The following is a 70,488-nucleotide window of genomic DNA, read 5'->3' on the forward strand; positions in this document are numbered from 1 at the left end:
TAGCCTCTCCACTGCTAGCCTGTTCTCTCTCACGCTCCTAGCCTCTCCACTGCTAGCCTGTTCTCTCACTCTCCTTAGCCTCTCCACTGCTAGCCTGTTCTCTCTCACGCTCCTAGCCTCTCCACTGCTAGCCTGTTCTCTCTCACTCTCCTAGTTTCTCCACTGCTAGCCTGTTCTCTCTCACGCTCCTAGCCTCTCCACTGCTAGCCTGTTCTCTCACTCTCCTTAGCCTCTCCACTGCTATCCTGTTCTCTCTCTCTCCTAGCCTCTCCACTGCTAGACTGTTCTCTCTCACTCTCCTAGCCTCTCCACTGCTAGCCTGTTCTCTCTCACTCTCCTAGCCTCTCCACTGCTAGCCTGTTCTCTCTCACTCTCCTAGGCTCTCCACTGCCTGCCTGTTCTCTCACTCTCCTAGCCTCTCCACTGCTAGCCTGTTCTCTCACTCTCCTAGCCTCTCCACTGCTAGCCTGTTCTCTGTCTCCTAGCCTCTCCACTGCTAGCCTGTTCTCTCTCACACTCCTAGCCTCTCCACTGCTAGCCTGTTCTCTCTCACGCTCCTAGCCTCTCCACTGCTAGCCTGTTCTATCTCACTCTCCTAGCCTCTCCACTGCTAGCCTGTTCTATCTCACTCTCCTAGCCTCTCCACTGCTAGCCGGTTCTCTCTCTCCTAGCCTCTCCACTGCTAGCCTGTTCTCTCACGCTCCTAGCCTCTCCACTGCTAGCCTGTTCTCTCTCACACTCCTAGCCTCTCCACTGCTAGCCTGTTCTCTCACTTTCCTTAGCCTCTCCACTGCTTGCCTGTTCTCTCTCACTCTTCTAGCCTCTCCACTGCTAGCCTGTTCTCTCTCTCCTAGCCTCTCTACTGCTAGCCTGTTCTCTCTCACTCTCCTAGCCTCTCCACTGCTAGCCTTTCTCTCACTCTCCTAGCCTCTCCACTGCTAGCCTGTTCTCTCACCCTCCTAGCCTCTCCACTGCTAGCCTGTTCTCTCTCACGCTCCTAGCCTCTCCACTGCTAGCCTGTTCTCTCACTCTCCTTAGCCTCTCCACTGCTAGCCTGTTCTCTCTCACGCTCCTAGCCTCTCCACTGCTAGCCTGTTCTCTCTCACTCTCCTAGTTTCTCCACTGCTAGCCTGTTCTCTCTCACGCTCCTAGCCTCTCCACTGCTAGCCTTTTCTCTCACCCTCCTTGCCTCTCCACTGCTAGCCTGTTCTCTCTCTCTCTCCTAGCCTCTCCACTGCTAGACTGTTCTCTCTCACTCTCCTAGCCTCTCCACTGCTAGCCTGTTCTCTCTCACTCTCCTAGCCTCTCCACTGCTAGCCTGTTCTCTCTCACTCTCCTAGGCTCTCCACTGCCTGCCTGTTCTCTCACTCTCCTAGCCTCTCCACTGCTAGCCTGTCCTCTCACTCTCCTTAGCCTCTCCACTGCTAGCCTGTTCTCTCACTCTCCTAGCCTCTCCACTGCTAGCCTGTTCTCTGTCTCCTAGCCTCTCCACTGCTAGCCTGTTCTCTCTCACACTCCTAGCCTCTCCACTGCTAGCCTGTTCTCTCTCACGCTCCTAGCCTCTCCACTGCTAGCCTGTTCTATCTCACTCTCCTAGCCTCTCCACTGCTAGCCTGTTCTCTCTCTCCTAGCCTCTCCACTGCTAGCCTGTTCTCTCACGCTCCTAGCCTCTCCACTGCTAGCCTGTTCTCTCTCACACTCCTAGCCTCTCCACTGCTAGCCTGTTCTCTCTCACGCTCCTAGCCTCTCCACTGCTAGCCTGTTCTATCTCACTCTCCTAGCCTCTCCACTGCTAGCCTGTTCTCTCTCTCCTAGCCTCTCCACTGCTAGCCTGTTCTCTCGCTCTCCTAGCCTCTCCACTGCTAGCCTGTTCTCTCTCTTCTAGCCTCTCCACTGCTAGCCTGTTCTCTCTCACTCTCCTAGCCTCTCCACTGCTAGCCTGTTCTCTCTCACTCTCCTAGCCTCTCCACTGCTAGCCTGTTCTCTCTCACTCTCCTAGCCTCTCCACTGCTAGCCTGTTCTCTCACTCTCTTTTTCTTTTTTCAACGTAAAAGTTAATTTATTAAGCCACGCATCATGCGTCGACAACGGTAACAACACCACAACGAACCTGGGGCTTAATGTAAAACAACGCGAATGTTTACGTGCCGAGGAGCGCCTATTTCCCGCCCTCCCCCGCGCGAGGGTCACGTGATCGGCGAGGGTCACGTGATCGGCGAGGGTCACGTGATCGGCGAGGGTCACGTGATCGGCGAGGGTCACGTGATCGGCGAGGGTCACGTGATCGGCGAGGGTCACGTGATCGGCGAGGGTCACGTGATCGGCGAGGGTCACGTGATCGGCGAGGGTCACGTGATCAGCGAGGGTCACGTGATCGGCGAGGGTCACGTGATCGGCGAGGGTCACGTGATCGGCGAGGGTCACGTGATCGGCGAGGGTCACGTGATCGGCGAGGGTCACGTGATCGGCGAGGGTCACGTGATCGGCGAGGGTCACGTGATCGGCGAGGGTCACGTGATCGGCGAGGGTCACGTGATCCTGTGTCCTGTGCGTGTACAGCGTGTGTCTCTCTGTGTCTGTGTCCTGTGTGTGTACAGCGTGTCTGTCTGTGTCCTGTGTGTGTACAGCGTGTCTCTCTCTGTGTCTGTGTCCTGTGTGTGTACAGCGTGTGTCTCTCTGTGTCTGTGTCCTGTGCGTGTACAGCGTGTCTCTCTGTGTCTGTGTCCTGTGCGTGTACAGCGTGTGTCTCTCTGTGTCTGTGTCCTGTGCGTATACAGCGTGTGTCTCTCTGTGTCTGTGTCCTGTGTGTACAGCGTGTGTCTCTCTGTGTCTGTGTCCTGTGTGTGTACAGCGTGTGTCTCTCTGTGTCATGTGTGTGTACAGCGTGTGTCTCTCTGTGTCTGTGTCCTGTGTGTGTACAGCGTGTCTCTCTGTGTCTGTGTCCTGTGTGTGTACAGCGTGTCTCTCTGTGTCTGTGTCCTGTGTGTGTACAGCACGTGTCTCTCTGAGTCTGTGTCCTGTGCGTGTACAGCGTGTGTCTCTCTGTGTCTGTCCTGTGCGTGTACAGCGTGTGTCTTTCTGTGTCTGTGTCCTATGTGTGTACAGCGTGTGTCTCTCTGTGTGTCCTGTGTGTGTACAGCGTGTGTCTCTCTGTGTCTGTGTCCTGTGTGTGTACAGCGTGTGTCTCTCAGTCTGTGTCCTGTGTGTACAGCGTGTGTCTCTCTGTGTCTGTGTCCTGTGTGTGTACAGCACGTGTCTCTCTGTGTCTGTGTCCTGTGTGTGTACAGCACGTGTCTCTCTGTGTCTGTGTCCTGTGTGTGTACAGCGCGTGTCTCTCTGTGTCTGTGTCCTGTGTGTGTACAGCGCGTGTCTCTCTGTGTCTGTGTCCTGTGTGTGTACAGCGTGTGTCTCTCTGTGTCTGTGTCCTGTGTGTGTACAGCGTGTGTCTCTCTGTGTCTGTGTCCTGTGTGTGTACAGCACGTGTCTCTCTGTGTCTGTGTCCTGTGTGTGTACAGCGTGTGTCTCTGTGTCTGTGTCCTGTGTGTGTACTGCGTGTGTCTCTCTGTGTCTGTGTCCTGTGTGTGTACAGCGTATGTCTCTCTGTGTCTGTGTCCTGTGTGTGTACAGCGTGTGTCTCTCTGTGTCCTGTGTGTGTACAGCGTGTGTCTCTGTGTCCTGTGTGTGTACAGCGTGTGTCTCTCTGTGTCTGTGTCCTGTGTGTGTACAGCGTGTGTCTCTCTGTGTCTGTGTCCTGTGTGTGTACAGCGTGTGTCTCTCTGTGTCCTGTGCGTGTACAGCGTGTGTCTCTCTGTGTCCTGTGCGTGTACAGCGTGTGTCTCTCTGTGTCCTGTGTGTGTACAGCGTGTGTCTCTCTGTGTCTTTGTCCTGTGTGTGTACAGCGTGTGTCTCTCTGTGTCTGTGTCCTGTGTGTGTACAGCGTGTGTCCTCTGTGTCCTGTGTCTGTACAGCGTGTGTCTCTCAGTCTGTGTCCTGTGTGTGTACAGCGTGTGTCTCTCTGTGTCTGTGTCCTGTGTGTGTACAGCGTGTGTCTCTCTGTGTCTGTGTCCTGTGTGTGTACAGCGTGTGTCTCTCTGTGTCTGTGTCCTGTGTGTGTACAGCGTGTGTCTCTCTGTGTCTGTGTCCTGTGTGTGTACAGCGTGTGTCTCTCTGTGTCCTGTGTGTGTACAGCGTGTGTCTCTCTGTGTCCTGTGTGTGTACAGCGTGTGTCTCTCTGTGTCTGTGTCCTGTGTGTGTACAGCGTGTGTCTCTCTGTGTCCTGTGCGTGTACGGCGTGTGTCTCTCTGTGTCCTGTGTGTGTACAGCGTGTGTCTCTCTGTGTCCTGTGTGTGTACAGCGTGTGTCTCTCTGTGTCTGGGTCCTGTGTGTGTACAGCGTGTGTCTCTCTGTGTCCTGTGTGTGTACAGCGTGTGTCTCTCTGTGTCCTGTGTGTGTACAGCGTGTGTCTCTCTGTGTCTGTGTCCTGTGTGTGTACAGCGTGTGTCTCTCTGTGTCCTGTGCGTGTACAGCGTGTGTCTCTCTGTGTCTGTGTCCTGTGTGTGTACAGCATGTCTCTCTCTGTGTCTGTGTCCTGTGTGTGTACAGCGTGTGTCTCTCTGTGTCTGTGTCCTGTGCGTGTACAGCGTGTGTCTCTCTGTGTCTGTGTCCTGTGCGTGTACAGCGTGTGTCTCTCTGTGTCTGGTTCCTGGGCGTGTACAGCGTGTCTCTCTCTGTCTGTGTCCTGTGCGTGTACAGCGTGTGTCTCTCTGTGTCTGTGTCCTGTGTGTGTACAGCGTGTGTCTCTCTGTGTCCTGTGTGTGTACAGCGTGTGTCTCTCTGTGTCTGTGTCCTGTGTGTGTACAGCGTGTCTCTTTGTGTCTGTGTCCTGTGTGTGTACAGCACGTGTCTCTCTGTGTCTGTGTCCTGTGCGTGTACAGCGTGTGTGTCTCTGTGTCTGTCCTGTGCGTGTACAGCGTGTGTCTCTCTGTGTCTGTGTCCTGTGCATGTACTGCGTGTCTCTCTGTGTCTGTGTCCTGTGTGTGTACAGCGTGTGTCTCTCTGTGTCTGTGTGTGTACAGCGTGTGTCTCTCTGTGTCTGTGTCCTGTGTGTGTACAGCGTGTGTCTCTCTGTGTCTGAGTGTGTACAGCGGGTGTCTCCCTGTGTCTGTGTCCTGTGTGTGTACAGCGTGTCTGTGTCCTGTGTGTGTACAGCGTGTGTCTCCTTGTGTCTGTGTCCTGTGTGTGTACAGCGTGTGTCTCTCTGTGTCTGTGTCCTGTGTGTGTACAGCGTGTGTCTCTCTGTGTCTGTGTCCTGTGTGTGTACAGCGTGTGTCTCTCTGTGTCTGTGTCCTGTGTGTGTACAGCGTGTATCTCTCTGTGTCCTGTGTGTGTACAGCGTGTGTCTCTCTGTCTGTGTCCTGTGCGTGTACAGCGTGTGTCTCTCTGTCTGTGTCCTGTGTGTGTACAGCGTGTGTCTCTCTGTCTGTGTCCTGTGTGTGTGCAGCGTGTGTCTCTCTGTGTCTGTCCTGTGCGTGTACAGCTTGTGTCTCTCTGTGTTTGTGTCCTGTGTGTGTACAGCGTGTGTCTCTCTGTCTGTGTCCTGTGCGTGTACAGCGTGTGTCTCTCTGTCTGTGTCCTGTGTGTGTACAGCGTGTGTCTCTCTGTCTGTGTCCTGTGTGTGTACAGCGTGCATCTCTCTGTGTCCTGTGTGTGTACAGCGTGTGTCTCTCTGTCTGTGTCCTGTGCGTGTACAGCGTGTGTCTCTCTGTCTGTGTCCTGTGTGTGTACAGCGTGTGTCTCTCTGTCTGTGTCCTGTGCGTGTACAGCGTGTCTCTCTGTGTCTGTGTCCTGTGCGTGTACAGCGTGTGTCTCTCTGTGTCTGTGTCCTGTGTGTGTACAGCGTGTGTCTCTCTGTCTGTGTCCTGTGCGTGTACAGCGTGTGTCTCTCTGTGTCTGTGTCCTGTGCGTGTACAGCGTGTGTCTCTCTGTGTCTGTGTCCTGTGTGTGTACAGCGTGTGTCTCTCTGTGTCTGTGTCCTGTGTGTGTACAGCGTGTGTCTCTCAGTCTGTGTCCTGTGTGTGTACAGCGTGTGTCTCTCTGTGTCTGTGTCCTGTGTGTGTACAGCGTGTGTCTCTCTGTGTCTGTGTCCTGTGTGTGTACAGCGTGTGTCTCTCTGTGTCTGTGTCTTGTGTGTGTACAGCGTGTGTCTCTCTGTGTCTGTGTGTGTACAGCGTGTGTCTCTCTGTGTCTGTGTCCTGTGTGTGTACAGCGTGTGTCTCTCTGTGTCTGTCCTGTGCATGTACAGCGTGTGTCTCTCTGTGTCTGTGTCCTGTGCGTGTACAGCGTGTGTCTCTCTGTGTCTGTGTCCTGTGTGTGTACAGCGTGTCTCTCTGTGTCTGTGTCCTGTGTGTGTACAGCGTGTGTCTCTCAGTCTGTGTCCTGTGTGTGTACAGCGTGTGTCTCTCTGTGTCTGTATCCTGTGTGTGTACAGCGTGTGTCTCTCTGTGTCTGTGTCCTGTGTGTGTACAGCGTGTGTCTCTCTGTGTCTGTGTCTTGTGTGTGTACAGCGTGTGTCTCTCTGTGTCTGTGTGTGTACAGCGTGTGTCTCTCTGTGTCTGTGTCCTGTGTGTGTACAGCGTGTGTCTCTCTGTGTCTGTGTCCTGTGTGTGTACAGCGTGTGTCTCTCTGTGTCTGTGTCCTGTGTGTGTACAGCGTGTGTCTCTCTGTGTCCTGTGTGTACAGCGTGTGTCTCTCTGTGTCCTGTGTGTGTACAGCGTGTGTCTCTCTGTGTCTGTGTCCTGTGTGTGTACAGCGTGTGTCTCTCTGTGTCCTGTGCGTGTACGGCGTGTGTCTCTCTGTGTCCTGTGTGTGTACGGCGTGTGTCTCTCTGTGTCTGGGTCCTGTGTGTGTACAGCGTGTGTCTCTCTGTGTCCTGTGTGTGTACAGCGTGTGTCTCTCTGTGTCCTGTGTGTGTACAGCGTGTGTCTCTCTGTGTCTGTGTCCTGTGTGTGTACAGCGTGTGTCTCTCTGTGTCTTGTGCGTGTACAGCGTGTGTCTCTCTGTGTCTGTGTCCTGTGTGTGTACAGCATGTCTCTCTCTGTGTCTGTGTCCTGTGTGTGTACAGCGTGTGTCTCTCTGTGTCTGTGTCCTGTGCGTGTACAGCGTGTGTCTCTCTGTGTCTGTGTCCTGTGCGTGTACAGCGTGTGTCTCTCTGTGTCTGTGTCCTGGGCGTGTACAGCGTGTGTCTCTCTGTCTGTGTCCTGTGCGTGTACAGCGTGTGTCTCTCTGTGTCCTGTGTGTGTACAGCGTGTGTCTCTCTGTGTCCTGTGTGTGTACAGCGTGTGTCTCTCTGTGTCTGTGTCCTGTGTGTGTACAGCGTGTGTCTCTCTGTGTCCTGTGCGTGTACAGCGTGTGTCTCTCTGTGTCTGTGTCCTGTGTGTGTACAGCATGTCTCTCTCTGTGTCTGTGTCCTGTGTGTGTACAGCGTGTGTCTCTCTGTGTCTGTGTCCTGTGCGTGTACAGCGTGTGTCTCTCTGTGTCTGTGTCCTGTGCGTGTACAGCGTGTGTCTCTCTGTGTCTGGTTCCTGGGCGTGTACAGCGTGTCTCTCTCTGTCTGTGTCCTGTGCGTGTACAGCGTGTGTCTCTCTGTGTCTGTGTCCTGTGTGTGTACAGCGTGTGTCTCTCTGTGTCCTGTGTGTGTACAGCGTGTGTCTCTCTGTGTCTGTGTCCTGTGTGTGTACAGCGTGTCTCTTTGTGTCTGTGTCCTGTGTGTGTACAGCACGTGTCTCTCTGTGTCTGTGTCCTGTGCGTGTACAGCGTGTGTGTCTCTGTGTCTGTCCTGTGCGTGTACAGCGTGTGTCTCTCTGTGTCTGTGTCCTGTGCATGTACTGCGTGTCTCTCTGTGTCTGTGTCCTGTGTGTGTACAGCGTGTGTCTCTCTGTGTCTGTGTGTGTACAGCGTGTGTCTCTCTGTGTCTGTGTCCTGTGTGTGTACAGCGTGTGTCTCTCTGTGTCTGAGTGTGTACAGCGGGTGTCTCCCTGTGTCTGTGTCCTGTGTGTGTACAGCGTGTCTGTGTCCTGTGTGTGTACAGCGTGTGTCTCCTTGTGTCTGTGTCCTGTGTGTGTACAGCGTGTGTCTCTCTGTGTCTGTGTCCTGTGTGTGTACAGCGTGTGTCTCTCTGTGTCTGTGTCCTGTGTGTGTACAGCGTGTGTCTCTCTGTGTCTGTGTCCTGTGTGTGTACAGCGTGTATCTCTCTGTGTCCTGTGTGTGTACAGCGTGTGTCTCTCTGTCTGTGTCCTGTGCGTGTACAGCGTGTGTCTCTCTGTCTGTGTCCTGTGTGTGTACAGCGTGTGTCTCTCTGTCTGTGTCCTGTGTGTGTGCAGCGTGTGTCTCTCTGTGTCTGTCCTGTGCGTGTACAGCTTGTGTCTCTCTGTGTTTGTGTCCTGTGTGTGTACAGCGTGTGTCTCTCTGTCTGTGTCCTGTGCGTGTACAGCGTGTGTCTCTCTGTCTGTGTCCTGTGTGTGTACAGCGTGTGTCTCTCTGTCTGTGTCCTGTGTGTGTACAGCGTGCATCTCTCTGTGTCCTGTGTGTGTACAGCGTGTGTCTCTCTGTCTGTGTCCTGTGCGTGTACAGCGTGTGTCTCTCTGTCTGTGTCCTGTGTGTGTACAGCGTGTGTCTCTCTGTCTGTGTCCTGTGCGTGTACAGCGTGTCTCTCTGTGTCTGTGTCCTGTGCGTGTACAGCGTGTGTCTCTCTGTGTCTGTGTCCTGTGTGTGTACAGCGTGTGTCTCTCTGTCTGTGTCCTGTGCGTGTACAGCGTGTGTCTCTCTGTGTCTGTGTCCTGTGCGTGTACAGCGTGTGTCTCTCTGTGTCTGTGTCCTGTGTGTGTACAGCGTGTGTCTCTCTGTGTCTGTGTCCTGTGTGTGTACAGCGTGTGTCTCTCAGTCTGTGTCCTGTGTGTGTACAGCGTGTGTCTCTCTGTGTCTGTGTCCTGTGTGTGTACAGCGTGTGTCTCTCTGTGTCTGTGTCCTGTGTGTGTACAGCGTGTGTCTCTCTGTGTCTGTGTCTTGTGTGTGTACAGCGTGTGTCTCTCTGTGTCTGTGTGTGTACAGCGTGTGTCTCTCTGTGTCTGTGTCCTGTGTGTGTACAGCGTGTGTCTCTCTGTGTCTGTCCTGTGCATGTACAGCGTGTGTCTCTCTGTGTCTGTGTCCTGTGCGTGTACAGCGTGTGTCTCTCTGTGTCTGTGTCCTGTGTGTGTACAGCGTGTCTCTCTGTGTCTGTGTCCTGTGTGTGTACAGCGTGTGTCTCTCAGTCTGTGTCCTGTGTGTGTACAGCGTGTGTCTCTCTGTGTCTGTATCCTGTGTGTGTACAGCGTGTGTCTCTCTGTGTCTGTGTCCTGTGTGTGTACAGCGTGTGTCTCTCTGTGTCTGTGTCTTGTGTGTGTACAGCGTGTGTCTCTCTGTGTCTGTGTGTGTACAGCGTGTGTCTCTCTGTGTCTGTGTCCTGTGTGTGTACAGCGTGTGTCTCTCTGTGTCTGTCCTGTGCGTGTACAGCTTGTGTCTCTCTGTGTTTGTGTCCTGTGTGTGTACAGCGTGTGTCTCTCTGTGTCTGTGTCCTGTGTGTGTACAGCGTGTGTCTCTCTGTGTCTGTGTCCTGTGTGTGTACAGCGTGTGTCTCTCTGTGTCCTGTGTGTACAGCGTGTGTCTCTCTGTGTCCTGTGTGTGTACAGCGTGTGTCTCTCTGTGTCTGTGTCCTGTGTGTGTACAGCGTGTGTCTCTCTGTGTCCTGTGCGTGTACGGCGTGTGTCTCTCTGTGTCCTGTGTGTGTACGGCGTGTGTCTCTCTGTGTCTGGGTCCTGTGTGTGTACAGCGTGTGTCTCTCTGTGTCCTGTGTGTGTACAGCGTGTGTCTCTCTGTGTCCTGTGTGTGTACAGCGTGTGTCTCTCTGTGTCTGTGTCCTGTGTGTGTACAGCGTGTGTCTCTCTGTGTCTTGTGCGTGTACAGCGTGTGTCTCTCTGTGTCTGTGTCCTGTGTGTGTACAGCATGTCTCTCTCTGTGTCTGTGTCCTGTGTGTGTACAGCGTGTGTCTCTCTGTGTCTGTGTCCTGTGCGTGTACAGCGTGTGTCTCTCTGTGTCTGTGTCCTGTGCGTGTACAGCGTGTGTCTCTCTGTGTCTGTGTCCTGGGCGTGTACAGCGTGTGTCTCTCTGTCTGTGTCCTGTGCGTGTACAGCGTGTGTCTCTCTGTGTCTGTGTCCTGTGTGTGTACAGCGTGTGTCTCTCTGTGTCCTGTGTGTGTACAGCGTGTGTCTCTCTGTGTCTGTGTCCTGTGTGTGTACAGCGTGTCTCTTTGTGTCTGTGTCCTGTGTGTGTACAGCACGTGTCTCTCTGTGTCTGTGTCCTGTGCGTGTACAGCGTGTGTGTCTCTGTGTCTGTCCTGTGCGTGTACAGCGTGTGTCTCTCTGTGTCTGTGTCCTGTGCATGTACTGCGTGTCTCTCTGTGTCTGTGTCCTGTGTGTGTACAGCGTGTGTCTCTCTGTGTCTGTGTGTGTACAGCGTGTGTCTCTCTGTGTCTGTGTCCTGTGTGTGTACAGCGTGTGTCTGTCTGTGTCCTGTGTGTGTACAGCGTGTATCTCTCTGTGTCCTGTGTGTGTACAGCGTGTGTCTCTCTGTCTGTGTCCTGTGCGTGTACAGCGTGTGTCTCTCTGTCTGTGTCCTGTGTGTGTACAGCGTGTGTCTCTCTGTGTCCTGTGTGTGTACAGCGTGCATCTCTCTGTGTCCTGTGTGTGTACAGCGTGTGTCTCTCTGTCTGTGTCCTGTGCGTGTACAGCGTGTGTCTCTCTGTCTGTGTCCTGTGTGTGTACAGCGTGTGTCTCTCTGTCTGTGCCCTGTGCGTGTACAGCGTGTCTCTCTGTGTCTGTGTCCTGTGCGTGTACAGCGTGTGTCTCTCTGTGTCTGTGTCCTGTGTGTGTACAGCGTGTGTCTCTCTGTCTGTGTCCTGTGCGTGTACAGCGTGTGTCTCTCTGTGTCTGTGTCCTGTGCGTGTACAGCGTGTGTCTCTCTGTGTCTGTGTCCTGTGTGTGTACAGCGTGTGTCTCTCTGTGTCTGTGTCCTGTGTGTGTACAGCGTGTGTCTCTCAGTCTGTGTCCTGTGTGTGTACAGCGTGTGTCTCTCTGTGTCTGTGTCCTGTGTGTGTACAGCGTGTGTCTCTCTGTGTCTGTGTCCTGTGTGTGTACAGCGTGTGTCTCTCTGTGTCTGTGTCTTGTGTGTGTACAGCGTGTGTCTCTCTGTGTCTGTGTGTGTACAGCGTGTGTCTCTCTGTGTCTATGTCCTGTGTGTGTACAGCGTGTGTCTCTCTGTGTCTGTCCTGTGCGTGTACAGCGTGTGTCTCTCTGTGTCTGTGTCCTGTGCGTGTACAGCGTGTGTCTCTCTGTGTCTGTGTCCTGTGTGTGTACAGCGTGTGTCTCTCTGTGTCTGTGTCCTGTGTGTGTACAGCGTGTGTCTCTCAGTCTGTGTCCTGTGTGTGTACAGCGTGTGTCTCTCTGTGTCTGTGTCCTGTGTGTGTACAGCGTGTGTCTCTCTGTGTCTGTGTCCTGTGTGTGTACAGCGTGTGTCTCTCTGTGTCTGTGTCTTGTGTGTGTACAGCGTGTGTCTCTCTGTGTCTGTGTGTGTACAGCGTGTGTCTCTCTGTGTCTGTGTCCTGTGTGTGTACAGCGTGTGTCTCTCTGTGTCTGTCCTGTGCGTGTACAGCGTGTGTCTCTCTGTGTTTGTGTCCTGTGTGTGTACAGCGTGTGTCTCTCTGTGTCTGTGTCCTGTGTGTGTACAGCGTGTGTCTCTCTGTGTCCTGTGTGTGTACAGCGTGTGTCTCTCTGTGTCCTGTGTGTGTACAGCGTGTGTCTCTCTGTGTCTGTGTCCTGCGTGTACAGCGTGTGTCTCTCTGTGTCCTGTGCGTGTACGGCGTGTGTCTCTCTGTGTCCTGTGTGTGTACAGCGTGTGTCTCTCTGTGTCCTGTGTGTGTACAGCGTGTGTCTCTCTGTGTCTGGGTCCTGTGTGTGTACAGCGTGTGTCTCTCTGTGTCCTGTGTGTGTACAGCGTGTGTCTCTCTGTGTCTTGTTTGTGTACAGCGTGTGTCTCTCTGTGTCTGTCCTGTGTGTGTACAGCGTGTGTCTCTCTGTGTCCTGTGCGTGTACAGCGTGTGTCTCTCTGTGTCTGTGTCCTGTGTGTGTACAGCATGTCTCTCTCTGTGTCTGTGTCCTGTGTGTGTACAGCGTGTGTCTCTCTGTGTCTGTGTCCTGTGCGTGTACAGCGTGTGTCTCTCTGTGTCTGTGTCCTGTGCGTGTACAGCGTGTGTCTCTCTGTGTCTGTGTCCTGGGCGTGTACAGCGTGTGTCTCTCTGTCTGTGTCCTGTGCGTGTACAGCGTGTGTCTCTCTGTGTCTGTGTCCTGTGTGTGTACAGCGTGTGTCTCTCTGTGTCCTGTGTGTGTACAGCGTGTGTCTCTCTGTGTCTGTGTCCTGTGTGTGTACAGCGTGTCTCTTTGTGTCTGTGTCCTGTGTGTGTACAGCACGTGTCTCTCTGTGTCTGTGTCCTGTGCGTGTACAGCGTGTGTGTCTCTGTGTCTGTCCTGTGCGTGTACAGCGTGTGTCTCTCTGTGTCTGTGTCCTGTGCATGTACTGCGTGTCTCTCTGTGTCTGTGTCCTGTGTGTGTACAGCGTGTGTCTCTCTGTGTCTGTGTGTGTACAGCGTGTGTCTCTCTGTGTCTGTGTCCTGTGTGTGTACAGCGTGTGTCTCTCTGTGTCCGAGTGTGTACAGCGTGTGTCTCCCTGTGTCTGTGTCCTGTGTGTGTACAGCGTGTCTGTGTCCTGTGTGTGTACAGCGTGTGTCTCTCTGTGTCTGTGTCCTGTGTGTGTACAGCGTGTGTCTCTCTGTGTCTGTGTCCTGTGTGTGTACAGCGTGTGTCTCTCTGTGTCTGTGTCCTGTGTGTGTACAGCGTGTATCTCTCTGTGTCCTGTGTGTGTACAGCGTGTGTCTCTCTGTCTGTGTCCTGTGCGTGTACAGCGTGTGTCTCTCTGTCTGTGTCCTGTGTGTGTACAGCGTGTGTCTCTCTGTCTGTGTCCTGTGTGTGTACAGCGTGTGTCTGTCTGTGTCCTGTGTGTGTACAGCGTGTATCTCTCTGTGTCCTGTGTGTGTACAGCGTGTGTCTCTCTGTCTGTGTCCTGTGTGTGTACAGCGTGTGTCTCTCTGTCTGTGTCCTGTGTGTGTACAGCGTGCATCTCTCTGTGTCCTGTGTGTGTACAGCGTGTGTCTCTCTGTCTGTGTCCTGTGCGTGTACAGCGTGTGTCTCTCTGTCTGTGTCCTGTGTGTGTACAGCGTGTGTCTCTCTGTCTGTGTCCTGTGCGTGTACAGCGTGTCTCTCTGTGTCTGTGTCCTGTGCGTGTACAGCGTGTGTCTCTCTGTGTCTGTGTCCTGTGTGTGTACAGCGTGTGTCTCTCTGTCTCTGTCCTGTGCGTGTACAGCGTGTGTCTCTCTGTGTCTGTGTCCTGTGCGTGTACAGCGTGTGTCTCTCTGTGTCTGTGTCCTGTGTGTGTACAGCGTGTGTCTCTCTGTGTCTGTGTCCTGTGTGTGTACAGCGTGTGTCTCTCAGTCTGTGTCCTGTGTGTGTACAGCGTGTGTCTCTCTGTGTCTGTGTCCTGTGTGTGTACAGCGTGTGTCTCTCTGTGTCTGTGTCCTGTGTGTGTACAGCGTGTGTCTCTCTGTGTCTGTCCTGTGCGTGTACAGCGTGTGTCTCTCTGTGTCTGTGTCCTGTGCGTGTACAGCGTGTGTCTCTCTGTGTCTGTGTCCTGTGTGTGTACAGCGTGTGTCTCTCTGTGTCTGTGTCCTGTGTGTGTACAGCTTGTGTCTCTCAGTCTGTGTCCTGTGTGTGTACAGCGTGTGTCTCTCTGTGTCTGTGTCCTGTGTGTGTACAGCGTGTGTCTCTCTGTGTCTGTGTCCTGTGTGTGTACAGCGTGTGTCTCTCTGTGTCTGTGTCTTGTGTGTGTACAGCGTGTGTCTCTCTGTGTCTGTGTGTGTACAGCGTGTGTCTCTCTGTGTCTGTGTCCTGTGTGTGTACAGCGTGTGTCTCTCTGTGTCTGTCCTGTGCGTGTACAGCGTGTGTCTCTCTGTGTTTGTGTCCTGTGTGTGTACAGCGTGTGTCTCTCTGTGTCTGTGTCCTGTGTGTGTACAGCGTGTGTCTCTCAGTCTGTGTCCTGTGTGTGTACAGCGTGTGTCTCTCTGTGTCTGTGTCCTGTGTGTGTACAGCGTGTGTCTCTCTGTGTCTGTGTCCTGTGTGTGTACAGCGTGTGTCTCTCTGTGTCTGTGTCCTGTGTGTGTACAGTGTGTGTCTCTCTGTGTCTGTGTCCTGTGTGTGTACAGCGTGTGTCTCTCTGTGTCCTGTGTGTGTACAGCGTGTGTCTCTCTGTGTCTGTGTCCTGTGTGTACAGCGTGTGTCTCTCTGTGTCTGTGTCCTGTGTGTGTACAGCGTGTGTCTCTCTGTGTCCTGTGCGTGTACAGCGTGTGTCTCTCTGTGTCCTGTGCGTGTACAGCGTGTGTCTCTCTGTGTCCTGTGTGTGTACAGCGTGTGTCTCTCTGTGTCTGTGTCTTGTGTGTGTACAGCGTGTGTCTCTCTGTGTCTGTGTCCTCTGTGTGTACAGCGTGTGTCTCTCTGTGTCTGTGTCCTGTGTGTGTACAGCACGTGTCTCTCTGTGTCTGTGTCCTGTGTGTGTACAGTACGTGTCTCTCTGTGTCTGTGTCCTGTGTGTGTACAGCGTGTGTCTCTCTGTGTCTGTCCTGTGCGTGTTCAGCGTGTGTCTCTCTGTGTCTGTGTCCTGTGTGTGTACAGCGTGTGTCTCTCTGTGTCTGTGTGTGTACAGCGTCTGTCTCTCTGTGTCTGTGTCCTGTGTGTGTACAGCGTGTGTCTCTCTGTGTCTGTGTCCTGTGTGTGTACAGCGTGTGTCTCTCTGTGTCTCTGTCCTGTGTGTGTACAGCACGTGTCTCTCTGTGTCTGTGTCCTGTGTGTGTACAGCGTGTGTCTCTCTGTGTCTGTGTCCTGTGTGTGTACAGCGTGTGTCTCTCTGTGTCTATCCTGTGTGTGTGCAGCGTGTCTCTCTGTTTCCTGTGTGTGTACAGCGTGTGTCTCTCTGTGTCTGTGTCCTGTGCGTGTACAGCGTGTGTCTCTGTGTCTGTGTCCTGTGTGTGTACAGCGTGTGTCTCTCTGTGTCTGTGTCCTGTGTGTGTACAGCGTGTGTCTCTCTGTGTCTGTTTCCTGTGTGTGTACAGCGTGTGTTTTTTCTGTGTCTGTGTCCTGTGTGTGTACAGCGTGTGTCTGTCTGTGTCCTGTGTGTGTACAGCGTGTGTCTCTCTGTCTGTGTCCTGTGCGTGTACAGCGTGTGTCTGTGTCTCTCTCTCTCATCATCACGGTGGCTATGAGATGTTAACTACCTCGCCTGGTATACAGGAGGTCGTGAGTCCCTGACGCCTGCTGCTGCTACTGTATATTTGGAGGCTGTGTGTCTCTCTCCCTGTGCTTGCGTGGATTTTTCTCCGGGTTTTCCGGTTTTCCCCTCCCACATTTGGGAACAAAGCGTTTAGCGGAGTGGTTCTTTAACCTGGGGGGGTGTGCGAGATGCCCCCCTTCTGAGGTTACGAACCACCGGTTTGGAGCAGGGCTTAACGATTAATCGATTTCAAATCGATTAATCGCAATGTGAAACAATGCGATTAGCAAATCGCAAAGGCTGCGCTTTTTTGCGATTTGAAAAGTCCTGTTAGTTATTGGAATTGTTTTATTTGTTAGTATTATAACTTTATTCATTTCACTTAACAATTGTTCTATGTTTGATTTGTTCTATTTCAATTAAAACATTTTAATAAATACACGTCGGAAGTGATTGATACCTTTTTTAAGTTATCATCATTGTATTAGAATTTATGTAGAGAGCAGTTCATATTGTTGATGGTATCACGTGGTAATGCTCCATCACGTGTTTTACACACCTATCACAATGTGAATGTTGAACTGAGGTTTCACTTAACAAAAACAATGTTTTTTTATCACAAATCATATCACAACATCTGTCAGAAAAATCGCAATTTTAGATATTTCCCCCAAATCGTTGAGCCCTAGTTTAGAGTAAAAGCCTCTTCTTGTTATTATTGTGGGTGCCCTCCCCCCCCCCCCTCTTGACCCTTGCCAACTGCTGTCGGCTTCAGGGTACCAAAGCTCCACAACTCGACCACCGCGGTGCCACGCGGTGGTCGAGTTGTGGGCGCCCGCAACCCGGCACCCCATTTAAATAATCACCACCTCGGGGTTGTGACCCGTCGTCAGCAGCGCATTCGTCGCCGGTGCCTGGTGCTCGAGCCCCGCACGGCGGCGTCGCAACCGCGCCTCCGACGCATCAAGGAGGAGCGTCGGCGCACCCTCGAAGCCCGGCTCCAGGACAACAGGGAGCGGCTCCGGGCGCACGCGGCGGCGGCCGCGGCCGTGCAACCCTCGGAAGGCCCAGACGGGGCCCTCGCGCAGGTGGGAGAGACGCACTGCGGGGGGGGCGGGGGCGGGGGTGGGGGTGGGGGCCTTGTCTTTGGACCGGCACTGCGCTAAGAACCCGGCAATCCAACTTCGATTCCCGGCTTGACGTCGGTGGCGGGTGATGTCTGAATCTTGGTCCTGGGCTGCCGCCCTTCACCAACCCGCAACTGACTGGCGTGGTGAAGTATGGTCAAACGTATATCCCCCGTTTACACCATCGGAACCTCCTTTGCCAGTAGCAAAATATGATAATTGTTTTTTTTACCCTTTTATCTGGCAATAAAACTGACAGCAGGTATTGCGGGCAATGCACAAAAATGATACCTTGTAAAAAAGGTGTCAGTTTTGTCAGCAGATAAAAGGGTAAAAAAACAATTATCATATCCCCCGTTATCGACACGGCATGGGGAAGTTTGATGGCGGGCAATTGGTTTAAAGTTTTTTTTACGTAAACGGGTTCATGTGACCCCGGCAACCACTGCAGGCACTGCTTATTTGTTGAATTGCTGTCATGGTAGTACATGAATCTTGACTTGAAGCTCTCGGGACTGCAGGAATTTATATTCTTGGGTCTTTCGGTAAAGTCACGCGGATTGGTTAAAATAAAATAATAACAAAAAACCGCGACGTTTCGATCGCAACGCAAGCGGTCTCAACCCGACCACCGCGCGGCGCTCCATTTAAATGGCCACCCCCTCGCTGCCGTGACCCGTCGTCGTCAGCGCCGTCTTCGTCGCCGGTGCCTTGTGCTCGAGCCCCGCACGGCGGCGTCGCAACCGCGCCTCCGACGCATCAAGGAGGAGCGTCGGCGCACCCTCGAAGCCCGGCTCCAGGACAACAGGGAGCGGCTCCGGGCGCACGCGGCGGCGGCCGCGGCCGTGCAACCCTCGGAAGGCCCAGACGGGGCCCTCGCGCAGGTGGGAGAGACGCACTGCGGGGGGGGCGGGGGCGGGGGTGGGGGTGGGGGGGGGGGCCTTGTCTTTGGACCGGCACTGCGCTAAGAACCCGGCAATCCAACTTCGATTCCCGGCTTGACGTCGGTGGCGGGTGATGTCTGAATCTTGGTCCTGGGCTGCCGCCCTTCACCAACCCGCAACTGACTGGCGTGGTGAAGTATGGTCAAACGTATATCCCCCGTTTACACCATCGGAACCTCCTTTGCCAGTAGCAAAATATGATAATTGTTTTTTTTACCCTTTTATCTGGCAATAAAACTGACAGCAGGTATTGCGGGCAATGCACAAAAATGATACCTTGTAAAAAAGGTGTCAGTTTTGTCGGCAGATAAAAGGGTAAAAAAACAATTATCATATCCCCCGTTATCGACACGGCATGGGGAAGTTTGATGGCGGGCAATTGGTTTAAAGTTTTTTTTACGTAAACGGGTTCATGTGACCCCGGCAACCACTGCAGGCACTGCTTATTTGTTGAATTGCTGTCATGGTAGTACATGAATCTTTACTTGAAGCTCTCGGGACTGCAGGAATTTATATTCTTGGGTCTTTCGGTAAAGTCACGCGGATTGGTTAAAATAAAATAATAACAAAAAACCGCGACGTTTCGATCGCAACGCAAGCGGTCTCAACCCGACCACCGCGCGGCGCTCCATTTAAATGGCCACCCCCTCGCTGCCGTGACCCGTCGTCGTCAGCGCCGTCTTCGTCGCCGGTGCCTTGTGCTCGAGCCCTGCACGGCGGCGTCGCGACCGCGCCTCCGACGCATCAAGGAGGAGCGTCGGCGCACCCTCGAAGCCCAGCTCCAGGACAACAGGGAGCAGCTCCGGGCGCACGCAGCGGCGGCGGCGGCGGCGGCGGCGGTCGCGGCCGTGCAGCCCTCGGAAGGCCCAGACGGCGCCCTCGCGCAGGTGGGAGAGACGCACCGCGGGGGGGGGGGGGGGGGGGGGGGGGCGGGGGTCTCGTCTTTGGAGCGGCGTCGCGGTCGGCGGCACCGCTAACAACCCGGCAACGTAACTTCGATTCCCGGCTTGACGTCAGGGGGTCGCGACCCGTCAGCGTCGTCTTCGTCGCCGGTGCCTGAGCATGGACCGGCTGGAGAGGTGTTTGTTGGCGGCGCGGTTACTGCGCTGCCACAAGGAGGAGCGGCGGCGCGCTCTGGAAGCCTGGCGCGAAGGCAACGCCGACAGGCTCCGGGGCCAGGCGGCGGCTGCGGCCGCGGCCGTGGTCGCGCAGCCCTCGGAAGTACCGGACGGCGCCCTCGCGCAGGTGGGAGAGACGCACCGCGGGGGGGGGGGGGGGGGGTCTTTGTGGCGGCGTCGCACAAACCCGGCGGCGGCACGAGTTTCGGTTCGCGCTCGACGGCCGGCGGCGGCGGCGGAGGCGAATGATGACGACGATAATTATTGACCCGGTCCTGTGCGGCGTTGCAGTCGCTGGCGCCGGGCGTGAGCGGCGTGCGGCACGAGCGGGAGACGGGGGGCCTGCACGAGTGTCTGCGGTACGCCGGGCGGCTCGCCCGCCTGCACGACGAGGACCGCTGGCACACGGAGCGGTGAGCCGCGTGCGTGCGCCCGGCGTGGCACTGCGTAGTAAACGTCGCCAGCACTGGGGAGTCAAAAGGCTGTGCATCCTGTATCGGATATTCCTGCCGCTGTGGATTTGTATAGAATATTCCTGCTGCTGCTGCCGTCGCGTGAGAATGAACGTCTGTTGGTTTACTGCGGGGTGCGTGGGGAGTGGTGGCACCGCGGTCTGAGTGAGCGACGTTAAAACCACGCCGTTGGGTAGCGGCCTTCCCGCGGGGGGGCCTCGCCGTCGGGCTCCGCCGCTCGGTGACGGCGCCGACGCTCGCGGTCGTGACGGCGCCACCGACAACCGCGGTTTGCTTCGACGGCGATGCGATCGACCGAGCTGCATTGACGTCGACGGTTATCGACGACGTCCACGGCGGCGGCGGCGCCGAACTTTTATTTTCGAAGCGCCGCGATTGTGACGACGACGATACGGCCACCCCCACCCCCCCCCCCCCCCTCCCGTGAATCCCGCGCCGGCAGGCTGGTGACGGAGCTCCTGCGACTGACGAAGAAGCAGCACGAATCGTTGGCCTCGGCCGGCCTGGCGGGCCCGCAGGAGCACGCGGACCTGGAGGGGGCGATGCGCCTGGCACGGCGCCGGCGCCCCGTCGCGTGGGCCGACGCGGTCGCCGCCGACGCCGGCGACGCGAGCCGCTAGGGTGGCGACGCGGAGGGCCCCGCCGCCCGCCGTGGACTTTCCCCGTATTGCTCGCGCCGTGAGAGTAATTTATAATGTTGAAGTGGTTTTAATTTTTACGCACGTGTTATTTTTTAAGCACATGTTATTTTTTACGCACGTGTTATTTTTTTAAGCACGTGTTATTTTTTACGCACGTGTTATTTGCACATGTTTTAGTGTAAGGGCACTGTCAAATTTCGATTTGTATTTTTGGAGTTTTTTATTTTCTGTTTTATAATGCACTTTATTGTATTGAGCACGCATTATCACGATTAAAGTTATTGGTTCAAACTCTAAGCATATTATTCACGTCTTGTGAGACGCACACTTCATCTTGTGATGTGCTCTGCCTTCTGTCCGTAATGAATAATTTACATTAATGGCTGCCACAAAGTCCCGTAGTGGGAAAAAGTGACATCGGTGGTGCTGAGAATCTGGTTTTAACTTTGTACGCTGTCGAGGGGGTTGAGTTACTTTGCTTGAATGTGTAGGGGTGCTATGGGGAATAAACACATGGCACGGGAAGGTGTGGTTCACCCACACCTTGGTGGCTACAACAATGTCCGCTAAGGCTCCAGTGGGTATAAAGTGCGGGGAGCCAGGGAGCTCGGGGCAGAGTGTGGGGCCCGAGGCTGAAGCAACCAGTGAAAAAAGAAGGCCAGCTAGGTGAGACCCTGGAACTCCTGTGACCGCTGCCCTTTTCAGGGCCGGCACAGCAAGCCAGTGGTGCGGCCCCAGAGCCCCAGAGTCAGAGTCCTTCTAAGGGCCGGTCTGGTCGGCGGGGTGCCGAGATCTGTGCCTAACCAGGTCCGGATCTGATAGCCTCCCTTAGAGCCCTACCAGGAGGAACTGGGAGCCTAGAGCTTAGGCTAGAGAGCCTGGGGTGTGTTCCTGAGTTATACGGGTGGAGGGGCCGCTACCCCTTCTAGTGTAACCCTTGTTAAGGTTTAAATAAATAGTGCTGCTTCTATTCTGCCGTCTCCGTGTCCTGGAACCCACTACAACTGGTGTCAGAAGTGGTCTTAAAATGGACACAAGGAGTACAAACCGATCACAGGAACCCCAGGAGGAGGACGGCTCGCCTGGGATTGCGCCAGAGGCCGCGGCCGACGATCCTGGGATGCCCCAGACGCCCCAACAGCAGCCGCCGCTGGAGGAGTGGCCACCGATGGAGGACGGGTTGCAGGCGGCTCACTCTCGACTGGCTGAGCTGCTGTACGCCGCGGCTTCCACGCTGGAGGAAATCAACCGCGCGGGGCTGCGGGCGCAAAGGCGGCAGAGAGACGAACGCCGTTCAACGGCCATTCCCGCCGAAACACAGCCACCAGATTTAGGATTTGCCGCCATGACACTGTCCGCCACGGCGATTGGACGGTCGCAGCTCCACGTGGACGCTGTGGGCCAATCAGCGGTGATGACGTCATCACCAACGGACGCCTGCTGTCAGGACCAATCGGCGGGCGCATCGTCATCACCAACGGACGCCCGCTGTCAGGACCAATCGGCGGGCGCATCGTCATCACCTGCGCGACCGCTGATGGGTGTCCCCAGCCCCTCCAACACCGGCGGAGATGCCGGAGATGGCGCGCGGCACCTCTCAGAGACGAAGCCATCGTTTCAACAACGCCGGTGTTGAAGGAGTTCGTTTCACCAGGGGTCGGGAACCTTTTTGACTAAGAGAGCCATGAAAGCAAAAAATTTGGAAATTTATTTCAGTGAGAGCCATATAATATATTTTTAAAGTGAATTCAACTAAATGTCAGTATAATAAGCCTCTGAATTTATTCTTTTAAATAATGTTGTTATAACACTCACCATTAATGCGACTTCTGGTGCTGCATGGATTTGCTGATGTCTTTGTAGTCGGGTTGGTACTTTGTAGTCGGGTTGGTACTTGGTGAGGTTAAGCTTCATGCAAGCGTTGAGGCTTTCATCCGTTAAACGTGATCGTAGGTTGGACTTGATGTTTTTAAGATGTGAGAATGACTGCTCACATGCATACGTAGATCCAAACATGGTCAATACAGCAATACTCACACGCTGCAGTGTGTGGCATGTGACAGGAAGCGCGTTCCAAGTTTTGAGAATCAGCTGGTCTTCGGGTTGGAGTTTTTTCATTTCTGTCCACATGTGCTTGCTCGCCAACTCCGCTTTCTGTCGTGTGATTCTTTCCAAATCTTCATTCAGTGACTTGAACTTATTCACCCACATGTCTGAGGCCTTCAGGTCAGCCACTTCTGCTTCAAAATCTCTGACGGAGACACCAGGGATGTAATTCAGGTCGGCTGTGTTCAGTGAACACTCGTTTGGATGGGTGATGAACTTAAAAAGACGAGTGTGCTCACGAAATTCTCCAAAGCGTGCTTTGAAGGACTGTAGGAGACTGGATGTGCAGCCAGCTAGCTGGTGGAGATCAAGGTTTTGAATGGGCTCACTTGCTGTGCATGCATCTTTAAATTGGCTCAGTTTTTCAAAATGTAGTAAACGACCTGTTTCAAGATCCGTGATGAAAAGCTTCAGCTTGTTTTCAAAAGCAAATACAGCTTGTTGAAGGGATAACACTGTATTTCCAATGCCTTGCATTTTCACGTTGAGCTGGTTCAGATGTTCAGTCAGATCTACGAGATAGTAAAACTTGAGGAGCCACTCGGTGTCGGCTAGCTCAGGATGCCCGACGCCTTTCATTTCAAGGAAAGTCCGGATTTCGTTCAGGCAAGCCGCAAAACGGCTAAGCACCTTCCCTCTTGACAACCAACGCACATTGCTGTGCAAAAGCAGACCAGGATAGTTATTTACAACTTCATCCAGCAGTGTTTTAAACTGGCGATCATTTAAGGCTCGGGCAACAATAAAGTTGATCACACGAATGACCAGCGACATCACTTCGCCAAACTGCCTGTCACACATCTGAGCACAAAGTGCCTCCTGGTGTATAATGCAATGGAAACTTAGGATGGGTCTATTTTCATGTTCACGGAGAAGCGCCACAAATCCTTTGTTTTTCCCCACCATACACGGAGCACCATCAGTACACACTGAGAGAAGTTTATCCATAGGTAGACTTTTTTCTTGAGCAAACTCCATGAAAGACTTGAATAAATCCTCACCTCTTGTGGACCCTTTTAATGGCAGAACAGCAAGACTTTCTTCGCGCAGTGTGTCACCAACAGCATATCTTGCAATCACGCTGAACTGCGACAAATGGCTCACGTCTGTTGACTCATCCAAAGCCAGAGAAAAGAACGGCGCTGCATTTATGTCCTTCACTTGCGTTTCCTCCACTTTGTTTGCCATCACGATGGTACGATCATGAACAGTTCTTGCCGACAGAGGCATGTCTTGTATCCGTTTGATTATCTTGTCTTTGTTCGGAAGATCATCAAAAAGTTCATTGGCTACATCCAGCATGAACGTTTTAGCATACTCGCCATCTGTGAATGGTTTTCCGTTCCTCACTATTGCTAAAGAACCAGCAAAGCTAGCCGAATTATAGTCACCTTGCCGGGTCCATACGCGGAGTTGCTGCTGGCTAGCTTGCACCCTGCTCAGAAGCTCTTGGCACGCTTTCTTTCTGCTGTCTCCCGCAGGGTATTTTGATGCAAAGGTAGCGTGGCGCGTGTCGAAGTGCCGCTTTACATTCGACCGTTTCAACGATGTAATTTTGTCATTGCAAATTAGACACACCGCAGAACCCGCTCTCTCCACAAAGGCGAATTCTTCGGTCCATTCGTCCTGGAATGTACGATACTCGTCGTCTTTTTTTCTTTTCGCCATCTTCTTCGTCGAAGGGTTAGCTTTGAGCTAATGACCGAGCAGACGCAGTCTCAGACTGATTCAAAAGGGGGCGTTTACCTGTTTTACCCAGCAACGGCAAACGTAGGCCAGTATCATCCAATTAAAATAATGGACAATTGCTCCTGCAGCCCTGAACAGGACATGCGCAGTGAAAAATCGATGGATGGATTAAAACAAGTGAGAATATTTTGTTTTATCTGCGAGCCATATGCAATCATCAAAAGAGCCACATCTGGCTCGCGAGCCATAGGTTCCCGACCCCTGCTGTACACACACACATACACAGAGACACACACAGACACAAACAGGCAGATTAACACACTCACTGATGCTGCTGGTATAGCTGGGTCTGCTGTGACTCTGTACACACACACACATACACAGAGACACACACAGACACAAACAGGCAGATTAACACACTCACTGATGCTGCTGGTATAGCTGGGTCTGCTGTGACTCTGTACACACACATACACAGAGACACACACAGACACAAACAGACAGATTAACACACTCACTGATGCTGCTGGTATAGCTGGGTCTGCTGTGACTCTGTACACACACACATACACAGAGACACACACAAACACAAACAGACAGATTAACACACTCACTGATGCTGCTGGTATAGCTGGGTCTGCTGTGACTCTGTACACACACACATACACAGAGACACACACAGACACAAAGAGACAGATTAACACACTCACTGATGCTGCTGGTATAGCTGGGTCTGCTGTGACTCTGTACACACACACACAGAGACACACACAGACACAAACAGACAGATTAACACACTCACTGATGCTGCTGGGTCTGCTGTGACTCTGAAACTCGCTGAGCTGACGCTTGCCGTCGCAAGCCAATCGCCGCATCGATTCCTCGACATCTAAAGTCGGCGCGATTTCACTTCCCGTCGAATCCTGCCTGCTTGATGAGAAATCGACCAATCGCCGAAGAGATTCTACGGCCAGCAACGCGGCGATTTTCGACCATCGCTGAATCGATCATCGCGATTCCATTAGGCGACTCCGACCTCCGTCGACTCCGTCTCGCGTTCCCGACGGCGGCCATGGAGGCAGCGCGGAGTGGCGGAGTGGCGAGGCGCTGCGATGATGACGACAACAACAACGATGACGACAACAACGATGACGACAACAACAACGATGACGACAACAACGATGATGACGATGACAACAACGATGACGATGACGACGAGCTCACCGTCCAGACCGCAAATTTAATCTCCGGCTACGCCGCTCACCTGGCACAGACGGAGCAACAACAACAACAGCAACAACAACAACAGCAGCAACAACAACAACAGCAACAACAACAACCGCAGCAGCAACTTTGTGCCGCTTCACAGCTCCTGGAGAGCGTCGGGGATTCTCTCCTGGAGCAGCACCGCGCCGCCTTTTCGGCCATGGTGAGCCGCCTGGTGGTGGTGGCGGAGGAGGCCGAGGATCTGCGCGGCTCGGCGCTCGCCGTGGCCCGGGAGATGTTATCCGACGGGCGCGTGAGCTGGGGCCGCGTGGTGGCGCTGGCGGTGTTCTGCGCGCTGCTCCTCAAGAGGCTCAAGGAAGCCGCCGGCGGTGGCGGCAGGGAGCGGAGGGCGGGGAGAGACGCCGAGGCGAGGGCCTCCGTGGCCCACGAGGTGGCCGCTTTCCTGGTGGCCTCGCGGAGCAGCAGGAGGGCCTGGTTCGTGCGCCAGGGAGGCTGGGTGAGACACGCGCTGTGGACACGTGACACCACCTGCTGTGGACACGTGACACCACCTGCTGTGGACACGTGCCACTTGCTGTGGACACGTGACACCTGCTGCTGCTGGTGGTGGTCATTGATTAGTGGTGGTGAGTGGAGATGTGTGACCTGGTGGTTGTCATTGATTAGTGGTGGTGGTGAGTGGAGATGTGTGATGTGGTTGTCATTGATTAGTGGTGGTGGTGGTGAGTGGAGATGTGTGACGTGGTTTTCATTGATTAGTGGTGGTGGTGAGTGGAGATGTGTGACGTGGTTGTGATTGATTAGTGGTGGTGGTGAGTGGAGATGTGTGATGTGGTGGTTGTCATTGATTAGTGGTGGTGGTGAGTGGAGATGTGTGATGTGGTTGTCATTTATTGGAGGTGATGGTGGTGAGTGGAGATGTGTGACCTGGTGTTTGTCATTGATTAGTGGTGGTGAGTAGAGATGTGTGACGTGGTTGTCATTGATTAGTGGTGGTGGTGAGTGGAGATGTGTGACGTGGTTGTCATTGATTAGTGGTGGTGGTGGTGGTGAGTGGAGATGTGTGATGTGGTTGTGATTTATTAGTGGTGGTGGTGGTGAGTGGAGATGTGTGACGTGGTTGTCATTGATTAGTGGTGGTGGTGAGTGGAGATGTACCACGTGGTTGTGATTGATTAGTGGTGGTGGTGAGTGGAGATGTGTGACGTGGTTGTGATTGATTAGTGGTGGTGGTGAGTGGAGATGTGTGACGTGGTTGTGATTGATTAGTGGTGGTGGTGGTGAGTGGAGATGTGTGACGTGGTTGTCATTGATTAGTGGTGGTGGTGAGTGGAGATGTGTGACCTGGTGGTTGTCATTGATTAGTGGTGGTGAGTGGAGATGTGTGACCTGGTGGTGGTCATTGATTAGTGGTGGTGGTGTTAGTGGTGAGTGGAGATGTGTGACGTGGTTGTCATTGATTAGTGGTGGTGAGTGGAGATGTGTGATGTGGTTGTCATTGATTAGTGGTGGTGAGTGGAGATGTGTGACCTGGTGGTTGTCATTGATTAGTGGTGGTGGTGAGTGGAGATGTGTGACCTGGTGGTTGTCATTGATTAGTGGTGGTGCTGGTGAGTGGAGATGTGTGACCTGGTGGTTGTCATTGATTAGTGGTGGTGGTGAGTGGAGATGTGTGACGTGGTTGTCATTGATTAGTGGTGGTGGTGGTGAGTGGAGATGTACCACGTGGTTGTGATTGTTTAGTGGTGGTGGTGGTGAGCGGAGATGTGTGACGTGGTTGTGATTGATTAGTGGTGGTGAGTGGAGATGTGTGACGTGGTTGTGATTGATTAGTGGTGGTGGTGAGTGGAGATGTGTGACGTGGTTGTCATTGATTAGTGGTGGTGGTGGTGGTGAGTGGAGATGTGCCACGTGGTGGTCATTGATTAGTGGTGGTAGTGGTGGTGGTGAGTGGAGATGTGTGATGTGGTTGTCATTGATTAGTGGTGGTGAGTGGAGATGTGTGACGTGGTTGTCATTGATTAGTGGTGGTGGTGAGTGGAGATGTGTGACCTGGTGGTTGTCATTGATTAGTGGTGGTGGTGGTGAGTGGAGATGTGTGACCTGGTGGTTGTCATTGATTAGTGGTGGTGGTGGTGAGTAGAGATGTGTGACCTGGTGGTTGTCATTGATTAGTGGTGGTGGTGGTGAGTGGAGATGTGTGACGTGGTTGTCATTGATTAGTGGTGGTGGTGGTGAGTGGAGATGTGCCACGTGGTGGTCATTGATTAGTGGTGGTAGTGGTGGTGGTGAGTGGAGATGTGTGATGTGGTTGTCATTGATTAGTGGTGGTGGTGGTGAGTGGAGATGTGTGACCTGGTGGTTGTCATTGATTAGTGGTGGTGGTGAGTGGAGATGTGTGACCTGGTGGTTGTCATTGATTAGTGGTGGTGGTGGTGAGTGGAGATGTGTGACGTGGTTGTCATTGATTAGTGGTGGTGGTGAGTGGAGATGTGTGACGTGGTTGTCATTGATTAGTGGTGGTGGTGAGTGGAGATGTGTGATGTGGTTGTGATTGATTAGTGGTGGTGGTGAGTGGAGATGTGTGACGTGGTTGTCATTGATTAGTGGTGGTGGTGGTGGTGAGTGGAGATGTACCACGTGGTTGTGATTGTTTAGTGGTGGTGGTGGTGAGCGGAGATGTGTGACGTGGTTGTGATTGATTAGTGGTGGTGGTGGTGGTGAGTGGAGATGTGTGACGTGGTTGTGATTGATTAGTGGTGGTGGTGAGTGGAGATGTGTGACGTGGTTGTCATTGATTAGTGGTGGTGGTGGTGAGTGGAGATGTGTGACGTGGTTGTCATTGATTAGTGGTGGTGGTGAGTGGAGATGTGTGACCTGGTGGTTGTCATTGATTAGTGGTGGTGGTGGTGAGTGGAGATGTGTGACGTGGTTGTCATTGATTAGTGGTGGTGGTGGTGGTGAGTGGAGATGTGCCACGTGGTGGTCATTGATTAGTGGTGGTAGTGGTGGTGGTGAGTGGAGATGTGTGATGTGGTTGTCATTGATTAGTGGTGGTGGTGGTGAGTGGAGATGTGTGACGTGGTTGTCATTGATTAGTGGTGGTGGTGATGAGTGGAGATGTGTGACCCGGTGGTTGTCATTGATTAGTGGTGGTGGTGAGTGGAGATGTGTGACGTGGTTGTCATTGATTAGTGGTGGTGGTGGTGAGTGGAGATGTACCACGTGGTTGTGATTGTTTAGTGGTGGTGGTGGTGGTGGTGAGCGGAGATGTGTGACGTGGTTGTCATTGATTAGTGGTGGTGAGTGGAGATGTGTGATGTGGTTGTCATTGATTAGTGGTGGTGGTGGTGAGTGGAGATGTGTGACCTGGTGGTTGTCATTGATTAGTGGTGGTGGTGAGTGGAGATGTGTGACCTGGTGGTTGTCATTGATTAGTGGTGGTGGTGGTGAGTGGAGATGTGTGACGTGGTTGTCATTGATTAGTGGTGGTGGTGAGTGGAGATGTGTGACGTGGTTGTCATTGATTAGTGGTGGTGGTGAGTGGAGATGTGTGATGTGGTTGTGATTGATTAGTGGTGGTGGTGAGTGGAGATGTGTGACGTGGTTGTCATTGATTAGTGGTGGTGGTGGTGAGTGGAGATGTACCACGTGGTTGTGATTGTTTAGTGGTGGTGAGCGGAGATGTGTGACGTGGTTGTGATTGATTAGTGGTGGTGGTGGTGAGTGGAGATGTGTGACGTGGTTGTGATTGATTAGTGGTGGTGGTGAGTGGAGATGTGTGACGTGGTTGTCATTGATTAGTGGTGGTGGTGGTGAGTGGAGATGTGTGACGTGGTTGTCATTGATTAGTGGTGGTGGTGAGTGGAGATGTGTGACCTGGTGGTTGTCATTGATTAGTGGTGGTGGTGGTGAGTGGAGATGTGTGACCTGGTGGTTGTCATTGATTAGTGGTGGTGGTGGTGAGTGGAGATGTGTGACCTGGTGGTTGTCATTGATTAGTGGTGGTGGTGGTGGTGAGTGGAGATGTGTGACGTGGTTGTCATTGATTAGTGGTGGTGGTGGTGGTGAGTGGAGATGTGCCACGTGGTGGTCATTGATTAGTGGTGGTAGTGGTGGTGGTGAGTGGAGATGTGTGATGTGGTTGTCATTGATTAGTGGTGGTGGTGGTGAGTGGAGATGTGTGACGTGGTTGTCATTGATTAGTGGTGGTGGTGATGAGTGGAGATGTGTGACCTGGTGGTTGTCATTGATTAGTGGTGGTGGTGAGTGGAGATGTGTGACGTGGTTGTCATTGATTAGTGGTGGTGGTGGTGAGTGGAGATGTACCACGTGGTTGTGATTGTTTAGTGGTGGTGGTGGTGGTGAGCGGAGATGTGTGACGTGGTTGTGATTGATTAGTGGTGGTGAGTGGAGATGTGTGACGTGGTTGTGATTGAATAGTGGTGGTGGTGAGTGGAGATGTGTGACGTGGTTGTCATTGATTAGTGGTGGTGGTGGTGGTGAGTGGAGATGTGCCACGTGGTGGTCATTGATTAGTGGTGGTAGTGGTGGTGGTGAGTGGAGATGTGTGATGTGGTTGTCATTGATTAGTGGTGGTGAGTGGAGATGTGTGACGTGGTTGTCATTGATTAGTGGTGGTGGTGAGTGGAGATGTGTGACCTGGTGGTTGTCATTGATTAGTGGTGGTGGTGGTGAGTGGAGATGTGTGACCTGGTGGTTGTCATTGATTAGTGGTGGTGGTGGTGAGTAGAGATGTGTGACCTGGTGGTTGTCATTGATTAGTGGTGGTGGTGGTGAGTGGAGATGTGTGACGTGGTTGTCATTGATTAGTGGTGGTGGTGGTGAGTGGAGATGTGCCACGTGGTGGTCATTGATTAGTGGTGGTAGTGGTGGTGGTGAGTGGAGATGTGTGATGTGGTTGTCATTGATTAGTGGTGGTGGTGGTGAGTGGAGATGTGTGACCTGGTGGTTGTCATTGATTAGTGGTGGTGAGTGGAGATGTGTGACCTGGTGGTTGTCATTGATTAGTGGTGGTGGTGGTGAGTGGAGATGTGTGACGTGGTTGTCATTGATTAGTGGTGGTGGTGAGTGGAGATGTGTGACGTGGTTGTCATTGATTAGTGGTGGTGGTGAGTGGAGATGTGTGATGTGGTTGTGATTGATTAGTGGTGGTGGTGAGTGGAGATGTGTGACGTGGTTGTCATTGATTAGTGGTGGTGGTGGTGAGTGGAGATGTACCACGTGGTTGTGATTGTTTAGTGGTGGTGGTGGTGAGCGGAGATGTGTGACGTGGTTGTGATTGATTAGTGGTGGTGGTGGTGGTGAGTGGAGATGTGTGACGTGGTTGTGATTGATTAGTGGTGGTGGTGAGTGGAGATGTGTGACGTGGTTGTCATTGATTAGTGGTGGTGGTGGTGAGTGGAGATGTGTGACGTGGTTGTCATTGATTAGTGGTGGTGGTGAGTGGAGATGTGTGACCTGGTGGTTGTCATTGATTAGTGGTGGTGGTGGTGGTGAGTGGAGATGTGTGACGTGGTTGTCATTGATTAGTGGTGGTGGTGGTGGTGAGTGGAGATGTGCCACGTGGTGGTCATTGATTAGTGGTGGTAGTGGTGGTGGTGAGTGGAGATGTGTGATGTGGTTGTCATTGATTAGTGGTGGTGGTGGTGAGTGGAGATGTGTGACGTGGTTGTCATTGATTAGTGGTGGTGGTGATGAGTGGAGATGTGTGACCCGGTGGTTGTCATTGATTAGTGGTGGTGGTGAGTGGAGATGTGTGACGTGGTTGTCATTGATTAGTGGTGGTGGTGGTGAGTGGAGATGTACCACGTGGTTGTGATTGTTTAGTGGTGGTGGTGGTGGTGGTGAGCGGAGATGTGTGACTTGGTTGTGATTGATTAGTGGTGGTGGTGAGTGGAGATGTGTGACGTGGTTGTGATTGATTAGTGGTGGTGGTGAGTGGAGATGTGTGACGTGGTTGTCATTGATTAGTGGTGGTGGTGGTGAGTGGAGATGTGCCACGTGGTGGTCATTGATTAGTGGTGGTAGTGGTGGTGGTGAGTGGAGATGTGTGATGTGGTTGTCATTGATTAATGGTGGTGGTGGTGAGTGGAGATGTGTGACGTGGTTGTCATTGATTAGTGGTGGTGGTGAGTGGAGATGTGTGACCTGGTGGTTGTCATTGATTAGTGGTGGTGGTGGTGAGTGGAGATGTGTGACGTGGTTGTCATTGATTAGTGGTGGTGGTGAGTGGAGATGTGTGATGTGGTTGTGATTGATTAGTGGTGGTGGTGAGTGGAGATGTGTGACGTGGTTGTCATTGATTAGTGGTGGTGGTGGTGAGTGGAGATGTACCACGTGGTTGTGATTGTTTAGTGGTGGTGGTGGTGAGCGGAGATGTGTGACGTGGTTGTGATTGATTAGTGGTGGTGGTGGTGGTGAGTGGAGATGTGTGACGTGGTTGTGATTGATTAGTGGTGGTGGTGAGTGGAGATGTGTGACGTGGTTGTCATTGATTAGTGGTGGTGGTGGTGAGTGGAGATGTGTGACGTGGTTGTCATTGATTAGTGGTGGTGGTGAGTGGAGATGTGTGACGTGGTTGTCATTGATTAGTGGTGGTGGTGAGTGGAGATGTGTGATGTGGTTGTGATTGATTAGTGGTGGTGGTGAGTGGAGATGTGTGACGTGGTTGTCATTGATTAGTGGTGGTGGTGGTGGTGAGTGGAGATGTACCACGTGGTTGTGATTGTTTAGTGGTGGTGGTGGTGAGCGGAGATGTGTGACGTGGTTGTGATTGATTAGTGGTGGTGGTGGTGGTGAGTGGAGATGTGTGACGTGGTTGTGATTGATTAGTGGTGGTGGTGAGTGGAGATGTGTGACGTGGTTGTCATTGATTAGTGGTGGTGGTGGTGAGTGGAGATGTGTGACGTGGTTGTCATTGATTAGTGGTGGTGGTGAGTGGAGATGTGTGACCTGGTGGTTGTCATTGATTAGTGGTGGTGGTGGTGAGTGGAGATGTGTGACGTGGTTGTCATTGATTAGTGGTGGTGGTGGTGGTGAGTGGAGATGTGCCACGTGGTGGTCATTGATTAGTGGTGGTAGTGGTGGTGGTGAGTGGAGATGTGTGATGTGGTTGTCATTGATTAGTGGTGGTGGTGGTGAGTGGAGATGTGTGACGTGGTTGTCATTGATTTGTGGTGGTGGTGATGAGTGGAGATGTGTGACCCGGTGGTTGTCATTGATTAGTGGTGGTGGTGAGTGGAGATGTGTGACGTGGTTGTCATTGATTAGTGGTGGTGGTGGTGAGTGGAGATGTACCACGTGGTTGTGATTGTTTAGTGGTGGTGGTGGTGGTGGTGAGCGGAGATGTGTGACGTGGTTGTCATTGATTAGTGGTGGTGAGTGGAGATGTGTGATGTGGTTGTCATTGATTAGTGGTGGTGGTGGTGAGTGGAGATGTGTGACCTGGTGGTTGTCATTGATTAGTGGTGGTGGTGAGTGGAGATGTGTGACCTGGTGGTTGTCATTGATTAGTGGTGGTGGTGGTGAGTGGAGATGTGTGACGTGGTTGTCATTGATTAGTGGTGGTGGTGAGTGGAGATGTGTGACGTGGTTGTCATTGATTAGTGGTGGTGGTGAGTGGAGATGTGTGATGTGGTTGTGATTGATTAGTGGTGGTGGTGAGTGGAGATGTGTGACGTGGTTGTCATTGATTAGTGGTGGTGGTGGTGAGTGGAGATGTACCACGTGGTTGTGATTGTTTAGTGGTGGTGAGCGGAGATGTGTGACGTGGTTGTGATTGATTAGTGGTGGTGGTGGTGAGTGGAGATGTGTGACGTGGTTGTGATTGATTAGTGGTGGTGGTGAGTGGAGATGTGTGACGTGGTTGTCATTGATTAGTGGTGGTGGTGGTGAGTGGAGATGTGTGACGTGGTTGTCATTGATTAGTGGTGGTGGTGAGTGGAGATGTGTGACCTGGTGGTTGTCATTGATTAGTGGTGGTGGTGGTGAGTGGAGATGTGTGACCTGGTGGTTGTCATTGATTAGTGGTGGTGGTGGTGAGTGGAGATGTGTGACCTGGTGGTTGTCATTGATTAGTGGTGGTGGTGGTGGTGAGTGGAGATGTGTGACGTGGTTGTCATTGATTAGTGGTGGTGGTGGTGGTGAGTGGAGATGTGCCACGTGGTGGTCATTGATTAGTGGTGGTAGTGGTGGTGGTGAGTGGAGATGTGTGATGTGGTTGTCATTGATTAGTGGTGGTGGTGGTGAGTGGAGATGTGTGACGTGGTTGTCATTGATTAGTGGTGGTGGTGATGAGTGGAGATGTGTGACCTGGTGGTTGTCATTGATTAGTGGTGGTGGTGAGTGGAGATGTGTGACGTGGTTGTCATTGATTAGTGGTGGTGGTGGTGAGTGGAGATGTACCACGTGGTTGTGATTGTTTAGTGGTGGTGGTGGTGGTGAGCGGAGATGTGTGACGTGGTTGTGATTGATTAGTGGTGGTGAGTGGAGATGTGTGACGTGGTTGTGATTGAATAGTGGTGGTGGTGAGTGGAGATGTGTGACGTGGTTGTCATTGATTAGTGGTGGTGGTGGTGGTGAGTGGAGATGTGCCACGTGGTGGTCATTGATTAGTGGTGGTAGTGGTGGTGGTGAGTGGAGATGTGTGATGTGGTTGTCATTGATTAGTGGTGGTGGTGGTGAGTGGAGATGTGTGACCTGGTGGTTGTCATTGATTAGTGGTGGTGGTGGTGAGTAGAGATGTGTGACCTGGTGGTTGTCATTGATTAGTGGTGGTGGTGGTGAGTGGAGATGTGTGACGTGGTTGTCATTGATTAGTGGTGGTGGTGGTGAGTGGAGATGTGCCACGTGGTGGTCATTGATTAGTGGTGGTAGTGGTGGTGGTGAGTGGAGATGTGTGATGTGGTTGTCATTGATTAATGGTGGTGGTGGTGAGTGGAGATGTGTGACCTGGTGGTTGTCATTGATTAGTGGTGGTGGTGAGTGGAGATGTGTGACCTGGTGGTTGTCATTGATTAGTGGTGGTGGTGGTGAGTGGAGATGTGTGACGTGGTTGTCATTGATTAGTGGTGGTGGTGAGTGGAGATGTGTGACGTGGTTGTCATTGATTAGTGGTGGTGGTGAGTGGAGATGTGTGATGTGGTTGTGATTGATTAGTGGTGGTGGTGAGTGGAGATGTGTGACGTGGTTGTCATTGATTAGTGGTGGTGGTGGTGAGTGGAGATGTACCACGTGGTTGTGATTGTTTAGTGGTGGTGGTGGTGAGCGGAGATGTGTGACGTGGTTGTGATTGATTAGTGGTGGTGGTGGTGGTGAGTGGAGATGTGTGACGTGGTTGTGATTGATTAGTGGTGGTGGTGAGTGGAGATGTGTGACGTGGTTGTCATTGATTAGTGGTGGTGGTGGTGAGTGGAGATGTGTGACGTGGTTGTCATTGATTAGTGGTGGTGGTGAGTGGAGATGTGTGACCTGGTGGTTGTCATTGATTAGTGGTGGTGATGGTGAGTGGAGATGTGTGACCTGGTGGTTGTCATTGATTAGTGGTGGTGGTGGTGAGTGGAGATGTGTGACCTGGTGGTTGTCATTGATTAGTGGTGGTGGTGGTGGTGAGTGGAGATGTGTGACGTGGTTGTCATTGATTAGTGGTGGTGGTGGTGGTGAGTGGAGATGTGCCACGTGGTGGTCATTGATTAGTGGTGGTAGTGGTGGTGGTGAGTGGAGATGTGTGATGTGGTTGTCATTGATTAGTGGTGGTGGTGGTGAGTGGAGATGTGTGACGTGGTTGTCATTGATTAGTGGTGGTGGTGATGAGTGGAGATGTGTGACCTGGTGGTTGTCATTGATTAGTGGTGGTGGTGAGTGGAGATGTGTGACGTGGTTGTCATTGATTAGTGGTGGTGGTGGTGAGTGGAGATGTACCACGTGGTTGTGATTGTTTAGTGGTGGTGGTGGTGGTGAGCGGAGATGTGTGACGTGGTTGTGATTGATTAGTGGTGGTGAGTGGAGATGTGTGACGTGGTTGTGATTGAATAGTGGTGGTGGTGAGTGGAGATGTGTGACGTGGTTGTCATTGATTAGTGGTGGTGGTGGTGGTGAGTGGAGATGTGCCACGTGGTGGTCATTGATTAGTGGTGGTAGTGGTGGTGGTGAGTGGAGATGTGTGATGTGGTTGTCATTGATTAGTGGTGGTGGTGGTGAGTGGAGATGTGTGACCTGGTGGTTGTCATTGATTAGTGGTGGTGGTGGTGAGTAGAGATGTGTGACCTGGTGGTTGTCATTGATTAGTGGTGGTGGTGGTGAGTGGAGATGTGTGACGTGGTTGTCATTGATTAGTGGTGGTGGTGGTGAGTGGAGATGTGCCACGTGGTGGTCATTGATTAGTGGTGGTAGTGGTGGTGGTGAGTGGAGATGTGTGATGTGGTTGTCATTGATTAATGGTGGTGGTGGTGAGTGGAGATGTGTGACCTGGTGGTTGTCATTGATTAGTGGTGGTGGTGAGTGGAGATGTGTGACCTGGTGGTTGTCATTGATTAGTGGTGGTGGTGGTGAGTGGAGATGTGTGACGTGGTTGTCATTGATTAGTGGTGGTGGTGAGTGGAGATGTGTGACGTGGTTGTCATTGATTAGTGGTGGTGGTGAGTGGAGATGTGTGATGTGGTTGTGATTGATTAGTGGTGGTGGTGAGTGGAGATGTGTGACGTGGTTGTCATTGATTAGTGGTGGTGGTGGTGAGTGGAGATGTACCACGTGGTTGTGATTGTTTAGTGGTGGTGGTGGTGAGCGGAGATGTGTGACGTGGTTGTGATTGATTAGTGGTGGTGGTGGTGGTGAGTGGAGATGTGTGACGTGGTTGTGATTGATTAGTGGTGGTGGTGAGTGGAGATGTGTGACGTGGTTGTCATTGATTAGTGGTGGTGGTGGTGAGTGGAGATGTGTGACGTGGTTGTCATTGATTAGTGGTGGTGGTGAGTGGAGATGTGTGACCTGGTGGTTGTCATTGATTAGTGGTGGTGGTGGTGGTGAGTGGAGATGTGTGACGTGGTTGTCATTGATTAGTGGTGGTGGTGGTGGTGAGTGGAGATGTGCCACGTGGTGGTCATTGATTAGTGGTGGTAGTGGTGGTGGTGAGTGGAGATGTGTGATGTGGTTGTCATTGATTAGTGGTGGTGGTGGTGAGTGGAGATGTGTGACGTGGTTGTCATTGATTAGTGGTGGTGGTGATGAGTGGAGATGTGTGACCCGGTGGTTGTCATTGATTAGTGGTGGTGGTGAGTGGAGATGTGTGACGTGGTTGTCATTGATTAGTGGTGGTGGTGGTGAGTGGAGATGTACCACGTGGTTGTGATTGTTTAGTGGTGGTGGTGGTGGTGGTGAGCGGAGATGTGTGACTTGGTTGTGATTGATTAGTGGTGGTGGTGAGTGGAGATGTGTGACGTGGTTGTGATTGATTAGTGGTGGTGGTGAGTGGAGATGTGTGACGTGGTTGTCATTGATTAGTGGTGGTGGTGGTGAGTGGAGATGTGCCACGTGGTGGTCATTGATTAGTGGTGGTAGTGGTGGTGGTGAGTGGAGATGTGTGATGTGGTTGTCATTGATTAGTGGTGGTGAGTGGAGATGTGTGACGTGGTTGTCATTGATTAGTGGTGGTGGTGAGTGGAGATGTGTGACCTGGTGGTTGTCATTGATTAGTGGTGGTGGTGGTGAGTGGAGATGTGTGACCTGGTGGTTGTCATTGATTAGTGGTGGTGGTGGTGAGTAGAGATGTGTGACCTGGTGGTTGTCATTGATTAGTGGTGGTGGTGGTGAGTGGAGATGTGTGACGTGGTTGTCATTGATTAGTGGTGGTGGTGGTGGTGAGTGGAGATGTGCCACGTGGTGGTCATTGATTAGTGGTGGTAGTGGTGGTGGTGAGTGGAGATGTGTGATGTGGTTGTCATTGATTAGTGGTGGTGGTGGTGAGTGGAGATGTGTGACGTGGTTGTCATTGATTAGTGGTGGTGGTGATGAGTGGAGATGTGTGACCTGGTGGTTGTCATTGATTAGTGGTGGTGGTGAGTGGAGATGTGTGACGTGGTTGTCATTGATTAGTGGTGGTGGTGGTGAGTGGAGATGTACCACGTGGTTGTGATTGTTTAGTGGTGGTGGTGGTGAGCGGAGATGTGTGACGTGGTTGTGATTGATTAGTGGTGGTGGTGAGTGGAGATGTGTGACGTGGTTGTCATTGATTAGTGGTGGTGGTGAGTGGAGATGTGTGACGTGGTTGTCATTGATTAGTGGTGGTGGTGAGTGGAGATGTGTGACGTGGTTGTCATTGATTAGTGGTGGTGGTGAGTGGAGATGTGTGACCTGGTGGTTGTCATTGATTAGTGGTGGTGGTGGTGAGTGGAGATGTGTGACCTGGTGGTTGTCATTGATTAGTGGTGGTGGTGGTGAGTGGAGATGTGTGACCTGGTGGTTGTCATTGATTAGTGGTGGTGGTGGTGAGTGGAGATGTGTGACGTGGTTGTCATTGATTAGTGGTGGTGGTGGTGAGTGGAGATGTGCCACGTGGTGGTCATTGATTAGTGGTGGTAGTGGTGGTGGTGAGTGGAGATGTGTGATGTGGTTGTCATTGATTAGTGGTGGTGGTGGTGAGTGGAGATGTGTGACGTGGTTGTCATTGATTAGTGGTGGTGGTGAGTGGAGATGTGTGACGTGGTTGTCATTGATTAGTGGTGTTGGTGAGTGGAGATGTGCGACCTGGTTGTGATTGATTATTGGTGGTGAGTGGAGATGTGCGACCTGGTTGTGATTGATTCGTGGTGGTGAGTGGAGATGGTGGGAACTGTGATTTTGGTGGTGATTATGACGGTGGTGATGGGTTCAGACGGCATGAGGATTATTGAGAATTGGGGGTGGGGGTTGTTGTTTTTTGTTACCAGGCGAGACTGAAGAGAAATTTAACTTGTTTTTTTATTTGAGTTTTGCCAAGTTGCTGCGACATGTCGTCAGCTTAGACAGCTTGGCGCTTCTGTGTAGAGTAGTGAGCGACTGGCAGTGGAGCGACTTGTGTGTTGGTTAAATTGTGAGAGACGCCTAATCCCCTCTCTCGGACGGCAGAAATCGCCCTGTCGTTCATACCATCTGTATGTGTTTCTCGCCATTGCCTGTGGGGTCTTCAGCGGGTCCATGTTTTAGGAGAAGCATTTGTTTAAAGCGGTCAAATGTGTAAAAAAAAAACCAATTCGTCAATCCAAGACCTGCATATTAAGTTTGTGAAAACGCCGTTGCAGAGCAAATGTCCCGCTCTCCTCTTTTCGAACTCGGCAGCTGGGCCCCATCTGCCTCTTGAGCGCCCAGTTGCACCGCCTGTACAATCGCTAGCCGTGCCACTGCCGTTTTCGGGACCGACACCGCGCGCGCGTGCACACGCACGACCGTACTGACGGCGGATTGCACTCGTGTTCCCCCGGACGCAGGACGGGTTCGTGCGGGAGTATGCGCGGGAGACGCCCGGCAGCACGCTCAGAAACACGCTGGTGGCCATCGCGGGGTTCGGGGCCATGGCGGGTCTGGCCGCGTTGGGCATTCGCAAGATCCTCGGCGGTTTCCGCTGAACCTTCCAAGCGGGACGAGGCCCCGATCGTGTCCGGCTCCCGCGCACGGTGTGCCCCACGACGTCGTCGCCTCCGGCCGAGCTAAACGGAGCACCGCTACCGCGACCGCGGGAAAAACATCGAGACTCTGAACAGACGCGGCACGCCCCCCCCCACCCCTGCAAAGTTAAATTGTGGTGCTCAACGTTTCCGTGGCGGTAGAGTTTTTGCAAAGATGCAGCTGCAAATGCGCTTTTTTGTTTCACGTGCCGATCTTCGCTGTTCGTTAGTTTCCATTTCGTTAAACCTGCCGCATGGGAGCGATTGCCGCTGGGGTGCGTGGTGCCAAATCGTTGGTTGCATTCCGTGGGGCCTGTCAATGCTTTGTTAATATTTTGAACCTCCGTGCGAGCGAGGTTTTTGCGTCTTCCCAGCGAGAAAAACCCGACGGCCGAATGGAAATTGACGCACGTTGCTCTTGTTGGACGGCAATTATTTTACTTTAATAGAGTCGTTAAATTCACGTTAGTCTGGCTCGATGAGGCAGCATTGTAAGTGTTGGTAAAATTGAGCATTTCGGAAGGACTTATAATTTTTATTATTATTTTATTTAAATACAATTTCAGGACAAGGTGAAAGATTAGAAACGTGTTATATAGTTGCTACCTCGAACACGGCGAGGAATTGAATGACGCTTGCCATAACGGCAGCGTTTTGGCCATAAACAGAGCAATCTGTTCTCGTTGTTTTGGTCTTCACGCAACTCGAGCAAGCGGGAGTTGAATTTGGCAGCGGGCAGCAACAGCCGCTGCAGCGCCTTGCGTGAAATTTGCAGGGTAGCAAAGCCTCAACTTGCAACACAAAAGGTTTAACTTTTTTTCTGCTCGTATGATGTAATATCAGGACTGTGTGGTTACACCGATAGTACCCTTTTATTAGTGCGGGCCTAGAAGGTACACCGAGGAGACGGCTCCCGACCCATCAGGATCCTCCTCCCTGTGCGTGGCCAGGTGAACACGATAGGCAGCTTGGATGGGCCCTATGGTGCGCGGCAGTCTAAGTTTAAAGTGGGCTACCCCATAAAGTCGCCTTGCAACGGGTGTGCCACTACAAACCAAACTTTGGAGTTGTGAGGTGGCCGGGCCGGTGGGGGGGGGGGGGGGTTTGTGGATTCCTGTCAGGAGTTTTTCTAAACTTAGATTATTGAAAACAGAGAACCCACCACCCCCCCTCCCCCCTGTTTAAAATGGAACTCTGGGTAACCTTTACCCATTGCCCTGTCCTGGATTATATTTCAGTGTACCCTTACCATGCAATAATTACTTGGTTCAGGATAGATCTTTGATATTTTCCTAAGGTAAATCAACGGTGGCAGTTCTACTTGGGTGACACAGCGGGACACAGGCGCCATCGTGGCAACGCACCGCCGTCACCGGCGTGCAGCCCAAGGCGGTCGCTGCAGTTTGCCGGCGGCGGCACAGCTCTTGAGAGTTCTGCGGTGAGGAAAAAAAAACAACGCGGCCACGGCTTGTTCAGCCCTGGGCATGGCTCAGTTCCTGCGAGTGGGAAACAAGAGGCATTCGGGTGACACTGCTTTTGCATGTGTAGTGATGCTACCATCACTACGCATGACGCTACCATCACTACGCACGACGCTACCATCACTACGCACGATGCTAGCATCACTAAGCACGACGCTACCATCACTACGCACGACGCTACCATCACTACGCACGACGCTACCATCACTACGCACAATGCTACCATCATTACGCACGACGCTACCATCACTACACACGATGCTACCATCACTACACACGATGCTACCATCACTGCGCATGACGCTACCCATCACTACGCACGACGCTACCATCACTACGCACGATGCTACCATCACTACGCATGATGCTACCATCACTGCGTATGATGCTTCCATCACTACGCACGATGCTACCATCACTACGCATGATGCTACCATCACTACGCACGATGCTACCATCACCACGCATGATGCTCGACAATCTTCAGACCTTATTGGTGCTTTCAGTTCCCGCGCCGTCTCTCTCAATACAACAATTAAAGAGTGTCTTGTTTATTTGCCCGACACGTGTTTTATGTTTTACTCTGCCAGTGCTGATTCGATCGTAGCTGAAGTGGAATTGGGGCCAAGAAAGGCGTTCAGTTTACGTGTGCGTTTTTTTTAGATTGTGTGTCTTGTTTATCGTAATCGCCGGCCACGGTCAATCCACTGCTGGATGAAGGCCTCCCCAACCCATCGCCACCTTACGGCCCTGCGATGGTAACGATCCATCCGGAAGCCGATTTCGTCGCTCCATCTCTGCGGTGGACGTCATCCCGGGGGGGGGGGGGTGTCCCTCTTTTGGCTGCTGCCACACTTAAAAGGCTCGGCAACGCACAACATCGCCTTCGGCGTACCTAGTTGTTTGCTGTTCAGTCCGCTGCTGAATGAGGACATCCCCGTGCTACAGGTCGTGGTAGGTTGGAGCGCCTCGGTAGCGCTTGTGTTGTAGGGGGTTCAATTCAGGCGCACACTGGAACTTTGGGAGGGCAAAGCTCTTTATTATTAACACAACAGGTAACTATTAACATGGGGTGGGTGTGACCACCGACCTATCCTCGCTAACGCACACCATCACTCGCAAATGCTCGCTAACACTGGCGCTCTGATACGACTGGCGTGGCCAAGCCAGGGGGGGGGGGGGGGCTACTGGTTGGCCACGCTGACTTGAGCCTTGACCTCTTCACGAGGCGTCTTCACGAGGCGTCTTCATCCCAGATGCGGAGGCCGCTTATATCCGCCTCGGCGTGGCCCGGGACACGCCCAGGCCATGCCCACCTCGAATCCTCGAGAAGGTGGGCGTGGCGTGGGCGTGGCCCGGGACACGCCCAGGCTACGCCCACCTTCTGGAATCCTCGAGAAGGCTCAGCCCCTGGCCACGCGACCCCCCCCCCCCCGGTCCTCCTGGGGTCCCCGGCCCCCACGAGGCTTCCTTCACAAGACGTGGATCTTCTTCACCAGCAACACGAAGAACCCCGAGCCCCTCGTGCTCCTCCTGCGGTTCTTGTGCCCCGCCCACTCGGTTCTGACACTTGGGGCTGTAGGGGCAAGTGCTGTCACACAGACACAGACAAAGCTACCCCATGTAGCCTTTATCAGGGCTGTAGGGGCAAGTTCTGTCACACAGACAGACCATCTACCCCAGGTAGCCTCTAGCAGGACTGTAGGGGCAAGTGCTGTGAGCAATAGCGCCTATGAAGGCTACCGGCACTGTGGCTACACACACAGAGGGTGTGGGTGGCCAGCACCACCACGCCCGACCGCCTTTGTCACTCTCCCAGTTCTAGCGATGTTTACAACACCACCACCATCACCACCACTCCCCACTCACACACAGTGCGCTAACCACTGCAACACTACTCCCCACTCACACACAGTGCGCTAACCACTGCACCACCACTCCCCACTCACACACAGTGCGCTAACCACTGCACCACCACTCCCCACTCACACACACAGTGTGCTAACCAATGCACCACCACTCCACACACACACACAGTGAGCTAACCACTGCACCACCACTCCACACTCACACACAGTGCGCTAACCACTGCACCACCACTCCCCACACACACACAGTGCGCTAACCACTGCACCACCACTCCACACAGTGCGCTAAACACTGCACCACCACTCCCCACACACACACAACGTGCGCTAACCACTGCACCACCACTCCCCCCACACAAATTATTTCGCGACTCAATGCTGCCCTCTTGTGGTAATAAACTAGAATCTCACTCACCAACTCACCCACTCACTCACCCACCCATTCATCCAGACAAAGCTATCCCAGGTAGCTTCTAGCAGGGCTGTAGGGGCAAGTGGTGTTCCACAGACACTGACAAAGCTACCCCAGGTAGCCTTTGGCAGGGCTGTAGGGGCAAGTGCTGTTACATAGACACAGACAAAGCTACCCCAGGTAGCCTCTAGCGCGGCTGTAGGGGCAAGTGCTGTTACACACAGAGAAAGCTACCCCAGGTAGCCTCTAGCAGGACTGTAGGGGCAAGTGCTGTTACACAAACACAGACAAAGCTACCCCAGGTAGCCTCTAGCAGGGCTGTAGGGGCAAGTGCTGTTACATAGACACAGACAAAGCTACCCCAGGTAGCCTCTAGCAGGGCTGTAGGGGCAAGTGCTGTTACATAGACACAGACAAAGCTACCCCAGGTAGCCTCTAGCAGGACTGTAGGGACAAGTGCTGTTACACAAACACAGACAAAGCTACCCCAGGTAGCCTCTAGCAGGGCTGTAGGGGCAAATGCTGTTACACAAACACAAAGCTACCTTAGGTAGCCTCTCGCAGGGCTGTAGGGGCAAGTGCTATCACACAGATACAAACAAAGCTAACCCAGATAAATTCTAGCAGGGCTGTAGGGGCAAGTGCTGTCAAAACATACATAGACAAAGCTACCCCAGGTAGCCTCTAGCTGGTTGTCGGGGCAAATGTTGTCACACAGACATAGACAAAGCTACCCCAGGTAGACGCTTTCTGGTTGTAGGGGCAAGTGCTGTCACACAGACAAAGTTATCCCCAGGTTGCCTCTAGCAGGGCTGTAGGGGCAAGTGCTGTCACACAGACACAGACCAAGCTACCCTAGGTAGCCTCTAGCAGGACTGTAGGGGCAAGTGTTGTGAGCAATAGCGCCTATGAAGGCTACCAGCACTGTGGCTACACACACAGAGAGGGTGGGTGGCCAGCACCACTACGCCCGACCGCCTTTGTCTCTCTCCCAGTTCTAGCGATGTTTACAACACCACCACCATCACCACCACTTCCCACACACACACACAGTGCGCTAACCACTGCACCACCACTCCCCACTCACACAGTGCGCTATCCACTGCACCACCACTCCCCACTCACACACAGTGCGCTAACCAATGCACCACCACTCCACACACACACAGTGAGCAAACCACTGCACCACCACTCCCCACTCACACACATACAGTGCGCTATCCACTGCACCACCACTCCCCACTCACACACAGTGCGCTAACCACTGCACCACCACTCCCCACACACACACACACACAAAGTGCGCTAACCACTGCACCACCACTCCCCCCACACAAATTATTTCGCGACTCAATGCTGCCCTCTTGTGGTAAAAAACTAGAATCTCACTCACCAACTCACCCATTCACTCACCCACCCACCCATTCATCCAGACAAAGCTACCCCAGGTAGCCTCTGGCTGGTTGTAGGGGCAAGTGCTGTTACAGAGACACAGACAAAGCTAACCCAGGTAGCCTCTAGCAGGGCTGTAGGGGCAAGTGCTGTTCCACAGACTGACAAAGCTACCCCAGGTTGCATTTGGCAGGGCTGTAGGGGCAAGTGCTGTTACATATGTAGTGGGTTCCAGGACATGGAGACGGCAGAATAGAAGCAGCACTATTTATTTAAACCTTAACAAGGGTTACACTAGAAGGGATAGCGGCCCCTCCACCCGTATAACTCAGGAACACACCCCAGGCTCTCTAGCCTAAGCTCTAGGCTCCCAGTTACTCCTGGAAGGGCTCTAAGGGAGGCTATCAGATCCGGACCTGGTTAGGCACAGATCTCGGCACCCCGCCGACCAGACCGGCCCTTAGAAGGACTCTGACTCTGGGGCTCTGGGGCCGCACCACTGGCTTGCTGTGCCGGCCCTGAAAAGGGCAGCGGTCACAGGAGTTCCAGGGTCTCACCTAGCTGGCCTTCTTTCTTCACTGGTTGCTTCAGCCTCGGGCCCCACACTCTGCCCCGAGCTCCCTGGCTCCCCGCACTTTATACCCACTGGAGCCTTAGCGGACGTTGTTGTAGCGACCAAGGTGTGGGTGAACCACACCTTCCCGTGCCATGTATTTATTCCCCATAGCACCCCTACATCACCCCCTCCCGTGTAACCCGCAGCCATCCCCGGCTGCAACAATACTCGAACAATAAACACAACAAACCCCCACCCGTGCGTGCCTCATAAGAACGAACACCCCAATAAATAACCCAACCCACCTATACAAAATTACACTATATACACATATACATTGTACTCCCCCCCCCCCCCATCAACGCAGCAAGAAAACTTAACAGTGAACAACAAGAGTAACAAGAACCATTATTACAACAAGCGACGCGTTTTGGCGCGGGTCCGTTTTGCGGGTCCATCGTAGGGGGAGGGTCCGGTCGGCCCGGCAGTGGGCACCGGCTGTGCAGGTGCACCGTCTTCCGTCACCCCGGAAGGGCAAACTCCGTCCCCACTGGGTGGCGCAGGCGAGCTGGAAGCCGTCACTCTTGAGGCGCCTGAAGGTGGAACAGTTAGCGAAGCATCAGGGGCAGGTGACGAAGACGCCGTCCGGGAGTCAGCGGACACATCACATGCTCGGCCCGTGTAATGTGGTGGAGGGACGCGCGGCGCCACAAACGGCTTCAGACGCGAGGGGTGTACGTACCAGCGGCGTTTCCCCCACTGGATACGAACGCACTGCGGCCGCATAACCTTCACAATAACCACAGGACCCCTTCAAGGCCGCAACAATTTCGCCGAGGTCACCAACGGCACCTGAGGGCAGTGCAGCCAGGCTTGATCGCCTGGCTTCCACGCATGTGTGCGTGATTGGCGCGATCGCAACCTCTCGTTGGCCTTCTGCCGAGAGGAAGAGTTTTGGGCCGCTGCCTCCCGCGCCTCGGTCAACCTCAGGATATTAAATTTAACGTGGTCGGCCAATTTCGATTTTCTGCTGGTTTCCGAGACGCGGAGCTGATTCGCAATTGGTGGGTCAACGTCGCGACCGTACATCAAAAAGAACGGCGAGAAGCCGGTTGCCGCGTGAGGAGCCATTCTATAGGCGGCCAAAACCCCCGGAATGTGAAGGTCCCAATCGGTCTGGGAGTCACACACCTGGTGACACAACATAGATGTGAGCGTCCTATGCAGCCGCTCCACCATGCCATCGGTTTGTGGGTGATAGGGGGAAGTGCGAATCTTTTTTGTACCAAGAAGCGCACACACCTCGTGCAGAAGGACGCCAGAGAAGTTCTTCCCTTGGTCAGTCAGCAGCCGTTCGGGAGCACCCTTGTCGAGGACATAGCCCTGGACAAAGGCCTCGGCAACGGCTGCTGCTGACTGGTTAGCAAGAGGCCATGCCATAGGCCATCGGGTGAAATATTCCACGCCAACCAGCAGGTACTTGTTACCCCTAGGGGTCGCAGGGAAGGGCCCCAATATATCGAGTGCAACGAGTTCGTTAACCCGAGAGACCGTGATAGATTGTAGCGGTGGGCAGGCGCCTTTCGCTGGTGGTTTTCGTTGGGCGCACTGAGTGCATGCACCCAGGAGGTCATCCACATCCCTTGCCATACCCGGCCAGAAGAAATCCAGCTGGAGCACGGCAAGGGTCTTGTGGGTCCCCAGGTGCAAAAATCGTTCGTGTGTGGCCCAAACGGCCTTACCCCGCAAAGCGGATGGCACCACAAGCCTGTGACGGCAGGCCCTCCCATCCCAATGCATTAGGAGCCCCTGGAGCAGCCCGTACGAATCAATCCCCGCGACCCCCCGCACGGAACCCCCTGCGCGACGACGCAACGCGAGGAGGGATGCGTCCTCCATCTGGAGGCGCCCCCATTCCGCAACGGACAACCCCAGCAAGGAGTCCGCACCTCCCTCCCCGACAGGACCCTCAGGCAAGGGGTCCTCAGTGGCAGCAGCGAGAACCGGGATATCTAAGGGGGGGCTATCCTCTGGCGGCTTACAACGCCCCGATCCCCTGAGACAAGCGCAATCTGAGGCGGGCGGCAGGCGAGACAGCGCATCCGCATTAGTGTGCCGAGCACCCTTCCGATATGTGGTCGTGAAATCATAATCCTGAAGAATTTCGAGCCATCGGGACAATTGCCCCGAAGGCTGTGTCACCCGCAAGGCATATTGTAATGCCGCATGGTCCGTACGGACAGTGAAATGCCGACCGTACAGGTATGGGCGATACTGTTGCATAAAAAATACAATAGCCAAGAGTTCCCGACGCGTGACGCAGTATCTCTGTTCCGCCGGAGACAAAACCCTACTGCCATAAGCCACGACGCGTTCCACACCACAGATCACCTGTGAGAGCACACCCCCAATGCCCGTATTGCTGGCGTCTGTATCGAGCAGGAAGGGTTCCGAAAAATCGGGGTAGCTCAATGGAGGGGCCCACACGAGAGCGTCGCGAAGGGAACAAAAAGCGACCTCCTCCTCCTGGCCCCAGTGAAATTTCACTCCCTTCGCCGTCAGAGCATGTAAGGGCTTAGCAATGGTCGCGAAATCCGCGACGAACCGCCGATAATAAGACGCAAATCCAATGAAACTCCTGACCTCAGCCACCGAGGTGGGGGCTGGCCAGGAGCTGACACACTGCGTCTTTGCGGGATCGGTGGATATGCCCGAGCGGCTGACGATGTGCCCCAAATAGTGTACGGATTCCCGTAGCAGGTGGCACTTTTGCGGCTTAAATTTCAAATTCGCAGCATGCATTTTGAGGAACACGGCGCGCAAGCGCAAAAGGTGTTCGTCAAATGTCTTGCTGAACACGATGACGTCATCCAGATAGATCAAACAGACGTTCCACTGTAAGCCAGCCAAAACCAGTTCCATAAGGCGCTGAAATGTCGCCGGAGCGGAGTGTAATCCCATAGGTAACCGGTTAAATTGGAATAGGCCGTGTGGTGTGCGAAACGCAGTCTTTGGCTTGGACTCATCATCCAATGGGAGTTGCCAGAATCTGGATAACAAGTCCAACGTAGAAAAAAAACGTGCGCCAGCCAGAGCATCCAGAGATTCGTCCATCCGGGGAAGTGGATACGCGTCGGCCACGGAGATCTTATTAAGGCGGCGAAAATCCACACAGAATCGCAAGGACCCATCGTGCTTTTTGACAAGCACTATGGGTGCTCCCCATGGACTGGTGGAAGGGGCTATAATGTCTGCAGCCAGCATGTCATCCACTGCCAATTTGACATGATCTTTTTCGGCCGGACTTAACCGAAAAGGATTCTGGCGTACCGGGGCATTGTCACCCGTGTCAATGTGGTGACGCAACAATTTCGTGCACCCAATGTCATATTTGTGTTTACTAAAAACATCGGAAAATTCCGTCAGAAGGGTGCGTAGGCCGGCACGCTGGGAGTCGGACAGATCACTCGTGCCCGAACATAGTGTGTCCATCCAACTATCGTCCCCCTCAGAATGCGGTTGAGCCAGAGGATCGGTCCCCACATTACCCATAACCGTGTCTACCACGGGGACCGGTGTCGCGTGCGCGAGCACAGTTCCCTGAGGAACGACGGCCGTCTGTACGCCAACGTTAAGGACGAGGATAAACGGGTCATCGCTCCCCTTAACGAGCATTTGAGCGGCCACCAGATCCAGCCCGTTTTCCCCAGCCCTCGAGGGCCCTAACAGAATTCCCTGGTCCAGAACACCGGGCACGAAAGGCCGACGCAAGCGAAGGGGCACGAGCATTTGCGCCCCGGGAGGTACACGCACCGTCCGAGTGACGAACGCTTGTATCGACGCGCACGCTGCCCTTGAGGTGACAGGGGAAGGCAGGAATGTTACCCGTCGGCCCGAGGGAAGCTCGATGCAACCCTGATCAATTAGAATTTTAATCGGCATTTTGCCCAAAAAGTCCGTCCCCAACAAGCACGGAACCGCCAGCGAGGACGAGACTAATATCGGCCCGGAGAGTTTGATATCGCCAATGCAAATTTGTGCTCGAATTTGGCCTATGATACCCAGCGAACCCCCGTTCGCTGCGTAACACGGAACGGTGACTGGGAGCAAGGGGCGGCTTTGAACGGGAAGAATATTATAAATCAAGTCTGACACAATGGTCGCCGAAGCTCCCGTATCGACGAGGATACGCACCTCGACCCCGTCAATGCGACCCGCGACCACGGACGAGCCTGCCGATGCAGCAACAATGCGGTGGGCCAATTCCGTCCACTGCCCCGGCCCGAGCACCCTCTCGACCCCGCCGCCACCCAACAAACCAATGGGCGTACCTCGAGGCCCGTACACCGAAACGCGCGAGGTGGGGACAGGTGTGTGCACAGGCCGAGCATGTGGGGTGCCGCGACTTGCCAGGTTGCGATGCGGAGGCCTGTAGGCTGGAGCGCCGTCCGACCGTCCCGGCTGTCGTTGACGAGGCGCCCGGCATTCCGCAGCCACGTGGCCCTTGCGGCCACAGTTGTAGCACGTGATGAGCGCCTTGGGGTGCTCCTGGCGATCCGGCGTGGTCCGAGCCGGCCTCCCTCCGGATCTCCACTCCACCGGGCGACCCGCCGCGAAGACCTCCTCGGAGGGGGGGATGGTCGGCGTCCGAGCGCACACCGCAGCTGCGCCCTTGGGGACGAGAGGTGATCGACGCTGCGCTATCAGGTGCGCGTGGATGTGTCTTGCTGCCCGCAAGGAGCACATGTCCGCGTCGTCCTCTGCGACGATGACGATCTGTAGCTCCTGGGCCAACGCCAGGAGCTTCTCCATCACCATCGCGTCCACCCCTTCGCCGTCCATCCGCGGGAAAGCCGCTTTTGCGAGGGCCAGGAGAGCCGTGCGATACGCCAGCGGTGGCTCCTTCTGGCCCCTGCACCGCTCGTGGAAGAGTTTGCGGCAGTCCGACGATGGCCCGTAGACTATGGTGAGGACCTGGAGCGCCGACTGTAGCGTAGATCGCGTTGATCTGGGAGCTGTGATGAGCGTAGCAAGGGCGTCATCGTCCAGCATGGCCGGTAGCGCACTCAACGCCTCGTTGTCCGTCCAGCCGGCCATCTCTTGATGAGCGAGAAAGCGGCGTTGAAAGGCCCCCCAGTCGCCGCCATCTGAAACGAACTCCTTCAACACCGGCAGGCGTTGTTGAAACGATGGCTTCGTCTCTGAGAGGTGCCGCGCGCCATTTCCGGCCTCTCCACCGATGTATGAGGGGCTGGGGACACCCATCGGCGGTCGCGCAGGTGATGACGATGCGCCCGCCGATTGGTCCTGACAGCGGGCGTCCGTTGGTGATGACGTCACCACCGCTGATTGGCCCACAGCGTCCACGTGGAGCTGCGACCCTCCAATCGCCGTGGCGGACACTGTCATGGCGGCAAATCCGAAATCTGGTGGCTGTGTTTCGGCGGGAATGGCCGTTGAACGGCGTCCGTCTCTCTGCCGCCTTTGCGCCCGCAGCCCCGCGCGGTTGATTTCCTCCAGCGTGGAAGCCGCGGCATACAGCAGCTCAGCCAGTCGAGAGTGAGCCGCCTGCAACCCGTCCTCCATCGGCGGCCACTCCTCCAGCGGCGGCTGCTGTTGGGGCGTCTGGGACATCCCAAGATCGTCGGCCGCGGCCTCTGGCGCAATCCCAGGCGAGCCGTCCTCCTCCTGGGGTTCCTGTGATCGGTTTGTACTCCTTGTGTCCATTTTAAGACCACTTCTGACACCAGTTGTAGTGGGTTCCAGAACACGGAGACGGCAGAATAGAAGCAGCACTATTTATTTAAACCTTAACAAGGGTTACACTAGAAGGGGTAGCGGCCCCTCCACCCGTATAACTCAGGAACACACCCCAGGCTCTCTAGCCTAAGTTCTTGGCTCCCAGTTCCTCCTGGTAGGGCTCTAAGGGAGGCTATCAGATCCGGCCCTGGTTAGGCACAGATCTCGGCACCCCGCCGACCAGACCGGCCCTTAGAAGGACTCTGACTCTGGGGCTCTGGGGCCGCACCACTGGCTTGCTGTGCCGGCCCTGAAAAGGGCAGCGGTCACAGGAGTTCCAGGGTCTCACCTAGCTGGCCTTCTTTCTTCACTGGTTGCTTCAGCCTCGGGCCCCACACTCTGCCCCGAGCTCCCTGGCTCCCCGCACTTTATACCCACTGGAGCCTTAGCGGACGTTGTTGTAGCCACCAAGGTGTGGGTGAACCACACCTTCCCGTGCCATGTGTTTATTCCCCATAGCACCCCTACATATACTATAGTGTGTACTGTATACTATAGTGTAGTGTATACTGTATACTATAGTATAGTGTGTACTATAGTGTAGTGTGTACTATAGTGTGTACTGTATACTATAGTGTAATGTATACTGTATACTACAGTATAGTGTGTACTGTAGTGTAGTGTGTACTATAGTGTATACTATAGTGTAGTGTATACTATAGTGTAGTGTGTACTGTAGTGTAGTGTGTACTATAGTGTGTACTGCAGTGTATAGTGTAGTGTGTACTGTATACTATAGTGTATACTATAGTGTAGTGTATACTATAGTGTAGTGTGTACTATAGTGTGTACTGCAGTGTATAGTGTAGTGTAATAACGCGGGTTTGTGACGGTGTCAGGGCCGCTGACGGCAGGGGGCAGTGCACACGTGGGCGTGAGGAGATCACGTGGGGAGCCCAGGACAAAGCTCTGCCCCCCCCCCAAAAAAAAAAACATGATTCAAATCGCTTTAAACTATTGTTGTCATTGTAGTGCGTAGTTAATGTGGCGCTGCACTCTGATGTTGTAGGTAGAAAACATTAAAAAGTCTATTTAATTAAGTAGAACGTGTTGTCTATTTAAAATTGCGCAATTTGATGTGACGTCACATTTCTCAAACCCCCCAACCCCCCCCCCTTGTCACACATCGTCACAAATGTCTGACCCCCCCCCCCCCTAGGTGCGTGACGTCATTTACGGACGGCCCCTAACTGTCAACAGCCTCCACACGGAACAGGCAGTGCTCGTCACGCGTAACAGACCCAACATAGTGACGTCACGCGTAACAGACCCAACATAGCAGTGACGTCATGTGTGTACAGACAACACATCAGTGACGTCACGCGTGTACTGGACCCGGCACGGTAGTGACGTCAGGCGCGCACCGGACCCTGATACGGCAGTGACGTCATACATCGCTATGCATATATAAGGTGTAATACAGTTTAGTGACGATGCCTAGCTTGCTGCTTTCTCGGCACTTGACGTTGATGGCACACCCGCCTTAGCGCAGTGTCAGTGGATTCACTCGAGGAGGAGGGTGCAGCCCCTCGTGCTACTGCTGGTCCGTCGTGCTCCCCACCCGCCCCTGGTCCATCATGGCCCATGCACCTCCTACGTACATCGTGATCAATTCTACGCTAATTCCTTTGTCAAAGCGTTTTGCTTCCTCCCACACAGCTTAAAGGACGCGTCCTGGGCTTGGCTGTTTTCACTCCAACGCTGTCCTCATGACAGCACGGTCCCCTTCACCTGATGAAGGCCACTTGTGTTGTGGCCGAAACGTCGTGATTTTTTGTTATTTTATTTTTTGTTGTCTTTTACGTGATTTTACCGAATAGAACCAAAGAGTATGGAGGGTGGAGCTCTGTAGACCCCCTCTAAAGGGGATTCCCAAGCTGCCTCTTCCACGTTGGTCAGATGTCTTGGAGGCGGTGGCAGTACCACGCAGTTTACTCCACCACACGCGATCTCTTGATTCATTCACTGTGGTGATGGACCCGTGGATACTGCTCTAGACGAGACTGTCTGGAGGACAGCGCTGGAGTGAAAAAGCCACGCTCAGATCGCGACCTTTAAGCTGTGTGAGAAGAAACAAAGCGCCTTAGAGTCGCGGCATCTGAGCGTGGCTTTGTTCACTCCAGCGCTGTCCTCCAGACAGTCTCGTCCCTTCACCTGATGAAGGCCGCTTGTGTTGTGACCGAAACGTCGTGAGAATTTTATTGTGTTATTTTATTTTATCAATTTATTATTTTATTCTCATTCTACGTGGTGGTGACTTTACCGAAAGAACCAAAGAAGATGAATCCTTGCAGTCACGAAAGCTTTAAATCGAAAAATAAAATGTTTCGCTCCGGATGAACGGCCGCAAAGTATTATCTGCGTTTTGATTTAGCGTGCCGATCTTAAAGGTGCATTGAGAAATGTGATACTCCGACCGATGCTCCTGTTGTTTGTGGAGTAACTCATGTAGCCAGCTATGGCTCTAGGATTTGGTGTTACATGTTGTGTATGTAGTTTATTGTTAAAAATTCGGTCACAGTCCCTATGATCACTGTTACGTTGCATTTATGGCTTTATTTTGGTGATTTCGAAAAGTTTTTTGGTTTGACTATGTTTTTGTTTATTGTAGTACGGAGTTAGACTGATGGCCTCAATCTAAGTTGTCTTTTCTAGATTTAAAGCTTTCGTGACTGCTAGGATCCATACTCTTTGGTTCTATTGGGTAAAGTCACGTAGGTGAAAATAAAATAACAAAAAAAAATAACAATTAATTGTCTTGTGGTTGTTGTTGTTTGACTTGCATCCCACTGGGATTATAGCACACAGCGTTGGTGTACGGTGCTTTTTCCAGGAATGTTTTTGCTGTTTTTTTTCCCATGGATTTTCTGTTTTTACACAGTCAACACAAAGTCACTTTAAGATGTTTTTCTTGTTCGTGTTTTTGTTTTTTGTGTTTGTTGTGGTTGCACCCGATTCAAGAGCCGAATGGCTCACAGGGCTATACCAAAATAAACTGAACTGATTGCAATTCCAGAATTTCACCAAGGATCTCAATCTGCGACGGTGCAGAGTTAACAGTGACAAGGGGATTGGTAAAACAGACCTTGAACGCCATGTCAGACAGCACCTTTCTGAGGCCGTGAAGGCTAGCAGGCACGTGTCTGTGTCTTCTTAGGGCTGTAGCCCAGGCAATGGACGTACTGCAGTCTCCAGAATCAGATCAAAATGCAGTCTGCCGTGTGTTAACATTCACGACAGCTGCGTTTCATTAGGGATTTTGCTTTCATTTTTAATATTGCTGCTTCGGCCAATCAGCGCCCGGGGATTTCGACCCTCCCCCCACCCCCGGGAGGGGGAGTGGCTTAGAGTGGAGGGGGGAGTGGCTTAGAGTGGAGGGGGGAGTGGTGTAGAGCAGGTGGGCAAGTGACCCCCCCGGGGGGGAGTGGCTTAGAGTGGAGGGGGGAGTGGCTTATAGTGGAGGGGGGAGTGGCTTAGAGTGGAGGGGGGAGTGGCTTAGAGTGGAGGGGGAGAGGCTTAGAGTGGAGGGGGGAGTGGCCGTAGAGCACGTGGCAAGTGGCTCTGAGCAAGATGGCCCAGCTGTTGACACCACCAGGAAGGGGACCCACAATGACAACTCCCGCCCGGCCGCCTTTGTCTCTCTCGGCGCCACACGCAGGTACCGGGCTGCTGCTGCTTGTTACTCACCCCGCGAGATGTAGCTCACGTTAAGGGCTGCTAGAGGCATTTCTGTAGAGTCCACGATGGGCCAGGCGGTGGTGTTGGTTAGGGGGGCGGGGGGGGGGTAAAGTGTGGGGGTCGGAAGCTCACAGCCGAACGTCCAACTGTAGGTGCCAGGCTAGGTGCACGTACTGTCCACCAGCACGTACTAGTAATCGATGCTCGATTCCTATTAAACATAAATCGATTCTTCCACCGTTCAACAAAGGGGGGCGGTGGAATCGATTATATGAAACTATCATCGATTCCACGAATCGATTATCCATTGTTTTGTTTGGGGAGCGGTGGGTGTAGTGGTGAGCGCTGCGTTGCGCTACGAACCTGGCGACTTGGCTTGGGCAAGGTGAGGTAATTTACCTTTGTCACCGGGTAAAAGTGTAAAGGTGAAGTATTATCACCCGGTAAATACGGTGCCTTGTTTACCGCCACAAAGCTCCGTGGCCCTGTCCGTGGCCTACATTTAATAAGTAATATTAAAAAAAATGTTTTATTAAAAACACGCTTTAATGAAATGTGCGAGTAGTAATGTCAGAACTACCTATGAGATCTTCACTCAAAACTGCTCTAGAGGAGTTGTACACCCCTAGCAGCCACTGCTATTCAGTGGCCTAACATATGGCTCTAGATTTTGGTGTTATAATTTATTTACGTAGTTTATTGTAAAAAATTCGGTCACAGTCCCTATGATCACTGTTACATTGCATTTATGGCTTTATTTTGGTGATTTCGAAAAGTTTTTTTTTGTTTTGGCTTGTTTTTGTTTATTGTAGTACGGAGTTAGACTGATGGCCTTAATCTTAGTTGTCTTGTGGTTGTTGTTGTTGTTTGACTTGCATCCCACTGGGATTTTTTGCACACAGCGTTGGTGTTGGGTGCAATTTCAGGAATATTTTTGATGTTTTTTTTTCCCTGGATTTTCTGTTTGCACAGTCACACAAAGTCACTTTAAGATGTTTTTCTTGTTCGTGTTTTTGTTTTTTGTGTTTGTTGCAGTTGCACCCGATTCAAGAGCCGAATGGCTCACAGGGCTATACCAAACTAAATGAAACTATGAACTAACTATGAGAACTCCACCACGACTTCGGGCAGTGGGCCCGAGCTCGCCACGACCTAAGGGGCCGTTGGCAATTAGACGCAAGCCGAAACATAACATGTACAAAATAATGTTTAAGATATATTTTTATTTTATTTTTAATGATAGAATATGGTATTGTCATCAGTATGACATAAGTATACCGAGTTTGCAGTCGATACCACATTGGGAAGTGGGTTAAAATTGAGTTACAAGATTTGAAGATACAACGACAGACAGAGTGAGTTAAAAGAAAGCGTGTACAATTGGAATCATTGAGAGTATTCTTTGGTTTTTCCGGTAAAGTCACGTAGAAATAATAAAATAAGATAATAGTGTATGACGTTTCGATTGCAACACAAGTAATCATCATCAGGTACAGAAGAGCTAAATTTACGAGAGCGAGGAGACACGTAACCGCAGATATATGTACAGACACAGATACAACAGGGGATACAGCGAAAGAGAAACGTGGGAGCACACTAAATATAATTCCTGCAGTCACGAAAGCTCCAAATTCAAGTATCATTGAGAGTATTCTATATGAATAAAGCACTCTACCTAGCGTGTACCTGCATGTGTAGTAGTACCCCAGTAATTACTACCCTGTAATGGGGTCATTTGTATGGGGTAAGCGTAAAAGGTCGGGTAAAGGTAGGCTCGTTGTTTTTAACCTTTAACCTTACCTGCTGAAGGGTAAAAGGTAGGTAGAGTGATTGTATTGTGGTAAGGTAAAAGGTAGGGAAAAGGTAGGCTCGTTGTTTTTAACCTTTTTCCTTACCTGCTGAAGGGTAAAAGGTAGGTAGAGTGATTGTATTGTGGTAAGGTAGAAGGTAGGAAAAAGGTAGGCTCGTTGTTTTTTTACCTTTTACGTCACGACAACTTAAAATGTAGCAATGTGAGAGATCCTCGCCACACGGTTGGCTAGGAGATGTTAACTCCCTCGCCTGGTCTACAGAGGTCCGTGGGTTCGATCCCGACCCTGGCGATACCTTCTGCTGCTGCTACTGAATGTTTGAAGTCTGTATCTCTCTGTCTCGCTCCCAGGTGCCCCTCGGACCACGAGGATGGAGGAGGAGATGAGGAGGGCCGGAGGTGGCGACCATCAGAGAGGAAGGGGAGGAGGAGGAGGTGGTGGAGGTGGTGGAGGTGGTGGAGGAGGTGGTGGAGGTGGTGGAGGTGGTGAAGAAGCTTGGGCGAGGATGTGGGCTGGTTGGGGAGGGTGGTGTAGACTTACCAGAGAGGGGGCCTGGTGGCACTATGATGGCAGTGGTGGTGGTGGCTATGGTGGTGGCTATGGTGGTGGAGGTGGTGGTGGAGGTGGCTATAGTGGAGGTGTCTATGGTGGTGGTGGAGGTGGTGGTGGTGGTGGTGCCACGATCTGTGACGTGCTACAGAGACCCCAGCAGGTGCAGAGGGGATACGTGGAAGGAGGTGAAGGATCTGGAGGAGGTGAAGGAGGAGGTGAAGGATCTGGAGGAGGTGAAGAAGCTTGGGCGTGGATGTGGGCTGGTTGGGGAGGGTGGTGTGCACTTGCCAGAGAGGGGGCCTGGTGGCGCTATGATGGCAGTGGTGGTGGTTGCTATAGCGGAGGTGTCTATGGTGGTGGCTATGGTGGTAGCTATAGCGGAGGTGTCTATGGTGGTGTCTATGGTGGTGGCTATGGTGGTAGCTATAGCGGAGGTGTCTCTGGTGGTGGCTATAGCAGAGGTGTCTATGGTGGTGTCCATGGTGGTAGCTATAGCGGAGGTGTCTCTGGTGGTGGCTATTTGGTGTCTATGGTGGTGCCACGATCGGTGACGTGCTACAGAGACACCAGCAGGTGCAGGGCGGAGACGTGGGAGGAGGTGAAGGATCTGGAGGAGGTGAAGCAGCTGGAGGAGGAGGAGGTGAAGCAGAAGGTGAAGGAGCTGGAGAAGATGAAGGAGGAGGTGAAGAAGAAGGAGCTGGAAGAGGAGGAGGTGAAGGAGCTGGAGGAGATGAAGGAGGAGGTGAAGGAGGAGATGAAGAAGGAGGTGAAGGAGGAGGTGGAGGAGGAGGGGGTGGAGGAGGTGGAGGAGCTGGAGGAGGTGAAGCAGCTGGAGGAGGAGGAGGTGAAGGAGCTGGAGGAGATGAAGGAGGAGGTGAAGGAGGAGATGAAGGAGGAGGTGAAGGAGGAGGTGGAGGAGGAGGGGGTGGAAGAGGTGGAGGAGCTGGAGGAGGTAAAGCAGCTGGAGGAGGAGGAGGTGAAGGAGCTGGAGAAGATGAAGGAGGAGGTGAAGGAGGAGGTGAAGAAGCTGGAAGAGGAGGAGGTGAAGGAGCTGGAGGAGATGAAGGAGGAGGTGAAGGAGGAGATGAAGGAGGAGGTGAAGGAGGAGGTGGAGGAGCTGGAGGAGGTGGGGGGGTTGGGGGCCACCACCACCGTGGGAGGACAAGAAGGAGAGCGCCAACAGCAGAAGAAGGTGGTGAGTGTGGTGGTGGTGAGTGTGGTGGTGGTGAGTGTGGTGGTGGTGAGTGTGGTGGTGGTGAGTGTGGTGGTGAGTGTGGTGGTGAGTGTGGTGGTGACCTACCTGATGTTCATCTTCTCTCTCTGCCCCCTCTGTCCCCACTCCCCTCCCAGCTGACTCACCGCCCGGTGAGGAGTCAACGCGGCCTGACTCAACCTGGGGTCAATCTCCCCCCCTGGGGGAGTCGCTCCCAGGCGGTGTATCGCCAGGCTCCTGTCAGTCACCCCCAGCTTGTGAGCCGCCCACAGCTGGCTCAGCAGCTGAGTCACCCCTGGATGATGAACCCCCAGATCCAGTACCACTGGGTGATCCACCCCCCACAGCTGACTCACCCCCCCCAGCTGACTCACCCCCCACAGCTGACTCACCCCCCACAGCTGACTCACGCCCCCCAGCTGACTCAACCATGCCAGGTGATTTACCTACAGCTGACTCACCCCCCCAGCTGACTCACCCCCCCAGCTGACTCACCCCCCCCAGCTGACTCACCCCCCCAGCTGACTCACCCCCCCCAGCTGACTCACCCCCCCAGCTGACTCAACCCCCAGGTGACTCACCCCCCCCAGCTGACTCACCCCCACAGCTGACTCAACCACGCCAGGTGATTTACCTGCAGGTGACTCACCTCCCCCCAGCTGACTCACCCCCCTCAGCTGACTCACCCCCCTCAGCTGACTCACCCCCCCAGCTGTCTCACCCCCCCAGCTGACTCACCCCCCCCAGCTGACTCACCCCCCCCAGCTGACTCACCCCCCCCAGCTGACTCACCCCCCCAGCTGACTCACCCCCCCAGCTGACTCACCCCCCCCAGCTCACTCACCCCCCCCAGCTGACTCACCCCCCACAGCTGATTCACCCCCCTCCCAGGTGACTCACCCCCCCAGGTGATTTACCCACAGCTGACGCACCCCCATTGGGTGGTGTGGGATTGTCAGATGGTTCTTGCCATGGCCAGGACACGGCGCTCACCACACAACGTGAAGATGTAACGTGTACAGCCTGGGGTGTCAACAAGCCTGGAGTGTGGTACGTGTTGTGATGTTAGTAAAGTTTTACTAAATATGGAAATGTAACATACAATCTGGATTGAGGTTGAATATTTTGTGATGTTATAAAAGTTTTACTAAATATGGAAATGTAACATACAATCTGGATTGAGGTTGTATATTTTGTGATGTTATAAAAGTTTAACTAAATATGGAAATGAAACATACAATCTGGATTGAGGCTGTATATTTTGTGATGTTATAAAAGTTTTACTAAATTTGGAAATGTAACATACAATCTGGATTGACGTTGTATATTTTGTGATATTATAAAAGTTTTACTAAATATGGAAATGTAACATACAATCTGGATTGGCGTTGAATATTTTGTGATTTTATAAAAGTTTTACTACATATGGAAATGTAACGTACAATCTGGATTGGCGTTGTATATTTTGTGATCTTATAAAAGTTTTACTAAATATGGAAATGTAACATACAATCTGGATTGAGGTTGTATATTTTGTGATGTTATAAAAGTTTAACTAAATATGGAAATGAAACATACAATCTGGATTGAGGCTGTATATTTTGTGATGTTATAAAAGTTTTACTAAATTTGGAAATGTAACATACAATCTGGATTGACGTTGTATATTTTGTGATATTATAAAAGTTTTACTAAATATGGAAATGTAACATACAATCTGGATTGGCGTTGAATATTTTGTGATTTTATAAAAGTTTTACTACATATGGAAATGTAACGTACAATCTGGATTGGCGTTGTATATTTTGTGATCTTATAAAAGTTTTACTAAATATGGAAATGTAACGTACAATCTGGATTGGGGTTGTGTATTTTGTGATGTTATAAAAGTTTTACTAAAAATGGAAATGTAACATACAATCTGGATTGGCGTTGTTTATTTTGTGATGTTATAAAAGTTTAACTAAATATGGAAATGTAACATACAATCTGGATTGGCGTTGTATATTTTGTGATCTTATAAAAGTTTTACTAAATATGGAAATGTAACGTACAATCTGGATTGGGGTTGTGTATTTTGTGATGTTATAAAAGTTTTACTAAAAATGGAAATGTAACATACAATCTGGATTGGCGTTGTTTATTTTGTGATGTTATAAAAGTTTAACTAAATATGGAAATGTAACATACAATCTGGATTGAGGTTGTATATTTTGTGATGTTATAAAAGTTTTACAAAATATGGAAATGTAACATACAATCTGGATTGGCGTTGTATATTTTGTGATTTTATAAAAGTTTAACTAAATATGGAAATGTAACATACAAACTGGATTGAGGTTGTATATTTTGTGATGTTATAAAAGTTTTACTAAATATGGAAATGTAACATACAATCTGGATTGGCGTTGTATATTTTGTGATCTTATAAAAGTTTTACTAAATATGGAAATGTAACGTACAATCTGGATTGGCGTTGTTTATTTTGTGATGTTATAAAAGTTTTACTAAATATGGAAATGTAACATACAATCTGGATTGGGGTTGTATATTTTGTGATGTTATAAAAGTTTTACTAAATATGGAAATGTAACATACAATCTGGATTGGCGTTGAATATTTTGTGATTTTATAAAAGTTTTACTACATATGGAAATGTAACGTACAATCTGGATTGAGGTTGTATATTTTGTGATGTTATAAAAGTTTTACTAAATATGGAAATGTAACGTACAATCTGGATTGGGGTTGTGTATTTTGTGATGTTATAAAAGTTTTACTAAAAATGGAAATGTAACATACAATCTGGATTGGCGTTGTTTATTTTGTGATGTTATAAAAGTTTAACTAAATATGGAAATGTAACATACAATCTGGATTGGCGTTGTATATTTTGTGATCTTATAAAAGTTTTACTAAATATGGAAATGTAACGTACAATCTGGATTGGGGTTGTGTATTTTGTGATGTTATAAAAGTTTTACTAAAAATGGAAATGTAACATACAATCTGGATTGGCGTTGTTTATTTTGTGATGTTATAAAAGTTTAACTAAATATGGAAATGTAACATACAATCTGGATTGAGGTTGTATATTTTGTGATGTTATAAAAGTTTTACAAAATATGGAAATGTAACATACAATCTGGATTGGCGTTGTATATTTTGTGATTTTATAAAAGTTTAACTAAATATGGAAATGAAACATACAATCTGGATTGAGGTTGTATATTTTGTGATGTTATAAAAGTTTTAGTAAATATGGAAATGTAACATACAATCTGGATTGGCGTTGTTTATTTTGTGATGTTATAAAAGTTTAACTAAATATGGAAATGAAACATACAATCTGGATTGAGGTTGTATATTTTGTGATGTTATAAAAGTTTTACTAAATATGGAAATGTAACATACAAACTGGATTGAGGTTGTATATTTTGTGATGTTATAAAAGTTTACTAAATATGGAAATGTAACATACAATCTGGATTGGCGTTGTATATTTTGTGATCTTATAAAAGTTTTACTAAATATGGAAATGTAACGTACAATCTGGATTGGCGTTGTTTATTTTGTGATGTTATAAAAGTTTTACTAAATATGGAAATGTAACATACAATCTGGATTGGGGTTGTATATTTTGTGATGTTATAAAAGTTTAACTAAATATGAAAATGTAACATACAATCTGGATTGGCGTTGTTTATTTTGTGATGTTATAATAGTTTAACTAAATATGGAAATGAAACATACAATCTGGATTGAGGTTGTATATTTTGTGATGTTATAAAAGTTTTACTAAATATGGAAATGTAACATACAATCTGGATTGGCGTTGTTTATTTTGTGATGTTATAAAATTTTTACTAAATATGGAAATGTAACATACAATCTGGATTGGCGTTGTTTATTTTGTGATGTTATAAAAGCTTAATAAATATGGAAATGTAACATACAATCTGGATTGGTGTTGTATATTTTGTGATTTTATAAAAATTTTACAAAATATGGAAATGTAACATACAATCTGGATTGGCGTTGTATATTTTGTGATTTTATAAAAGTTTAACTAAATATGGAAATGAAACATACAATCTGGATTGAGGTTGTATATTTTGTGATGTTATAAAAGTGTTACTAAATATGGAAATGTAACATACAATCTGGATTGGCGTTGTTTATTTTGTGATGTTATAAAAGTTTAACTAAATATAGAAATGTAACATACAATCTGGATTGAGGTTGTATATTTTGTGATGTTATAAAAGTTTTACTAAATATGGAAATGTAACATACAATCTGGATTGGCGTTGTTTATTTTGTGATGTTATAAAAGTTTAACTAAATATGGAAATGAAACATACAATCTGGATTGAGGTTGTATATTTTGTGATGTTATAAAAGTTTTACTAAATATGGAAATGTAACATACAATCTGGATTGGCGTTGTATATTTTGTGATCTTATAAAAGTTTTACTAAATATGGAAATGTAACGTACAATCTGGATTGGCGTTGTTTATTTTGTGATGTTATAAAAGTTTTACTAAATATGGAAATGTAACATACAATCTGGATTGGGGTTGTATATTTTGTGATGTTATAAAAGTTTAACTAAATATGAAAATGTAACATACAATCTGGATTGGCGTTGTTTATTTTGTGATGTTATAAAAGTTTAACTAAATATGGAAATGAAACATACAATCTGGATTGAGGTTGTATATTTTGTGATGTTATAAAAGTTTTACTAAATATGGAAATGTAACATACAATCTGGATTGGCGTTGTTTATTTTGTGACGTAATAAAATTTTTACTAAATATGGAAATGTAACATACAATCTGGATTGGCGTTGTTTATTTTGTGATGTTATAAAAGTTTAATAAATATGGAAATGTAACATACAATCTGGATTGGTGTTGTATATTTTGTGATTTTATAAAAGTTTAAATAAATATGGAAATGTAACATACAATCTGGATTGAGGTTGAATATTTTTTATGTTATAAAATTTTTACTAAATATGGAAATGTAACATACAATCTGGATTGGCGTTGTTTATTTTGTGATGTTATAAAAGTTTAACTAAATATGGAAATGTAACATACAATCTGGATTGGCGGTGTTTATTTTGTGATTTTATAAAAGTTTAACTAAATATGGAAATGTAACATGCAATCTGGATTGAGGTTAGTTTAGCACGTAGGCTTTCACGACCAATATTATTCATAATAAAGGTTTTTGGGTTAGATCGCGTTTATTTATAAATGTGTCGTAACCCTCCACCACCCGACACGGCCAATCAGCAAAAAAAGTGTCACGTTGACAAAAGACAAATAATTCAGTACTTCAGCCCACCGGTGTGTTGAAGAGTTAATCCACATTTACAGTTTGAGTACGACGTTTCGCTGGTAAATACTTCCAGCATCATCGGGCAATTCGCCAGAATGGTAAAGCCCTCGCTTGCTCCCGGTTTTATATAGAGCAGCAGGGTGACGTCATCACTTAACTCATCAGGTGCAGTGATTAGAGGCGGAGGGGGGGGGTAATGTAATTATATAATCGATTAGTAATCAGTCATTGGTTATGATTAGTAATGAGTTGTAGATTAGTAATTCTTTAAATCAAAATGTAATGTGTATGATTTAATAATACGCTTCCAGGCCGCACTAAGCCGGTAGCTGTCAGAGCGATTAAAGTTATTCTTGTTCCTCTCAATTTCAATGGATTCTCTAATTAGTCTTTGCCAGTAATAATTAGTTTTACACACCACTGCAACATTGTCAAAATCAATTGAGTGTCCTTGTTGACAAGCATGTTCTGCCACTGCCGACAGTTGTGTTTGAGATAATTTAATATTTCTCTGATGTTCTTTTAGTCTTACGCTGATGTTACGTCCCGTCTGCCCAATGTAGCAGCTGCCACATGAACAATTAATCCGATATACACCTTCTGTTGATAGTTTAGGTAATGCGTCTTTAGTGCAAGATACTAGTTTTTGAATTTTGTGTACTGTACCAAATCTTACTGTAATGTTTTGCTTTTGCAAAACGCGGGCTAGTTTGTCAGTTACTCCTGAGATATATGGAATTTTTATTGTTTTAACAATCTGGTCGCTTTCAGTAGTATTGCTTTGCGATCGTGATTTGGCATTCAGTGCTCTGTTAATTTGAGCATTATTGTAGCCATTCTGTCGTAGTGCGTCTTTAACGTGTTTAATCTCTCTCACTAGACTCTCACCATCTGACACCGTTTTCGCCCGATGTACGAGCGTCTTGATAAGAGAGGATTTTTGAGCTGGATGATGATGTGATTCTGCATTCAGATAGGCATCAGTGTGCGTTTGCTTTCTGTAAACGCTGTGTGTTATTTTACCGTTTAGGCCATGTCCAAGCAAAATATCTAGGAATGGGAGTGTGTTATTCACCTCCATTTCCATGGTGAACTGGATGGCCGGGTTTTGTGCATTGAGATGATTTAGAAAATCATTAAGTGTATCTTTACCATGTGGCCAGACAACCAAAGTGTCATCCACATACCTAAACCAAAAGGATGGTTTTAATGTGCTCGAGGCAAGTGCTCTTATTTCAAAGTTTTCCATGTACAAATTTGCTATAGCAGGGGATAAAGGAGAACCCAAATCCTCTCTTATCAAGACGCTCGTACATCGGGCGAAAACGGTGTCAGATGGTGAGAGTCTAGTGAGAGAGATTAAACACGTTAAAGATGCACTACGACAGAATGGCTACAATAATGCTCAAATTAACAGAGCACTGAATGCCAAATCACGATCGCAAAGCAATACTACTGAAAGCGACCAGATTGTTAAAACAATAAAAATTCCATATATCTCAGGAGTAACTGACAAACTAGCCCGCGTTTTGCAAAAGCAAAACATTACAGTAAGATTTGGTACAGTACACAAAATTCAAAAACTAGTATCTTGCACTAAAGACGCATTACCTAAACTATCAACAGAAGGTGTATATCGGATTAATTGTTCATGTGGCAGCTGCTACATTGGGCAGACGGGACGTAACATCAGCGTAAGACTAAAAGAACATCAGAGAAATATTAAATTATCTCAAACACAACTGTCGGCAGTGGCAGAACATGCTTGTCAACAAGGACACTCAATTGATTTTGACAATGTTGCAGTGGTGTGTAAAACTAATTATTACTGGCAAAGACTAATTAGAGAATCCATTGAAATTGAGAGGAACAAGAATAACTTTAATCGCTCTGACAGCTACCGGCTTAGTGCGGCCTGGAAGCGTATTATTAAATAATACACATTACATTTTGATTTAAAGAATTACTAATCTACAACTCATTACTAATCATAACCAATGACTGATTACTAATCGATTATATAATTACATTACCCCCCCCCCTCCGCCTCTAATCACTGCACCTGATGAGTTAAGTGATGACGTCACCCTGCTGCTCTATATAAAACCGGGAGCAAGCGAGGGCTTTACCATTCTGGCGAATTGCCCGATGATGCTGGAAGTATTTACCAGCGAAACGTCGTACTCAAACTGTAAATGTGGATTAACTCTTCAACACACCGGTGGGCTGAAGTAGTGAATTATTTGTCTTTTGTCAACGTGACACTTTTTTTGCTGATTGGCCGTGTCGGGTGGTGGAGGGTTACGACACATTTATAAATAAACGCGATCTAACCCAAAAACCTTTATTATGAATAATATTGGTCGCGAAAGCCTACGTGTTAAACTGACTAACCTCTATGGGGAGGATACTTTTCTTAAAACCAGAAAATTGGAGAAGCTTCGCATTAAGCGGATGAAATTGATATCTTCACTGGCGTTCCTCAAAAGGTGCAGAGATTCAAAGGTAATACCAAACGCAGTTAAAATAACACATCACATAAAGTCTTCTAAAGCTAACCAAATACTACACAAAGCTAGCGAATTATTATTAATAGAGAGAATACAGCACAATAGGAGTGAATTATCTTACATTTCGGAATCGCTAAAGCAGTTACACTTAGATATAAGCAATAGTGTATCTATGCATTATTGGAATATAATCGATAACATAACACAACAATCGGCTGATAATGTGTTTAAACTAACAAAAACTAACCAAATTAATACATTTTCTAGACTACAAAATAAACAAATCCCTACTGAAAACCAAAAATGTAAAAACAAAACTGTACTGAACTTGACCAACACTGTATTAACCGGTGACATGGTCTCTATCCTTTCTAAAGGCCTTAACTTTGCCGTTACCCCAAGCACAATTCCAGTGGATGAGATAATTGCTGAGGTAGAATCAGCAGTTAGACTCCTTCCACATAATGAGGCAGAGATGACTAGACATGAGGTTGCTAAAATAATTGAGAATAGCAAAGTTCCAAAAGTAAATATTAGCTCTAACGAGGCAAAAGCCTTAAGAGAGCTGCGTGTAAATAAGGATATCCAAATCCTAGCAGCTGATAAAGGCCGCACTACTGTAGTGATGTCACGAGCCGATTATGATAATAAAATTAGAAATTTACTAGAGGAAAGTACCTACATTAAAATTAAACGAGATCCAACTAATACTTTAGAACGTAAGACCACTGCAATAATTGCAAATTCATTAATCCCTAAAAATGAGCAATACCTAATTAAGCCAAGGGCCTCAAAACCACCTAGACTCTATGGGCTACCAAAGATTCATAAAATCGGCATCCCATTGCGACCCATAGTCAGTACAATTGGCTCTGCCACATATCAATTAGCAAAATATATAACCAAACAAATACAGCCCTACATCGGTAAGACATCTTCATTCATAAAAAATTCAGAACATCTTGTGAATGTGATTAAAGATATTAAACTTACTCCTGATGATATTCTGGTAAGTTTTGATGTTATTTCTCTATTCACTAAGGTTCCAGTGGACGAATCGCTTAAATTACTTGATACACTAGTAAAGAATACCGGTTTACAAAAAGATATTCCGAAACTTGCTGGCCATTGTTTAAATAACACTTACTTCTTATGGAGAGGGGATTTCTTTAAACAAAAGGAAGGAGCAGCAATGGGTTCTCCTTTATCCCCTGCTATAGCAAATTTGTACATGGAAAACTTTGAAATAAGAGCACTTGCCTCGAGCACATTAAAACCATCCTTTTGGTTTAGGTATGTGGATGACACTTTGGTTGTCTGGCCACATGGTAAAGATACACTTAATGATTTTCTAAATCATCTCAATGCACAAAACCCGGCCATCCAGTTCACCATGGAAATGGAGGTGAATAACACACTCCCATTCCTAGATATTTTGCTTGGACATGGCCTAAACGGTAAAATAACACACAGCGTTTACAGAAAGCAAACGCACACTGATGCCTATCTGAATGCAGAATCACATCATCATCCAGCTCAAAAATCCTCTCTTATCAAGACGCTCGTACATCGGGCGAAAATGGTGTCAGATGGTGAGAGTCTAGTGAGAGAGATTAAACACGTTAAAGACGCACTACGACAGAATGGCTACAATAATGCTCAAATTAACAGAGCACTGAATGCCAAATCACGATCGCAAAGCAATACTACTGAAAGCGACCAGATTGTTAAAACAATAAAAATTCCATATATCTCAGGAGTAACTGACAAACTAGCCCGCGTTTTGCAAAAGCAAAACATTACAGTAAGATTTGGTACAGTACACAAAATTCAAAAACTAGTATCTTGCACTAAAGACGCATTACCTAAACTATCAACAGAAGGTGTATATCGGATTAATTGTTCATGTGGCAGCTGCTACATTGGGCAGACGGGACGTAACATCAGCGTAAGACTAAAAGAACATCAGAGAAATATTAAATTATCTCAAACACAACTGTCGGCAGTGGCAGAACATGCTTGTCAACAAGGACACTCAATTGATTTTGACAATGTTGCAGTGGTGTGTAAAACTAATTATTACTGGCAAAGACTAATTAGAGAATCCATTGAAATTGAGAGGAACAAGAATAACTTTAATCGCTCTGACAGCTACCGGCTTAGTGCGGCCTGGAAGCGTATTATTAAATCATACACATTACATTTTGATTTAAAGAATTACTAATCTACAACTCATTACTAATCATAACCAATGACTGATTACTAATCGATTATATAATTACATTACCCCCCCCCTCCGCCTCTAATCACTGCACCTGATGAGTTAAGTGATGACGTCACCCTGCTGCTCTATATAAAACCGGGAGCAAGCGAGGGCTTTACCATTCTGGCGAATTGCCCGATGATGCTGGAAGTATTTACCAGCGAAACGTCGTACTCAAACTGTAAATGTGGATTAACTCTTCAACACACCGGTGGGCTGAAGTAGTGAATTATTTGTCTTTTGTCAACGTGACACTTTTTTTGCTGATTGGCCGTGTCGGGTGGTGGAGGGTTACGACACATTTATAAATAAACGCGATCTAACCCAAAAACCTTTATTATGAATAATATTGGTCGCGAAAGCCTACGTGTTAAACTGACTAACCTCTATGGGGAGGATACTTTTCTTAAAACCAGAAAATTGGAGAAGCTTCGCATTAAGCGGATGAAATTGATATCTTCACTGGCGTTCCTCAAAAGGTGCAGAGATTCAAAGGTAATACCAAACGCAGTTAAAATAACACATCACATAAAGTCTTCTAAAGCTAACCAAATACTACACAAAGCTAGCGAATTATTATTAATAGAGAGAATACAGCACAATAGGAGTGAATTATCTTACATTTCGGAATCGCTAAAGCAGTTACACTTAGATATAAGCAATAGTGTATCTATGCATTATTGGAATATAATCGATAACATAACACAACAATCGGCTGATAATGTGTTTAAACTAACAAAAACTAACCAAATTAATACATTTTCTAGACTACAAAATAAACAAATCCCTACTGAAAACCAAAAATGTAAAAACAAAACTGTACTGAACTTGACCAACACTGTATTAACCGGTGACATGGTCTCTATCCTTTCTAAAGGCCTTAACTTTGCCGTTACCCCAAGCACAATTCCAGTGGATGAGATAATTGCTGAGGTAGAATCAGCAGTTAGACTCCTTCCACATAATGAGGCAGAGATGACTAGACATGAGGTTGCTAAAATAATTGAGAATAGCAAAGTTCCAAAAGTAAATATTAGCTCTAACGAGGCAAAAGCCTTAAGAGAGCTGCGTGTAAATAAGGATATCCAAATCCTAGCAGCTGATAAAGGCCGCACTACTGTAGTGATGTCACGAGCCGATTATGATAATAAAATTAGAAATTTACTAGAGGAAAGTACCTACATTAAAATTAAACGAGATCCAACTAATACTTTAGAACGTAAGACCACTGCAATAATTGCAAATTCATTAATCCCTAAAAATGAGCAATACCTAATTAAGCCAAGGGCCTCAAAACCACCTAGACTCTATGGGCTACCAAAGATTCATAAAATCGGCATCCCATTGCGACCCATAGTCAGTACAATTGGCTCTGCCACATATCAATTAGCAAAATATATAACCAAACAAATACAGCCCTACATCGGTAAGACATCTTCATTCATAAAAAATTCAGAACATCTTGTGAATGTGATTAAAGATATTAAACTTACTCCTGATGATATTCTGGTAAGTTTTGATGTTATTTCTCTATTCACTAAGGTTCCAGTGGACGAATCGCTTAAATTACTTGATACACTAGTAAAGAATACCGGTTTACAAAAAGATATTCCGAAACTTGCTGGCCATTGTTTAAATAACACTTACTTCTTATGGAGAGGGGATTTCTTTAAACAAAAGGAAGGAGCAGCAATGGGTTCTCCTTTATCCCCTGCTATAGCAAATTTGTACATGGAAAACTTTGAAATAAGAGCACTTGCCTCGAGCACATTAAAACCATCCTTTTGGTTTAGGTATGTGGATGACACTTTGGTTGTCTGGCCACATGGTAAAGATACACTTAATGATTTTCTAAATCATCTCAATGCACAAAACCCGGCCATCCAGTTCACCATGGAAATGGAGGTGAATAACACACTCCCATTCCTAGATATTTTGCTTGGACATGGCCTAAACGGTAAAATAACACACAGCGTTTACAGAAAGCAAACGCACACTGATGCCTATCTGAATGCAGAATCACATCATCATCCAGCTCAAAAATCCTCTCTTATCAAGACGCTCGTACATCGGGCGAAAACGGTGTCAGATGGTGAGAGTCTAGTGAGAGAGATTAAACACGTTAAAGACGCACTACGACAGAATGGCTACAATAATGCTCAAATTAACAGAGCACTGAATGCCAAATCACGATCGCAAAGCAATACTACTGAAAGCGACCAGATTGTTAAAACAATAAAAATTCCATATATCTCAGGAGTAACTGACAAACTAGCCCGCGTTTTGCAAAAGCAAAACATTACAGTAAGATTTGGTACAGTACACAAAATTCAAAAACTAGTATCTTGCACTAAAGACGCATTACCTAAACTATCAACAGAAGGTGTATATCGGATTAATTGTTCATGTGGCAGCTGCTACATTGGGCAGACGGGACGTAACATCAGCGTAAGACTAAAAGAACATCAGAGAAATATTAAATTATCTCAAACACAACTGTCGGCAGTGGCAGAACATGCTTGTCAACAAGGACACTCAATTGATTGTGACAATGTTGCAGTGGTGTGTAAAACTAATTATTACTGGCAAAGACTAATTAGAGAATCCATTGAAATTGAGAGGAACAAGAATAACTTTAATCGCTCTGACAGCTACCGGCTTAGTGCGGCCTGGAAGCGTATTATTAAATAATACACATTACATTTTGATTTAAAGAATTACTAATCTACAACTCATTACTAATCATAACCAATGACTGATTACTAATCGATTATATAATTACATTACCCCCCCCCCTCCGCCTCTAATCACTGCACCTGATGAGTTAAGTGATGACGTCACCCTGCTGCTCTATATAAAACCGGGAGCAAGCGAGGGCTTTACCATTCTGGCGAATTGCCCGATGATGCTGGAAGTATTTACCAGCGAAACGTCGTACTCAAACTGTAAATGTGGATTAACTCTTCAACACACCGGTGGGCTGAAGTAGTGAATTATTTGTCTTTTGTCAACGTGACACTTTTTTTGCTGATTGGCCGTGTCGGGTGGTGGAGGGTTACGACACATTTATAAATAAACGCGATCTAACCCAAAAACCTTTATTATGGATTGAGGTTGTATATTTTGTGATGTTATAAAAGTTTTACTAAATATGGAA

General features: G+C 50.0%; 2 protein-coding genes across 2 annotated transcripts; both read left to right on the plus strand.

Annotated features, from left to right (window-relative positions):
- The first annotated feature begins 15,993 nt into the window (after positions 1 to 15,993).
- LOC116958733 (uncharacterized) lies at positions 15,994 to 20,059 on the plus strand. The gene is made up of 7 exons (XM_076062835.1): positions 15,994 to 16,005; positions 16,353 to 16,547; positions 17,276 to 17,470; positions 18,205 to 18,417; positions 18,548 to 18,775; positions 18,940 to 19,061; positions 19,564 to 20,059. Exons 1-7 carry the CDS (start codon positions 15,994 to 15,996, stop codon positions 19,739 to 19,741), a joined length of 1,143 nt encoding a protein of 380 aa, XP_075918950.1. The 3' UTR covers positions 19,742 to 20,059.
- Positions 20,060 to 24,592: 4,533 nt separating this feature from the next.
- LOC142920769 (induced myeloid leukemia cell differentiation protein Mcl-1 homolog) lies at positions 24,593 to 40,486 on the plus strand. The gene is made up of 2 exons (XM_076062842.1): positions 24,593 to 25,280; positions 38,266 to 40,486. The coding sequence occupies exons 1-2, from the start codon at positions 24,630 to 24,632 to the stop codon at positions 38,401 to 38,403; spliced, it is 789 nt and encodes a 262-aa protein (XP_075918957.1). The 5' UTR covers positions 24,593 to 24,629; the 3' UTR covers positions 38,404 to 40,486.
- The last annotated feature ends 30,002 nt before the right edge of the window (positions 40,487 to 70,488 follow it).

The sequence above is a fragment of the Petromyzon marinus genome, unplaced genomic scaffold (assembly GCF_048934315.1).
Source record: "Petromyzon marinus isolate PM22_M1 ecotype Great Lakes invasive population unplaced genomic scaffold, UKy_Petmar_22M1.pri1.0 PM_G_Scaffold_75, whole genome shotgun sequence".
Classification (NCBI taxonomy): Eukaryota; Metazoa; Chordata; class Hyperoartia; order Petromyzontiformes; family Petromyzontidae; genus Petromyzon; species Petromyzon marinus.

Coding starts and splice junctions, on each gene's coding strand:
- LOC142920769 (XM_076062842.1), top strand. CDS start 24,630: ATGGAGGCAGCGCGGAGTGGCGGAGTGGCGAGGCGCTGCGATGATGAC. Junction 25,281..38,265: donor TCGTGCGCCAGGGAGGCTGG/GTGAGACACGCG, acceptor CCCCGGACGCAG/GACGGGTTCGTGCGGGAGTA.
- LOC116958733 (XM_076062835.1), top strand. Junction 17,471..18,204: donor CAGACGGGGCCCTCGCGCAG/GTGGGAGAGACG, acceptor CGTCGTCGTCAG/CGCCGTCTTCGTCGCCGGTG. Junction 18,776..18,939: donor CGGACGGCGCCCTCGCGCAG/GTGGGAGAGACG, acceptor GCGGCGTTGCAG/TCGCTGGCGCCGGGCGTGAG.